Here is a 72,089-nt window from a genome sequence, read left to right as displayed (position 1 = left end):
CCACCGCACCTGGGACCAGGAGATTCCGCAAATAGCATTCGCGATAAACACGGCTAGCCACGAATCGACAACAGCATCAGCAGCAGAAATCAACTTCGGTAGAGACCTTACAGCACCGCAGCAAGTGCGCACGGAGGGAGCAGTACCAGCAGAGCCACCAACCGTACCACCGTCCATCACCAAGTTATGGGACGAGATAAAAGGGCACCTAGCCAAAGCTTCAAAGCAACAGAAAAAACACTACGACCTACGCAGACGGCAATGGAAGCCACGCATAGGCGATCAGGTGATGAAAAGGGACCACCCACTCTCATCCGCGGCCGACAAATTCGCCCAGAAGTTAGCACCAAAATTTTCCGGCCCGTACTTGGTGATGGAATATGTTTCCACGAACACGGTGAAAGTAGGCCACCCGGGGCAAACAAAGCAGCAACACGCGCACTTGCAAGATTTAAAGCCGTTCGAATTCTAAACAACCCTCGTTTTGCTTACTCATTGCGGGAACCAAACCGTCCAACAATGAGTCGAAAACAGCGGCAACCCACACCACCGGACTCACCGAAACCGATACGCCCGTGGCGCCCGCCGTTTGAGGCAACAGTGTGGCCGGCAAACAAACCGAAGATTCAGAGAATCCAAATTTTTCATGGGCCACCAATAGAGCAACTAATGGCCATAAAAGAAGACCCACAACCAGAGCCACAGGGACGGGGCGACACCGAACACATCGAAACAAAGAAAACGTCATGCGAAGAGGGGCACCCCGATCCCGAACAATTTTTCGGGGAACTAAGACTAAAACGCCCGACAAAACTGAGCAAAAAGTGCTAGAAATTCTATTATAAGAACCAGCGCGTCAAGGTGAAGATGATGGGCGAGAACCGGGCGAAAGTCTCGCTGATGGGAATCAACCGAATGGTACAAGTCGAATGAGACAGCAAGAGAAGAGGCCGCCGCATTTCTTTTTTATATTTTTATATTTTCATACCTTCTACAAAAACTTGTTAGATTTAAGTCAGAAATGAATTGTAAATTATTTTCACAAAAAAAAAAAAAAAAATAAAAAAAATAAATAAATATATATATATATAAATACATACATATCTACATAACATTAAAAGGGGAACAAGAGAAGTACGACAACGGACACAGTTTAGTACGACTCCACCCCCGACAAAAAAAAAAAAAAACAAAACAAAAAAAAAAAAAAAAAAAAACAACAACAAAACAGTGGAACATTTTTTTTAAACAATTACAATAACATTAACTCTGTTAGATATAAGTGGAATGACTGTATATTTTTGGGAAAAAAAATTTTTTTTTTTTTTAAATAAAGTGCTTCGCCCACATGCACACCGGCACAAGACCTAGGCCATGCCTGGAGATCCATCTTTCCCCACCGCAGCTTTCCGTCAACCGAAGTGGGAGGGGGACTGTAACGTAGCGTTACAATAAACCACTTGTACTTATGCTTGTATAGCATAGTCAACAACCACTAATAGCAAACCAATGAAAAAGCACAATAATGGTGCGTTGACTTCTCAACCAGTTTCTATAGCATAGCCAAAAACCACTTGTATAGCATAGTCAACAACCACTGATAGCAAACGAATGAAAAAGCACAATAATGATGCGTTGACTTCTCAACCAGTTTGCGGCACCACCCATATAAACATTGAATTTGCATTTTTGCAATTCAGTCCTCGCAGGTGAGCCAGCGGGAGTGGTTGTCTTTTTAAAGACAAAATTGCCACTCCGGCTAGCTAGCCGAGTGGAAGGGGGCGCTGTCATGGCGCGGGTCACCCCCCACCAGAGTTGGACGACGCGAGTGGTGTCTTCGGACTATCCTTCCCTCCGTCGCCCACCCTGGTGTTGAGCGGCCCGCTGCCTTAATGACCAAATAACCCCCCTCCCCCGCGACTCGGACTGAGCGGAAGGGGCGCTGTCATGGCGCGAGTCACCCTTCACCTGGGCGGGACGACGCGAGTGGTGTCTTCGGACTATCCTTCCCTCCGTCGCCCACCCTGGTGTTGAGCGGCCCGCTGCCTTAATGACCAAATAACCCCCTCCCCCCTCAGATCTGATTTTAGTAGGCTGGCCGGAGCGGAGGAACCACTCCCTCTAGTTAGATGGGGAGAAGAGGGTGCGGCCGTGGCGCGAGTCACCCCCTGCTGCACCAGGATGACGCGAGTGGTGTCTTCGAACTACCCTTCCCTCCGTCGTCTTGGTCTGGTAAGGAATGACTCGCCGCCCGAACGACCGCACGACCCCCTCTCCGCAGCTCTGGTTTCGGCCGTGAGCCGATGCGTGCGCACAAGGGGCTACCGCTGTGCCGTTAAGGTGCACTTCCCCTCCGCCACGGGTCGACCCACGGCGCCTCGGCTGGTACAACCCCACCCCCCTTACGCACCTTCTACTAGTGTGCAAGTAGGGAGGCGGGGGTGTCCAGCGGTGAAGCCAGCACTAACCCGAGTCCTCGCAGTTTCTCCCGCAGGTGACTGACCCCGCCGATTACCGAGCCTTCCGAAGACGTTCGATCAGCCCGATCCTGCCGAAGCCGACCGACCAATACAAGTCCGCTGGTACGCCCATCCTATGCCGCCCGGAACACGCTGCCGCTGTCCAGGTAAACCCCGTCGCCAGCCCATCTCCCCTCACACCACGGCCCTGGTACGCGCTCCGTAGCCCACCGCCGCATCGTCGCCCCTCTGGTGCCGCCGCTGCTACGACGACCGTTGGCCATTCGCCATCCTACCGCCGTTAAGCCGCTGCATCCGTCACGCCGCTGCTACGACGTCCGTTGGCCGTCCGCCATCATACCGCCGTTAGGCTGCTGCATCCGTCACGCCGCTGCTACGACGTCCGTTGGCCGTCCGCCATCCTACCGCCGTTAAGCCGCTGCATCCGTCACGCCGCTGCTACGACGACCGTTGGCCGTTCGCCACCCTACCGCCGTTAAGCCGCTGCTACGACGTCCGTTGGCCGTCCGCCATCCTACCGCCGTTAAGCCGCTGCATCCGTCCCGCCACTGCGACGACGACCGTTGGCCGCTTGCCATCCTACCGCAGTTAAGCCGTTGCTTCTATCCCGCCGCTGCCTCCGTACCGCCGTACCAGTCCGTCCGTTACCCGACCGTTCAGCCGCCCTACCGAACCTCCGTTAGTCGACGCTCCGCCCCCCTCACCATCTTGCGGCGGAAAGCTGCTGTCCGCCTAATATCTCCAGCCGTGTGTGCGTGTGTTCGTAACACATAAATATCGTGTATTTATTCAGTAGGGGTTTGTGGGACCTTTACTCGACTCTGGATTGACTGAGCGTTACCCCAGCCTTAGACAAAACCCACCTCATAAACCCGTGTTGAAAATTTATAACAATTTACAAAATTTCAGCTTTTTTGTGCTTTTCTAAGTTTTACATATCATGGATTCATCTGGTTTTGCATCTTGGAGCCTCATATATTCATGAAATTGCAACTTAAATTAATACATTTAATATAAAAAGGAAGTAAGTACTTTAATAATAACATAAAAATATATTAATTGCTTTGAGCTATATTGCTGCTGCAGCTAACTTTACATTTGGACAATTCAGAAGTGTGTTATATTCATGTATAATTTGAGTTGTTTACATGGTTTCGAATACAAAATTTAATTATTTGAATCAATTTAAGTCTACAACTTAAGGCTAAGTAGAAATTCAGATTAGATTTACTCTTGTTTTCAAATCAAGAATAATATTCAAAGGTGTCGTGGAATCGGATTGCTGTCGTAATTGAATTTGAAAGTAATAAAGTAAAATATGAATTAAAAAATGTAGGACTAGTAATTGAGTCAGACTTATTATTGTTCTAAATCTAATCATTCAAGCAATAATTCTGAAACCCTAGCAGGAGTATTGATTGGTTTCAAATCTAATTCCAACAGCAATCGTATCACGACATACCTTATTATATATGTACATGAAATTGTATTTTAAATTAATACAGTTGATAAAAAAGAAAAGTAAGAATTTTAATAATAAATAAACTCGCCTTATTGGTTTTTATTTTCCAATTGAAAATCAAGCGAACAGAAAATAATTTTAAGCTTCAGAAAAAACTCCAATTATTTAAATAACCTACAACTTAAAGCTTAGTAGAAATTCAGATTAAGTTTACTCTTTTTTCAGATCAAGAATATTCAAAGGTGTCGTGGAATCCGATTTCTGTCGTAATTGATGAACTTAAAAATGTACGACTTGTAATTAGGTCACTTGTTATTGTTCTAAATCTAATTATTCAAGCAATAATTCTGCAACCCTTAGCAGGAGTATTGATTGCTTTCAAATCTAATTCCGACAGCAATCGTATCACATCCCTTATTATATATGTACGTGATATTGCAACTTAAATTAATACTGTTGATATAAAGAAAAGTAAATACTTTAATAATAAATAAACTCTCTAATTGGTTTTAGTTTTCCAATTGAAATCTTTTCCTGTGCAAGCACATCGCTAACCTGTGTTGGCAAAAGATATGATTATACTGTCTTCGATAGATAGTCGGACGAGCCGCTACTCGGCGAAGTAGAGATGACCGTTGTGTCGGTGGCACCTGTTACAACAGCAGTTTCCAACTTTACGCTATCCGTACAGTGTGATGAATGCTTCACTGCCTTTTCCAATTGCTTGGCGCCAGCAATTTTTGCTGTTTGTAAAGCTTAAGCTGTAATGCAAATATATAGATGGGTTAAAGTGGTTTTCGTATGTTATTCACCCTATACCATCATCACAGCCTCCTCATCGATTTTGAATATGTGTACGGTTTCAGTATTCAGACCCAGTTCGTTTGGTGCAATATTTTCGATTTGATGAATATGTATACTATCCGTTAGGCAGACAATTAGGTGCAATCGATTCATTCATATACTGTAGGTATTTGAGCCGTAGACGCAATGGCAGATATTTTGATTCTTTTTGAAGTGTAACCTTTGTAAACAGTTGGGTTTCTCTGCTGTCACCATCACCACTAGAGAGCTATTGAAGAAACGCTCGACCAAGATAATATGTGAGATTTACAAGCATAGATTTCTTCCACCTTTTCACAGTTATTGATGGAGAAAATGCGAAAGCCATATTTACCATCCAATACCGAAATAGAACTGTAGAGGAAGAAACATTTTATAAAATTTTATAAAATCAAAAAATGATAGTTGTGCTAAAATGGGGTAACGTATTGTATGTTAAAGTATAGCGAAGTCTCAGTAGCTTTGTCCTGGTGAAAATTGAGTTTGAATAGGTTTTATTCTTCATTCTTAGAAACATGTACGAAGGTACCTGGTAAGATATTAAAAATCCTCAACGCTTTTTTTGCTATAACTTAAAAAAAACTCATATTCAAACTTCTGCTTAACTTCTACATATCAATAGCTACCTGTACCACCAGGAGTCACTATTGCTTCTACGCCTATGCTATTGTTTCCTACATCGATGAGCTTTGTAATAAAATAAACAGCTATCTCCCCAATCTCTCCAGTTTTGTCGCCTCGCGAAACCTGATATTGTCACCAACCAAATCATTGGTGACCTTATTTAAAACATGACCGTTCCAAATGTCGACCATATGGCATTACCCTACCGACTGTCTTACACCCTAAAATTTTGGGTGTGACTTTCGATCAGGATCTACATCTTGGAATGCACTAGCAATTGTAACGAAAATCGTCGTTGGTGTGAGGTCTTAGCCGATCTCCATAGCGCCCGACTATGAGGAGGAGCTGTTTAGGACTAGCATCTACGCCGTTTCGCCTCATAGGAGGGCGGCGGGATGCCGGTGACCAAGAACTGCCAACCCCCTAATCCAGGGTGTTATGCGGACCGTGCCTATTGGACGATTTGTAGCCAGGGGATAAATTCGGCCGTATTCGAACGGAGCTTTCTCGATACCGGACCACCTCGGGAAGTATTTATGGCCTTACCACAGTAAGGGGCGCTGCTGTGGCTGACGGTTCTTTCCCGTATATAATACTGGACCGCTGAGCCCACCTTGTCGGGCTGGTGGTCGTACGACCAAGATGAACGACTCATTACTTAATTTTCATAAGGACGATGATAAGAAGAGGACTGAGCCGCAAGCCAAAGGACGACAAATACGCATTAAGCGATGCGTCGGACTCAGGGAGCGAGAGTAGTGCTGATTCAATGAACTCCGTGTTGAGAAGCACACAATGAAAAAGGAGTAGAAGAGTGGAGAAGGGTACGGAGCAAAGAGCTCTCCTCGAAGTACCGTGCAGTACTAAGAATTGTACAACGCTTGGAGCAGTGGTGGACCCAACAGAAGAGGAGATCGAGCGCTTGGCATGGGCTCATGAGGGCGTAGAAGTAGGTCGAAGGCAGTTCAAAGTTTTGCTGCGAGAAACCCTCGGTTCTGCAACCGGTATGAGGAGGAAGAAGCGTCGAATGGCAGAATGAAAAAGCAACGTTCGGCGGAAGGCGACAAGCCTGCTTTCAAGAGGCAGAAAGGGCCCAGTCCCAGAGCCACGACGCAGGGCAGTCCCATAGACAAGACAAGTAGGCCCAAAGCTGTAAGACAGATGGGCCCCAATAGCGAGGTAGCAACTACCTCGAAGGCTGCGAGTCAGAGGGAAGTTCCAACTATGGAAGTAGGAGATAAGCCAAAGGAAGATAACGCTAAGACTCCGACTTTCTCGGAGGTGCTAAAGGGAGCTAAGACTCCGGCTTTCTCGGAGGTGCCAAAAGGGAAAATAACACTAAGACGCCGGCTTTTCCCGAGAAGATGAGTGATGTGGCAAAGCAGTCACTGACTGTGGCGCTGGTTGATCGTCGCAGTCCTTTCGAACAGATGACTAGTGAAAGGTGGAGATCTGTAGAAAAGGAGCTTATTAGCTTAATGCTTAAGATGATGCTGGAATAACCAAGTAAGCTCCTTCCAACCTTTGATTCGGGGGATGGTATAATGGTATGAAGATGATAGCGTGCGACAACATGGAAAATAAGTCGCGGGTATTAAAGTCCTAACACGCTAGACGTGGGCGAAGTCGAAAAGGACCTCAAAAGCCTAAGGGAAAAAAGACAGGTGGAGGTAGCCCACGTCACCACGAATGTGTTAGAAGGGGAACAACAGCCAGATGGTGCGATGAGTCGCACAGAGGAACACCCGGCACAACAGGTACAAGAGGCTGAAGGGGGCTTCGAACACTCTAAACCAAAAGGGCTAGGGGAGGACGACGACGTCACGATGAAGGTGCTGGAGGGGGACAAGCAGCCCATTGATACTGCGAGTCCTACAGATAAACCTCCAATACAGTAAAGTGGCGTCGAGCGAACTCCTCCTCCTAACGCGCTGATCCAGGAGCCGTGGCTTCCATCGGGAGGAAAGGTTTCTGGACTTAGCGCGCGCGGATTTGGCGTTTACTATGCGCAAACGTAAGGACGGGTGCGAGCTGTAGTAATGGTAAGGAAACAGCTGCATTCATATATGCTGCCTAATTACACCACTGAGGACCTCGTAGTGGTGGTGAAATCACCGGGCTCAGATGGTACATGTCCGGCCATGCTACAAGTTTCAAGTAGGGCGGTCGTTGGATGGCTTAAAATAATATTCGATGGGTGCATAAACTGAATCATGTACCGCACTCTTGGAGAACTGCTCGTGTAGCTTTCCTACCAAAGGCGGGGAAGATCGGTCACGTGTATCCCAAAGATTATAGACCCAGTAGCTTAACATCATTTCTGCTCTAAACCTTTGAGAGGCTGATAGATGTGTACATAAAGTCCAACGTGGATGAAAAGCTGCTCTCCACAACACAACAGGCGTATACCAAAGGCAAGTCAGTAGACACCGCATTGCATAGGGTGGTAATAAGCATATAAAAAGCCCTGGAATATAAGGAATATGCTCTAGAAGTCTTCTTAAGCATTGCCGGGGCTTTCTAAATGGGCGATTATTGATGGTTTTAATTACGTTAAAGTACATCCAGCCTTACCCAGATGGATCGACTGCATGTTAAATTGCAGTAAGATTACATCGCAATGGGTATTGTACGCGGCCACGAAATTAGTGGACAGGGGCACTCCGCAGGGAGGGGTGCTATCACCTCTGCTGTGGACGCTGCTTAGGGGATTCTACGAGGGACCAGAAAAACTTACGGTTTACGCAAATGACGGTGCATATGGTCTTGTTTACAAAGAGGTACAAGGTTCCTAATTGGACCAGGCCAAAGTTAGGAGGGGCGACCCTACGGGAGAAACCTTGCACAAAATATCTAAGAATGATCCTAGACAGTAAGCTGTAATGGAAGCTCAACGTGGAGGAGAGGGCGAGGAAGGCTTCAACGGCACTTTATGCATGTAAAATAATGCAAAAGGACCGGCATATACGATCAGAAGGAATTCGATGAAGATGCCTCAAAACTAACAACGAAAGGCAATAATTATCATTTCACTGACACAAATTTTATAGTTTTTTTCGGGATTTGGACACAATGTTGTTGTTGTTTTTGTAGCGATAAGGTTGCTCCCCGAAGGCTTTGGGGAGTGTTATCGATGTGATGGTCCTTTAGCCGGACGGTACGTTCCGGTAACACAGCACCATTAAAGTGCTAGCCCGACCATCTCGGGAACGATTTATGTGGCCACATTAAACCTTCAGTCCATCCCTCCCTACTCCCCCCCCCCCCCCCCCCCCCCCCCCAGATCCTCGTCTGTTAGTGAAACAGGATTCGCCGCGGATAGGTGAGGTTGACAATTGGGTTTGGAGAAGCTATATATTGCGCTGGCAACCTGAAGGGTTGCGCTACACAGCCCCTTGAATCTGGTATTTTAGTCGCCTCTCACGACAGGCATACCTACCGCGGGTAAATTCTGACCTCCTATCCCGCTGGGGGGTATTTGGACACAATCTTTTCATTATATTACTTAACAATTTAAAGGCTTCATTCTGTATTGCGAACGGTAGCTCAGACGAACGATTCGCCTCCAAACGATTTCGTCTAGCAATGGTATTCTCTATCATTTTCGTTCGGTCTTTACCTTTCTAACTAACAGGAAGGCAAAAGTAATTGTCAAGTGATAAGTTGCCATTGTTTAACATAGTGCAGATACACTAGCGATTCCTCTCTCATCCGCATGGAAAGTTCGTTTCGTAATAGAGAATGAGGCCCTAAGATTAGACATTTTTTGCAATTTGTATTTTACCAGCAACAACAGAATCATGTTTAATTGTACGCCGCACAAGCATTATAGGATCATGTAACGAAGCTCAGTTTCTTCCAAAAATTGTTCAACACTGCCACGTAAAATCAATGTACTTGTTCTAGCATTAAAGCAACCTTTAAATAATTATAAACTATAAAAATGAAATTAATGTCAAACCTTGGAAAATGTTGAAACGTTCACCACCAACCTGACGTTCTTCAAAGAAATCACATTGACCCAAAACACTTGAATTAATATCATTAGCTGTAGTTATAACAGCACGACCACAAGCTTTCATTCTACGTTTCAAATCTTCTTCTGGTACATGAATAGCACAGAACATATCAAGATCTGCAAAATACTGTGTAGCAACATCACCAATTGGTAATTTAGAAAACACAATATTGGCGCCTTATTTAGCTAGTTTATTCTACAGAATACGCCATTCAGCATCAACAATTTTCTGATACTCTTGGATATTGGAGGACATTGCTGTGGCAGATCATTTTTCCAATAAAGCACTTTGTTGCTCCTTTGATTGGCGCTTCGACATGTACAGCCATGTCATATTTTAGCATGCATAATTGTAATGCTTTACGAATAGCTTTAATGATGATACGTGCATGCACGCTCAACATCTGGCTTCACTTGTTTTAAGATTTCACATACTTAAAATACTACTGAAGTGGTGCCATCGCCGATCTGATAAGAGAAACATTTTTATTCTACACATTCTAATATAACAAAAAACTTACCTCAGCATTTTGAAATATGCTTGTCCATACTACGTAAACCCAATGTAGTGCGTACAGTGCCGCAATTGAATGCGAGACATTGATATTGGATATGAGTTGAGGTTTACCATGAGAGCTATCGGTACCCAAGCATTTTTTACACATATACTCATGTACCCAATACAAGTTCAGGACGTTCATATTTATCGACACGCTGTCCGGTATGGTCCAAATGTTGGAAATATGCAGTTGGCACTGTTGAGAAAAAATATGGATCAATGAACACAAGTAAAAGTGAAAGATTTTTTTTACCATCTCTTGTTACTTTACACATTAGACATTGGAAACGACGACCAGCATCTACAAGTTGCTATTGAGCCTTGCAACGATTACATCTAATTGCACCCAATTCACAAAAATTTACAATGGGTGGCTCATATTCACCCTCAACCGTGCGTGCCATTGTTGAGACGGTAAGTGTAATGGACAAAGCTGTTGTTTTTAATAAATCAGCTGTTGCAGGTATGTAATACAATGACGACCTGCAAAGAAGAAAGATCAATGTAATTGCCAAACAAAACATTAATTTCGATTATCGATACCTAACGTAACGTGGCGAGGAGTTACCCTGATCTTCTACCACATATTTTGTGGTCACCAATGGTGGTAATAAACCCTGTTCATTAGTAATAAAAGCACCACCAGCGCTATTTTGATTTTCAATGATGACCCTCTGTTGGCATTAATTTGGCAAAATGCAAAAACTTTTCATCCTCCTCCCGTAACCATTCTGTCTTCTTTATGCTAGGATCAAGACATTCGTATCAGCTTGCCTTACATTGCTTGGCAGATTTGCGGTGCAGCAGTGATGCAATACGTGACCACTGGTTTTTGCCATATTTCATTACAGCTGCTTTGAGGATTTCATCTTGAAAGTTATCAATTTAGTTAATAAACGGCCAAGAGTAACCAGTCGCGTCAAATGCTTACCTCAGTGTTTCTCCACACACCACCTCTTATCATAATTCGCGGCATGGTGCTATATAATTGTGAATTCTTTGGGGAAATTTTAGAATAGCACCCCCCGAGTTCGGGGTAAAACTTGGTATCAAATAAAAGAGGGAGTTCTCCCGATCACAAATATATATATTTTAAAGTGCGCAAACTTATAATTTAAAAGTTATTTGTTGTTAAAGTTTGCAAATTTAGCAAATTTCTATAGCACTTTAAATTAAAATTTACACATCTTTCAAAACCGTAATCCACATACATATCTATATAAATTGGCAACGATAAACTTAAATTGCATTTTTGTATATTTAACATTTCATTTTTGCATTGTTTTCACTTATTATAAATGTTTTTATTAAATCAATCGCGCTTTTGTAGCAACATGCACATGTATATATATATATATATATTATTGATGATATTACAAAGCTGTCCTGCCACATATCTATACGTATACACATATAAAATTTGTAAACTTTAACACCAAATAACTTTTAAATTATAAGTTTGCGCACTTTAAAATATATATATTTGTGATCTGGAGAACTCCCTCTTAATTTTAAATCTTTCCGGAGATATTCCATTTAAAACTCTCACAATTGAAAAAATTTTCCACCACCAAATGTTTTGATGTCTCTGCTGAATTAGAAATGGCGGATTTTTTTTGAACGCAAAAATGACGTATTTTGCTATCCCTATAAAAATAATAGGTGCGAGAGAGCACGATACATTGTGGGAAAGCTAAATTTGCCAACATGCTATTTCATTTGGAGAATTTTTCATTCCAAATCGTCACCCCTGTTAAAAATTCGTGTAGCTGTGTGCGTTTTTGGTCACACGATTTTTGCAGGGAATGATTCGTTCACTACTATTTTTTCGAGTTACTACCCTGCAAAAACCCTCACTAGGGTAGGCACCTTGTCGTTGGTGTGAGGGCTTAGCCGAACTCCATAGCGCCCGACTATGAGGCGGAGCTGTTTAGGACTGACATCTACGCCGTTTCGCCTCATAGGAGGGCGGCGGGATGTCGGTGACCAAGAACTGCCAACCCCTAATCCAGGGTGTTATGCGGACCGTGCATATTGGACGATTTGCAGCCAGGGGATAAATTCGGCTGTATTCGAACGGAGCCTTCCCGATACCGGGCCATCTCGGGAAGTATTTATGGCCTTACCGCAGTAAGGGGCGCTGCTGTGGCGGACGGTTCTTTCCCCGTATATAATACTGGACCACTGAGCCCGCCTTGTCGGGCAGGTGGTCGTACGACCAGGATGAACAACTCATTACCTGAACGTAATAAGGAGGATGTAAAGAGGAGGACTGAGTCGCAATCCAGGGACGACAAATACGAATTAAGCAATGCGTCGGACTCGGGGAGCGAGAGTAGTGCTGATTCAATGAACTCCGTGTTGGAGAAGCACACAAATGAAAACGGAGTAGAAGAGTGGAGAAGGGTACGGAGCAGAGGAAGTAAAAGAGCTCTCTCGCAGTACCGTGCAGCACTAAGAATTGTACAACGCTTGGGAGCAGTGGTCGACCCAACAGAAGTGGAGATCGAGCGCTTGGAATGGGCCCATGAAGCGGTAGAAGTAGGTCGAAGGCAGTTCAAAAGGTTTGCTGCGAGAAACCCTCGGTTCTGCAACCGGTACGAGGAGGAAGAAGCGTCGAATGGCAGAATGAAGAGGCAACGTTCGGCAGAAGGCGACAAGCCTGCTTTCAAGAGGCAGAAAGGACCCAGTCCTAGAGCCGCGAGGCAGGGCAGTCGCATAGACAAGACAAGTAGGCCCAAAGCTGTAAGACAGATGGGTTCCAATAGCGAGGTAGCAACTACCTCGAAAGCTGCCAGTCAGAGGGAAGTTCCAACTACGGAAGTAGGAGATAAGCCAAAGGGAGATAACGCTAAGACTCCGGCTTTCTCGGAGGCGCTAAAGGGAGTTAACGCGAAGACTCCGGTATTCTCGGAGGTTCCAAAGGGAGATAACACTAAGACTCCTGCTTTTCCCGAGAAGATGAGTGATGTGGCAAAGCAGTCACTGTCTGTGGCGCTGGTTGATCGTAGCAGTCCGTTCGGACAAATGACTACTGAAAGGTGGAGATCTGTGGAAAGGGAGCTTATTAGCTTAATGCTTAAGATGATGCGGGAACAACCAAGTAAGCCCCTTCCAACCTTTGATTCGGGGGGATGGTATAATGGTGTGAAGATGATAGCGTGCGACAACATCGCGAGCTTGCGGTGGCTGGAGGAAGTCGTTCCAAACCTCCAAAGGCAAGGCACGAACGCGCGGTTTGAGGTGGTGGATCAAGCGCAAATCCCCACGGTACCAAAAGTTAAGGTATGGATACCATGCGTGATGAAGTCGGAGGATACACTGCGACTTCTGCAGAATCAGAATCCGAACATACCGACACAGGATTGGAAGGTACTTACTGTATCTCGGCCTACCGAGGATGGTCAGTTCTACATCTTCCAAATAAACAAGCAGGCGGAGGATATTTTGTACACGCAGCTTGGCAAAATGTCCTTTGGCACTGGCAAAATTTACATGCGACTCAGGAAAAGAAGTCCCGAGGATAAAAATCCTAACACGCTGGAAGTGGGCGAAGTCGAAAAGGACCTCAGAAGCCTAAGGGAAAAAAGACAGGTGGAGGTCCCCGACGTCACCACGAACGTGCTAGAAGAGGACCAACCGCTAAATGGTGCTGTGACTCGCACAGAGGAACACACGGCACAACATTCACGAGGGGCTGAAGGGGGCCTCGAATACTCTAAACCAAAAGGGCAAGAGGAGGACGACGACGTCAAGACGAAGGTGCTGGAGGGGGACAAACAGCCCAATGGTGCTGCGAGTCCTACAGATAAACCTCCAACACAGTAAAGTGGCGTCGAGCGAACTCCTCCTAACCCTTGAGGAGGGTTCGTTTGACGTGGCGCTGATCCAGGAGCCGTGGCTCTCATCGGGAGGAAAGGTTTCTGGACTTAGCGCGCGTGGGTTTGGCGTTTACTACGCACAAACGGAAGGACGGGTGCGAGCTGTAGTAATGGTAAGGAAACAGCTGCATTCATATATGCTGCCTAATTACACCACCGAGGATCTCGTAGCGGTGGCCGTTGAGCAAAAGAATAAGCAGGCATTTATCCTGGCGTCCTGCTACATGGCCCATGCTGCGGAGGTTCCACCGATGGAGTGCAAAAGGCTAGTACAGGAGGAAGGGCGCAAAGGGCGGTTGGTCATAGGCGCAGATGCAAATGCGCACCACAATGCGTGGGGAGGAGCAGATACGAACGAGAGAGGCGAATCTCTATTTTGTTACATCCTGCAAACCAATTTGCAGATATCCAACAGGGGAAATGTTCCTACATACATTGGTCCAACATCCAGCAATGTTCTGGATATTACATTGAGCTCCGAGCGTGATATATCAAGGTATGATTGGATGGTTCTCGATAGACCATCCTTCTCCGGCCATGCGTATATAAGCTTCAGCATCCCACTAAAGAGGGTAGAGAAGGGAGGAACCTTTAGAAACCCTAGGGCAACGAATTGGACTAAATTCCAGAAACATGTAGAAACGAAACTGGGACAACCCAAAGAGGTTGCTAATGTAGAGGAACTGGAGGAGTCGAATGAATTCCTAACAAGGACGCTTATGACTGCGTATAACAAAGCTTGCCCTCTAAGAAGATTCAGAGGAAAAGCAAAGCCGCCATGGTGGAGCAATGAGCTGAGTCTTCTAAGAAGACAGGTAAAAGAAATGTTTAAACTCGCAAAGACCGCGGAAAGCGAAGCGTGTCGGGACGAGTACAGGGATCTACTGAGGATCTGCAAGCGTGAAATTACCAGGGCGAAGAGAAACTCATGGAAAAGTTTCTGTACGGACATAGAGTGCTCCAGTGAAACAGCACGGTTGAAAAAAGTACTAGCAAAGGGAAACATAGTCCAGGGACTAATAAAGAAAGAGAACGGGAAATGGTCACGTGATAGTGAGGAATCCCTTGAGGTGCTTCTCGATACACATTTCCCATCGGGAGACGGTTTAGAAGAACCAGCAGACATCACTCACACTTCGATCACGGAGCTAGTGGTGCCGGGCTTGGTGACCGATACCAAGATCGAGTGGGCAGTGAAGACGTTTTCTAAGTTTAAATCGCCGGGCCCAGATGGTATATTCCCGGCCATGCTACAAGTCTCAAGTAGGGCGGTCGTGGAATGGCTTCAAATAATATTCGATGGGTGCATAAGACTGAATCATGTACCGCACTCTTGGAGAACTTCTCGTGTAGCTTTTCTACCAAAGGCGGGGAAGATCGGTCACGTGTATCCCAAAGACTATAGACCCATTAGCTTAACATCATTTCTGCTCAAAACCTTTGAGAGGCTGATAGATGTGTACATAAAGTCCAACGTGGATGAAAAGCTGCTCTCCACAACACAGCATGCGTACACCAAAGGCAAGTCGGTAGACACCGCATTGCATAGGGTGGTAATAAGCATAGAGAAATCCCTGGAATATAAGGAGTATGCTCTAGGAGTCTTCTTGGACATTGCCGGGGCTTTCAATAATGTTGCAAAATGGGCGATTATGGATGGTCTTAATTACATTAAAGTACATCCTGCCTTAATCAGATGGATCGGCTGCATGTTAAATTGCAGGAAGATTACATCACAATGGGGATTGTACGAGGCCACGAAATCAGTGGACAGGGGCACGCCGCAGGGACGGGTGCTATCACCTCTGCTGTGGACACTGGTCATCAACCAACTGCTCAGGCAATTCGATGAGGGACCCGTAAAACTTACGGCTTACGCAGATGACGTTGCAATTGTCATAAGTGGAAAATGCCTTCCAACGATTAGTTCTTTGATGGATCGGGCGCTTCGGGATATTCATACCTGGGCATCTAATGTCGGGCTGAAAGTCAATGCGGAGAAGACGGATATGGTCTTGTTTACAAAGAGGTACAAGGTCCCAAATTGGACCAGGCCTAAGTTAGGAGCGGTGACCTTACAGGAGAAACCTTGCACAAAATATCTAGGAATCATCCTAGACAGTAAGCTGTCATGGAAGCTCAACGTGGAGGAGAGGGTCAAGAAGGCCTCAACGGCACTCTATGCATGTAAAAGAATGCTGGGGTGTACGTGGGGCCTATCGCCCTCTCTTTCTCATTGGGTTTTTACAGCGATTGTAAGCCCTATTCTATACTATGGAGTTCTTGTTTGGTGGAAAGCCACACAAAAAACAACATACCTCAAAAAATTAGAGGGGGTATGCAGACTATCGATGCTTTGCATTACGGGAGCCCTGAAAACAACCCCAACGGCTGCACTGTATGCCATTCTGCACATTCCACCTGTAGACCTGGTAGCAAAGAACAAAGCGTTAACGACCGCAACCAGGCTCGATGCTTCGGGGCAGCTTGAGCGCCGACCATATGGCCATAGTAGTATAGCGTCCTCAGTCACAAGACGAACAGACTACATGATTCCCTACCTGCACTTTGAGGGAGATCTTAAGGCCACAATAGAGGTGGACGGTTGGCGCAAGGGTGCGCAAATGGCGGACGAGGCGATACATGTGTACACCGATGGTTCCAAAATAGTGGAAGGAGTAGGGTCTGCGGTGTACTGCGCTGATCCGGAATTAAGCAGATCCTACAGGCTGCCGGATTACTGTAGCGTTTTCCAAGCGGAAATATTAGCCGTAACCAAAGCAGTAGAAACCCTGGAAGAGAATAGCTTAAGCTGCAACCGTGTTAACTTTTATATTGACAGTCAAGCAGCAATTAAGGCAATAATCTCGCATAGCACAGCATCTAAATGCGTGTTAGAGTGTAAGCAGTCTCTGGAGAGAATCGGGACAGGGAGAAGCATACATCTATATTGGGTCCCAGGGCATATGGGAATAGATGGGAATGAAAAAGCGGACGAATTAGCTAAAAAGGGCGCATCCCTTGAAGCTTGCTCCGTAGACGTCCCAATTAGATTGGGCGAGATTAAGCGAAGGCGAGAGGTGCACATGATCGACCAAGCAGAAAAGGCGTGGGTTCAAGCGCGGGGCTGTAAAGTGTCGAAGATTATGTGTAGGTCTTACAACCTTAGACTAACACAGTTGCTTCTATCATTAAAAAGAGAGGACTGTAGACTCATGACGGGTATTCTGACTGGACACTGCCTTCTGGCGTCACATGCCTTTAAATTAGGCTTGGTCAGTGATAGCAGGTGTAGGAAGTGCGGGTTGGAGGAGGAAACGATCGAGCACGTTCTGTGCTCGTGCCCTGCACTTGCCAGGCTAAGACTCCAGCTATTAGGAGTGATACAGCTGTCAGATCTAGAAGCAGCAAGTGGCTTAAGTCCTAGGAAGCTTCTAGTATTTGCCAAGAGGACGGAGTTATTTTATAACATAGGTCCTGGTTTTTGATAGGGTTTTTCAGTTTGGTCGTTAAAACAAACTTCTGGTAACACTACGGACTCAATCAGTCTATGTGAGGTCCTCATGGACCGGCCAGTTCAACCTACCTACCTACCCTGCAAAAACGCTCCACGTCATTTTGCTAGTCATTTTACGGCCATTGTGATTTTCTGCAGCGGTTATATTCATAGTCATTTTTGTATGAGGCGATGCACTTTTGTGACAAAATTTTCCGTTTCGTTCCTATTAATGAGATCGTGCATTCCGCTCCCACTTATAGGATATGAGCATAGCACTGTTCTGCTCACACACGTCACAATGCTCGTCAAATGGAGGTCATATTCTCCGTCATTTCACTCTAAATTTTCGAGTCATTTGACAATCAATTTTACTACGGTTTTACCATTTATATAACCGCCGTATAACATGAATTTTACTTGCAGATTTACTTTACCTGGAGCAGCCATATGAATAAAATATGAACCAAAAAAATTGAGTTTTCAATATTTATTATTTATATTATTATTATATATGTACATGAAATTGGAACTTATATTAATACAGTTTATATAAAAAAGAAGTAAGTACTTTAATAATAAATAAACTCGCTTAATTGGTTTTTGTTTTCCAATTGAAATCTTTTCTAAGCGAGCAGAAAATAATTTTAAGCTTTAGAAAAAACTCCAATTATTTGAATCAATTTACTCAACAACAGATTCGATTTACTCTTTTTTTCAGATCAAGAATATTCAAAGGTATCGTGGAACCCGATTGCTCGCGTAATTGAATTTTAAAGTAATAAAGTAAAGTAAAACATGAATTTAAAAATGTAGGACTAGTAAATGAGTCAGACTTATTATTGTTCTAAATCTAATCAATCAAGCAATAATTCCGCAACCCTTAGTAGGAGTATTGATTGGTTTCATATCTAATTCCGACAGCAATCGTATCACGACATACCTTATTATATATGTATATGAAATTGTAACTTAAATTAATACAGTTGATATAAAAAAGTAAGTATTTTAATAATAAATAAACTCGCCTTATTGGTTTTTATTTTCCAATTGAAATCTTTTCCAAGCGAACAGTAAATAATTTTAAGCTTTAGAAAAAACTCCAATTATTTGAATCAATTTAAATCAACAACAGATTAGATTTACTCTTTTTTTCAGATCAAGAATATTCAATGGTGTCGTGGAATCCGATTGCTGTCGTAATTGAGGAACTTAAAAATGTACGACTAGTAATTGAGTCAGTTTTATTATTGTTCTAAATCTAATCATTGAAGCAATAATTCTGCAACCCTTAGCAGGAGTATTGAATGGTTTCAAATCTAATTCTGACAGCAATCGTATCACGGCATCCCTTATTATATATGTACATGAAATTGCAACTTAAATTAATACTATTTATATAAAGAAAAGTAAATACTTTAATAATAAATAAACTCTCTTAATTAGTTTTTGTTTTCCAATTGAAATCTTTTCCTGTGCAAGCACATCGCTAACCTGTGTTGGCAAAAGATATGATTATACTGTCTTCGATAGATAGTCGGACGAGCCGCTACTCGGGGATATAGAGATGACCGTTGTGTCGGTGGCCGCAGTTACAACAGCAGTTTCTAACTTTGCACCATCCGTACAGTGTGATGAATGCTTCACTGCTTTTTCCAATTGCTTGGCGCCAGCAATTTTTGCTGTTTGTAAAGCTTTAGCTGTAATGCAAATATATGGATGGGTTAAAGTGGTTTTCGTATGGTATACAACAACTCACCCTTTACCATCATCACACCCTTCTCATCGATTTTGAATATGTGTACTGTTTCAGTATTCCGACCGTTCGTTTGGTGCAATATTTTCGATTTGATGAATATGTATACTATCCGTTAGGCAGATAATTAGGTGCGTTCGATTCATTCATATACTGTGGGTATTTGAGCCGAAGACGCAATGGCAGATATTTTGATTCTTTTTTTAGTGTAACATTTGTAAACAGTTGGGTTTCTCTGCTATCACCATCACCTCTAGAGAGCTATTGAAGAAACGCTCGACCAAGATAATATGTTGCGATTTACGCGCATAGATTTCTTCCACCTTATCACAGTTATTGATGGGGAAAATGCGAAAGCCATATTTACCATCCAATACGGAAATGGAACTGTAGACGAAGAAACATTTTATAAAATTTAATAAAATCAAAAAATGATAGTTGTGCTAAAATGGGGTAAAGTATTGTATGTTAAAGTATAGCGAAGTCTCAGCGGCTTTGTCCTGGTGAAAATTGAGTTTAAATGGGTTTTATTCTTCATTCTTAGAAACATGTACGAAGGTACCTGGTAAGATATTAAAAATCCTCAACGCTTTTTTTGCAATAACTTAAAAAAAACTCATATTCAAACTTCTGTTTAACTTCTAGATATCAATAGCTATCTTTCCCACCAGGAGTCACTATTGCTTCTACGCCTATGCTATTGTTTCCTACATCGATGACCTTTGTAATAAAATAAACAGCTATCTCCCCAATCTCTCCAGTTTTGTCGCATCGCGAAACCTGATATTGTCACCAACCAAATCATCGGTGACCTTATTTAACATATTTACAAGGCCGCGCCAAATGTCGACCATATGACATTACCCTACCGACTGTCTTACACCCTAAAATCTTGGGTGGGACTTTCGATCAGGATCTACATTTTGGAGAGCATGCACTAGCAATTGTAAGGAAAATTCAGAGCTGTAACAAATATTTAATATAATTCGATAAATCGGCAGAACTTGGGGTAAATATAAATAGACGTTTACATGGTACGCGTCTCCGATATGGTCTCCACGCCTAAAGGTCACTCACTGGAAGAAAATACAGGGCTGCCAAAATGCTGCCCCCAAAACCGCTACGGGCTGCCTTCTTATGTCCTCAGAATACCACCTGCACAATGAACCGAGAAAACTCCCAATTAGGGAAAGAAATGAAATGCTAACCGAACAGTTTCTGTAGAATACCCTGAAACCTGGGCATCCCAACAGACATCTGATTGAAGATCCAACACCGCTTAGGGGCTTAAAGAGTCATCTCCGTAAGCATTATGAGGAAATACGGCACCCGAAAACTCAGCCGTATGAAGCAAAAAAACACAAGCAGGTCCTCAGTGAACTCCACAAACAGGCGTCGGACCTTTATGCTAGGAATTGCCCAGTGAATCCAGTACTCAAAGAACAGTACCCAAAACTTGCGGAAGAGGACCGCATACTCCCCAGGGAAAAGCGAGTCACTCCAGGTCAACTTAGATCTGGATACTGTAACAGGTTAAACTCTTACCTATCCAGAATCAAACACGACATACAAAATGTATGCCCGCTTGCAATGTGTCCACACATGACACCAACCATCTCTTTAATTGTAATGTGGAAACTGCAAGTTTCCTTGGACTCCCGTTAGTGGATATTGATGACAATTTGTGATCGGGCGCACCTATTGGATGGGGCGAAGCACTGCTACAACAACAACAACAATTCAGAATAATTGGCAATACATACAGGATCAGCGGTAACAGTCAAACATTGATTCTTTAACTCTTCCACCACAGTTTGTAGATAAATGTACTTCTCTGGTAGTGGTGGCTTCTCTTTAGGTGGCTCTTGTTGTCTTTGCACTGGTGCAGGCTGTTCTGTGTAACCAACATTTGGTGGTTGCGTATTCCATGACTGTTGTTGCTGCGACTGCTGTGATATAGCTGAAGTTTGGAAGTTCATTTGTTGTGGAAATTGCTGTGTTGTTACGTTGTTATTTTGCTGCAATGTTGGATTATAGTAATTGCCCGGTGCTGTAGTTTGCGTTTGGATTGACATAATACTGTTGGCGGTAGGTGGTGGTGGCTGAAAAAGCAATAAAATAACACCGAAAAGGTTACCTACAAATTCTCTTATATACTTGTCCTTAGTTGCATTTTACCTGATATTGTCCATATTGATCAGTATAAACATTTTGATTTTGATTTTGATTTGGATCAACGCCAACGAGGGGATGAGTTATGGGTGCGGAAGCGGGTGCATCCGGCTTTTTGGGCTGCTTGGTAAGAAGGTGAGTTTCTTATTTTTTAATTTAGCAGATGAAATGCATACGTGGCATGCTGGTATAGTTACATATATTAAAAATCAAGAAAAAAACTGTTAGTTCCTAGTTATAGGGAAAATTAAACGCTTAATTTATGTCAGCAGGCAAAACGTTAACTCATTGCAAGTAAAAAAACCGGGAACATATATGCATGCATTCGATACCTGCCAGCAATTTTGTGCAGAGAATTCACTCGTATAATCTCTTTTTGAGTTAAAAAACTCAAAGGTGAATTGTGGCGGTGCCCCCAAGAGCAAACTTGGATCATCCCTTTCGTGATTAATAATTTTCTGCCAGCGTCGAGTGCCAGCGTAAAATGAATAAAATTTTGATAAAGATACGTGTAAAGTTCGGAAACATTTATGATCTGACTTTGATATTACCGGTAGATAGATAATTTAATTGAGGATTGCACTGCAACCATTGGTCTTGTGTGCCCTCATCTTCTTCACAGCACCTCATCTAAGCCGACTTCCTTGATGAACTTTAGCAGTTCACTTGGCTTGAGTGATTTAATGTGGGAATGATCTGGCCATGGTGAGCCCATAAACTTAGCCCTACGTCTTGACATACAAAAACTAGTATATACGGTTATTGTATTTGTATTTATTTTCCCAGCACAACAGTTTGGCAAAATTATATTATACCCCAGACACCAAGAATGTCTGTTAATTTACATCTGAGTAAGTAAGCTGTCCCTAATCCCTATTAGAGACACTTTGAGGTGAGAATGAATTTTGAGACAATTTGCTATTTAGTAAACTTCACACATCTCAAAAAATAGGTCACTAATTAGTGAGCAGGTCCTGGATAGATCACAATTATAAAAAATAAGTTGCCGAAATACAGTGTTATATTATTTGCTCAATGTACATATGAGTTAATTATCTCTATCTGTGAGCTATATTCATTTGGTGGTTTTTTTTTACCTTAGCTTAGATTTAGAAAACCGAAATCATCTATCAAATTTTGAGACATGAGATGAGACTGATATGCTGATTTCAGCTGTTAATTATACCTGCTTTGATATTCAATGGATTTTAAATTACAAAATCCGTTTACAGTATATTTCATGGTTTATCGAATATTAAAATAATATTCAAAAAAAAACTCAGATAGATATTAGATTGCACGGCGGCCGTCGTGGTATGGTGGTAGCGTTCTTCGCCTTCCACACCGAAGATCGTGGGTTCACGCCCCGGCAAACATAAACACTTTAGAAACAAGTTTATTCCATTAGAAGAAAGTCTTTCTAAGCGGGGTCTCCTCTCGGCAGTGATTTGGCAAGCACTACGAGTGTATTTCTGCCATGAAAAGAATCTTAGTGAAAACTTCTCTGACTTGTTATGCCGTTCGGTAGGTCCCGTCCCGCCAATTTGTATGAAAAATTTAAAGGAGCACGACGCAAATTGGAAGATAAGCTTAGCCTAAAATCTCATCGGAAGTTATCGCGTAGATTTATTTATTTATTATTAACTGCAAAATTTTCTTTCATATTTTGATATGTATTACAAACTACATAGTTCTCAACTTACGGCACGTGATGACTTCAATGCTGGTGGATCATTCCAGCCTGGAGGCGGTGGTTTGGCTGCTGTAACTGGTGCCTGCACCGGTGTTGCAGATGGATTAAAAAATGTTGGAACTGTTGGCTGTTGTGTTAAAGGTGCGGTAGCGCCAGGTGCTGCTGGCATACCTGAAGCATTCCAGTTACCAGTTGGTGTACTAACAAACTGGCTGGCGCTATTCATACCCTGCAAAAATTGTTGGATTACGTGTTCCATTTTCTTCATGTACTCTAACAATACTCCTTTGCAATGCGTTTGCGGACCACCATCAGTCGATAATATCTCGTTTTTTAACGAGCGTGATCACAACACGATGACGATCGAACAGAGTTGCCAAAAGTAAAATATTGCATACAAATAACTTATAATAAAATTTTACTTTGGCAACTCTGAAAAAATGCAACAGCGCATGTATACATACTAGAGTATAGAGAAATATTAGTTTCTTTATTCACGCAAATGCTAAATAACATAAGAATATTCGTAGTATAAAATATAAAAGTTGTATTGCCCCTCTTCATTTACTTTCATTTTAAATTAAATTCACTCCGATAATTCTTTCCGACAACACAATTCCTCTTTAATACTTTGGCATATGATCCTCTGTGGGTGCTCCATGGAGTACAACAGTGAAAGTACTTTGGAATATACTCTATGGCATACTCACAAACAAAGCGAAAGTGGGATCACCTACTACTCTGCTAGGACATCGCAATTTTAATTGGAGCACCCCTACACGACAGGTACCCGTTACCTAATCGATCACTTAATCGTTACCAATAACTTGGCCACCAATTATCGTCTTAATGACTTTTACATTGCTGTCGGGAAAAAGGTAACGCATGCGCTCTCTCAAAATAGTGTACGTGTGAATCGCTTTCTCGCTCTTACCTATTGTCTTTTCGACATTCCTTCTCGCTCGATGTTATTTACATTTTTAAGTTACCTCATTAGGTATGTTTTCGTTATCGCTAACCAAAACATATGCAACAACAACAACACGGGTAACTGACCTATCGGTTACCCGTATCGGTTACCTTCTGTCAAATCGCTTTTTCTATGAATGAAACGCGTCCTTTATGTTCAGATAATATTTAATTATAAATTATTCATATATACAATGTTTTTTTACAATTTAAATTATTCTCTTATTACTCTAGTGAACTTTACATATATGAATTTTTATATTTATAAACTATATAAATACATTAACGTCTATTAATAGTCGTTCCCTTTCCGAAACCTTGTTTTGAAGTTCTTATTTTTCCTGCACTGGTAGTGTTGCTCATCAGTTTGCAGAGTCATATTAGTTTGGTAGGTATAGTAACATCAGACGTAGCGAAATTAGGAAGCATGTCAGGAGTATCACCAGAATCCAAAGAAGCATGGTGATTCATTTCGTCACCTCCGTTTTCTTCCATATCCGGATTCATTCCATACTAGTCATTATAAATAGCTTGTAGATGCCACATAGGTGTAACCATACCCTCAAGATCTTTCCGTTCAAATCTTGTGGTGTACAATGAGCAAACTTTTCATAAACATGTACACGTAAACTTGTATTTGTTCTAAATTGTTCACCACATTCTAAACATAGAAAAGATGTTCTTTCATCCACTGATTTCTCATGTTCCTGTATTAAGTGTTTGCGTAAATACCATTGTGATTACAATATGGACAAACAGTCAATTCTAAACTTTTCGTTGTTACATCAATTGTTTCAGCGTGTTGTACACGTAAATGAAAATTCATACTTGAATGTATTTTCGTCTTCCAATCGCATAATTTACATTTTAAATAATAACTATTAGGCTTATGAGAAATCTCATGGTCCAATAATTTTTTGAAGCTTGGTGTAGCTGCTTGAATATCACACAATTTACATTTTGCACCACGTTCGTTATATTTAAATTGTAAATGTTCTGGTTTCTATACACGATGCATAAAGTTTAGATGCTTTTTCCAACAATGTGGTGAATTTAATTGAAATACATACATTGGGCATTGTCTCATGAAAAATTTTCCATAAATATACTGAGCCTCTTTATGTAGGCTCTTTTCTTAACATCTAATTCTGGTCGTACCGGATATGACAGTTTTGCTTCAGGTTATATCCACACACATACTATTTTCATATTCTGTTTCATAATTTTCATCATTTTCAACATTGGACTTTGTATCAACATCATTATCATCATCGTCATTTTTTGATAACTCTGTTTTAAGCTTCATATTTATCAAAGGTTCATCTTCCTTAGTATTAGAATTAGAAACATTGTCATCTTCGGTTAAGTTTTTATCAAGTTTAGCTTTTTTCCTAGGTTTAAATTCTTTACTATCCGTACTAGAATTAATACCATCATCTACATTTTTCGTGGTCTGTTTCAGTTTTTAAATTTGCCAATGGTTCGCCTTTATCAGTATTAGAATCAGAATGGCCTTGGCCATCTTCACCGTGTTGCAAAGTAGGCGACATATGTTGGTGTTGATGTTTGCGCATATTGCGGATATGTTGGTGGTTCACTAGTCATTAATTGTTTAGAAGTTTCAACTTGTTGCGATTGTTGTTGTTGTTGCTGGCTGATGATGTGGTGTTAACGTTTGTTGTACAATTTATTCGGGTGATTGCACATATTGTTGGTGTTGTTATGGTGCTGGAAAACCTTCCGATATTGAAAGTCCTTGATTAGTGTAATCCCCACGTATTGAACTACTCCTGTGACCGCGTCCGCGGTAACTATTACATCTGAAGGCGCTTAAGTTACAGGCATAGATGACATCGCTTATATAACAGGTTGACTCTATAGTAAAAACCAAAACAAAATATTAGAAACAGTGTTTATGAATAACATATTTAAAATAAGCTCTTACAACAACGTGATCGGTGGCTACATCCCCGTGAAAGTAGTGTGGTGTTCCTCCTTGTATAAACGTGGGTACTGGATGTGCTCAACCGTGCAGTTTTCTTCTAATTTGAGCAAATGTATGTTCTTACAGCCACAGCTGGAATATTTGGGATATTTCTATCCTCACATCGTCAAAATCAAATTACCTAGAATGAAAAAGAAACTCATATCAGTAAGAATAGATTAAAAGTTTTTAATATAAGCCGAAAAGTATTCCATAAATAGGGCTTCACACATAGCTCTTTTGTGAGAGGCAAAAGGCACAAGAGAAATTTCAGATAACTAGAATCAGGGCCTGGTAAAGTAACTTCAAATGAACCTCCACCATGCCTATGCATCTTCCGTTGGCAGGGGCACCCAAAGATACTTTGCTGTTGCATTCATAGAGAACATAAAATTATAACAAGGGACAATTGATTTATGTTACGAAGTAAATTAATTAGACGTGCTATAATACCAAATAAATACAGATGACTGTTTAATCTATTATGCGAAGTTCTTGAATGGATGTTCAAATTGAAAAGGACAAATTAATGCTAAAATTGCTTTCCCCGACTAACCGGGAACGAATTGATATGGCTACGCCTATCCTTCTTTAGCAGCAGTGCCGTGCACCAGTTCTGTTTTGGACAGGATAATAAACGTTTGGTTGTCTCCAAGTTGATCATATGATACAGAATATACTCTTTTGCTACATCTTATTTTCCCCTAAAAGGTGCATTTGTTGCACCCTGCTGTCTGGCCGCTCACCCAACAGCACCAGGCACGACGGAACTTGTCTTTTTTTTATTGGACGTTGTGGTAGCGCACTACCCTCACGTGGCCCAATGAAACCAGGTTAATCCTGTTCATGTGTCCGCACCCCGTGGGACCGCCGTTAGGCATAACGTTAGGGGGGGGGGGGGGGGAGGCGATTTAGTCGCCACTACTTCGTATGCGCATTTCTCTGCGCTCCCTTTCGGCATGCATCAATTTCGTCATTACTATAAAGGCCATCTTGCTCACAGCAATCCAACAATCTATTTGTCCGCAAATTCGTGAAACTAAATTCCTAATGGAAGGTTCCTCTCCAAAAACTCTGTTTACAGACAGTCTTACGCCGTGAAAACGAGGGCAGTGAAACATTACATGTTCTGCGCTTTCCAATTCGGATGGACAGCTTGGACAGAAAGGATGCTCCTCTACCCCACGCTTATGTAGATATTCCTTGAAGCCACCGTGCCCGCTCAATATCTGTGTGAGATGGTAATTTAGTTCGCCTTGTTTTTGCTTGTACCATTACGCTATATTCCGGACTAGCATGAAGGTCCAGCGCTCTTTTCTCGAATCTTCCCACCGTTCTTGCCACCTAACTATTGTTCGTGACCTTGCGCTTTTCTTAGCATCTTCAGATGGTCGGCTGAATCCAATGCCATACAGATCGGCCATTTCACCTGAGAGTAGATCTACTGGGATTTTCCTGGATAAAACTGGATCGCGTCGTGGGAACAGCACATGCTATTCGTATAGCAGTAATGCGGTAGGCTGCTAGTATAACTTTTTGGTGGACCATTTTAGATCTGTGCCATACTGGTGCTGCATATAATATTATAGAGCTGGTTACGTTGGATAATAGCTGACGGGTAGCTTCGCTTGGGCCGCCGATGTTGGGCATTATTCGCGTTAGGGTTCCTAACTCTAGAAACAACGCCCTGAAGTGCTCCCTAAAAGTTAGTTTTCAATGTAGTAGTCAATGATTACTCCCTTGATATTTCAAGGAGGGCTTTGAATTTATTTGATAATCTCCTATGGTTAGGACCAACTCATCCACAGTCCGCTTTGAGCTCATCAGAACCACTTCTGTCTTATTGCTAGCCCTTGATATTTCAAGGAGGGCTTTGAATTTATTTGATAATCTCCTATGGTTAGGACCAACTCATCCACAGTCCGCTTTGAGCTCATCAGAACCACTTCTGTCTTATTGCTAGCCATCTCCAGCCCCGTGTTCGTCAACCATTCCTTTATTCTTCTCACGGCGTCATTACATAATGCTTGGAGCAGATCAAGTTTCTTGGCCACTGCTACTACGACAATATCATCTGCATAGCCGACAATTTCCGTGCCTCCGGGAAGGTCGATTTGTAGCACCCCGCCATACATCGCATTCCAAAGAGTTGGACCTAGAACAGATCCCTGAGGGACACCGCCCGTGGTGTTGTGCTTTCTTAGTCCCTCATCTGTATCAAAAGGGAGTACTTTGTCGCTTAGATAGCTACAAATTATTCGGAGCAGGTACGGAACTTGTCTTGGGACACCCAAAGTGCAGCGGGTTAGCGGCTTCCTAGAACTTAAGCCACTTGCTGCTTCTAGATCTGACAGCTGTCAGCTGGAGTCTTAGCCTGGCAAGCGCAGGGCACGAGCACAGATCGTAATCGATCGTTTCCTCCTCCAACCCACACTTCCTACATCTGCTATCACTGACCAAGCCTAATTTAAAGGCATGTGACGCCAGAAAGCAGTGTCCAGTAAGAATACCCGTCATGAGTCTAGTCTACAGTTTAATGATAATGAAAATATAAGAATCAGTATTTATGAATAACATATTTTAATTAATCTCTTTTAACAACCTGATCGGTGGCTACATCGCCATGTAGGTAGTGTGGTGTTCCACCTTGTATAAACGTAGGTACTGTATGTGCTCAGCCGTGCAAATTGACATTAACAGTAATATTATTTACATAAACATAGCATGGTATTTGTGCAGGCCTCAATATAGCATACATTGTTTTAGTTCGGTGTGCACCAGCCACTGATACAAACACTTTTGAATGCATAGCTTTCATATAGGATGGATGTCCAGCAGTGCTCCGGTTGTGCCAATATGTAATGGGCTGCTCCGTATCTTGGTACGGCTGTATAGGTATAGGCGGGTGCAATGTATTACTAGTCTGCTCAAGATCGTATGGTACATATATGGCTCGAAGACGCCAGAGGGGATTGGAGCCAGAGTTTTCGGACCCAGAACCAAAATATCAGTAACTCTTCTTTGCGGCGTTCGAAATAAAGTCTGCACTGGTCCTTCAGTGCGTAGAAAAGCTGAATCAATTAGGAGCACACAACGTAGTACTGTTGGCCTGGGTCCTAGGCCACAGAGGAGTGGAGGGCAATGAGCAGGCTGACTCAATGTTTAATTTGTCGCGTCTCTCCCAGCAGATCCTTGCAGCGGGTCTGCGCCATACTCTCCTCTTCCGGGAAGGTATCGACCCCAATCCGGGTCCTTCTCCTGACCCCAGTACTGAGAAATGGGTTTGCTGCGTTTGTCGGAAAAGAATCTTTTTAGGACGGTCATATATATAAGGGCCTAAAATATTTCAATGAACTTCCTAATCACACAAAAAGTAGTAATAACTTCAATACTTTTAAAAAAAGTTTATTGGAGCATTGTAAAACCTTTCCAATAAGATAAAGTTTTTTTTTCTTTTATTTTTTTACATGATATACCGATACTGGAGCGCGAAAAGGGAATGGTAATATTGGGAGCAGCAAAATACAATGCATCCGGCCCTAAGGAAAAGAAAATCGGTGGCCACCTGTAACTCCAGACAGTTCCAACAACTAATTTCGCTGGAATTCGGTATTTCCAGCTGGTATTTACTGTTGCTGATCGGAATCACTCGCATTCCGACAGCATTAATATAACAATAAAATTATATAATGTGTAACAAAAATAAGGCCAAATAAAAGTTGCAGCAGGGGGGATTGGAAATACGTCCTTTTCAACCTCATATTATATTTTGAGCTGTGCTAATCGGAATCTTCATGCATTCCGACAGCGTCTTTAATAAACAAAGTTGAGGGGTTATTTTCAATTTCCAACATCCAAAGACATGTTTAGCTGCATTGATCGGAGACTAATACATTCCGACAGCTTAAAATACACATATAATTGAAAAATATAAGTTCCAAATTTTGTTGCCTTAAGCTGGGAGCACTGGAGGATTGGAAACGTCGTAATGAGTGGCTCCCAGACTCGTCCCTTTGTCACGCTAGTAAATATGCTGATCGGAATCACATGGCATTCCAACAGCATATTCAATAGAAATAAGTGATTATAACAATGAATTGTACTTAGTAGTTTAAGTTTTAGGCCTAAACAGCCGTAATAATAATTAAATTAAATTAAAAAAATAAATAAGAGAGTAGTCACTCTAGCTCAACTTCGAGCTGGATAACGTAACGTAACTCTTACCTATCCAGAATCAACCCCGACATACAAAACATTGTCCTGCTTGTAATGTGTCCCCACATGTCACCAACCATCTCTTTAACTGTATTGTGGAACCAACGCCTCTAACACTCCTCTCATTATGGTCCACACCTGTTGAAACAGAAAGTTTCTTTGGACTCCCGTTAGAGGACATTGATGACAATTTGTGATCGGTCGCACCTATTGGATGGGGCGAAGCACTCCTTTACAACAACAGCAGGCGGACAACACGGAAAGAGAGGCAGCAACTGCATGACCCATCGATCCCGAGCCGTTCCTGCCAGTTGGCCCACAGGGGCATTTATTAGCAGAAGGGAGGGAAAAGAGAGAACACTGGCGCAATATGCCAGGCCTGAGTCAATCTAAGTTACTGTTAGGGGGTTACAGCACAACTCGAATTAAGGCATTAATAGGCCTCTCAAAAAGATAACCTAAGAACCCTAACGGCTATTCTTACAAGACACTGTAGACTGAACAGTCACATGCAAAAGCTGGGTATAATATCGAACAACATACCGATTTTGTGATGGATCAACAGACGGTGGACCATATCCTTCTATATTGCGGCGCAATTTCAAGACGTAGGGCTAAGTTTATGGGCTCACCATGGCCAGAGCATTCCCACATTTAATCACTCAAGCAAAGAACACTGCTGGGGTCCATCAAGGAAGTCGGCTAGGATGAGGTGCTGTGAAGGAGATGTGCAAGTAACTGTGCAATCCTCAATAAATTATATATCTATCTACGTTCCGGTAACAAGCACCATTGTGGTACTAGCCCCACCATCGTGGGAACTATTGATATGACTACATTAAACATTCTAAGGATTGAATATTAATAATGCCGGCAATGCGAAAGTCTGCTAAAATGTACCATTCTCCATGGAATGCTCGATATATAACTTTCCACGTTTTGAAACAGTGATGAAAAGAGCAAAATTTACAAAATTTTAACTGGCTGTGGGTAGTAAGGTGTTGATGTCCTCTCTTAACGCAATGTAATGACAACTGAGATGCAGGGAAAATGACAAAAATCTTGCAAATCTTCTGATAATAAATTAATTAATGCCTCCACTTCTATGCAGTTCTATGCATACATACATATGTATTTTTCTCTCCAAACGCTAATTAAAAAAATTAATTGGTTTTCTCATGAACTTCGAACTCTGTCGTATTCGCATTCTTGATTATCAACAAAAGCATGACAAATTATTTAATATGGTAGCCAATTTACTTACCCTCTCTGGTGCGATGATTCCTGGACAATCGGGCCTGACTAGACGCGATTTTTTTTGCCTTAAGAGAGCGTGCTTAACGCGAACCATATCATGTTATGGCACATCTTTGGTGATGCAAAAAATCAAAGCCATTTCTGCTTCTAATGCTTCTGGGATAGCAGCAGCAGCTCCCGGTGGCGCCACATAAATAAGAGTTACATGCCGATCAGTTGCTTTTTTGCTACGGCTACCTATTAAATTTTAATTCACATTACATTATCTACTAATGCAATTTTTAATCAATATAAATTACCGAAGCAAATACTGGCAAACCAAGATGCGTAGTTCCACCCTTTTTTAGGGAAATAAATCCAACCAGTTTGGTACCGTATTGCAAAGCATGTTGCTTGTAAAGTACCTTGTATCCTTGGCAAATGACACGTGAATCTGCATTTAGTTATAGATTTCCTCTGATTATGGCATATTCTGAGCTGAATCGCAACCCGGCGGAGATGCTATCTATTCGATTAATATAACATTTTTTTTATTATTTAAAAATGCACATACGTATGAATGAAAATCAGAAGGTAAATAATGTTGTTGTTGTTGTAGCGATAAGGACACTCCCCGTTATCGACTTTGTTGGTCCTTTGCCGGATGCAGATCGGGTACGTTCCGGGAACCATTAAGGTACTAGCCCGACCATATCGAGAGCGATTTAGTTGACATGAAACCTTGTAGGCCATCCCGTCGATTCTATACAACTTAATATGGTAACGGATTAAAAGACGGTGCACCACCTAATTTTTATCAAAAATTATCAAACGTGGAATCAAAAGGCGCGCCTCGATCTCCGTTTTTATTATTATTTGATATTTTTAAATTAGGTGGTGTACCGTCTTGTAAAACGTTACCCTTAATATTATTTTGGGCGAAGGCCGTCAACGCAAAAAGATGGTCTCTGCAGCAAAATTTTTAATTTCCGTCACATGTCACAACTAAAATTAACTTAATGTTATTTTGGGCGAAGGCCGCCAACGCAAAAAGGTGTTCTCTGCAACAAAATTTTTAATTTCCGTCACATGTCACAACTAAAAGCACAAGATATTTTTCGTTGTAAACAAATATATTTTTTTTGCGTTTCAATGTTTTCCGGAATAATTAATGAACTGTCATTTCGATGACAGCATGAAACGTCGATATGTTAGTGGAGAGCGAAAAAAGCTTTGAATGTGTGAGTGAACTGGTTACCTCCGTCTTGTAGGGACATTTTTTGTATGAATACAGATTAGATTTGGAGCAGTCCTATACTCCCAAAGGAGTATTCCTTACATTATTTATAGAGTACTCGCGTTTTTTGAAGGGTAGTCCCATAACCGCCGTGTTGTGTTTGGGGTAAATCGTGTAAAAAAAGCTACGTGTTTTGTGTTTGCTGCTGCTGTCTTGAATGATGCGGCAGACGGCCATTAGTAACCATTGATCCTTTTCTATAATTTACCGCATTATATATGCGTTCGCGTAATTCCACCAATTCCATATTTTCTTCATTAGTACCCGAACCCAATCCAAATATATAAGCTAAGGCGGCTGTGAGCGCACCTTGTGACACTAATATACCACCATACTCTTTTATAAAATCGGCAAAGTGACCATTTAATTCCAAAGCAATGCCTTGCTGTTGTAGCGACTTACTCATTAACATCACAATTTCCGCCAATTCTTGCAACTCAACAGTATTGGGCTTGTAATTGTTATTTTGATGCTCCAACGCCTTTAGTTGATGCCAAGCGGTGACCAATTTGTCAATACTACCCGCACACACATAACATAACATGGCATTACGGGTATATTCAATGCTTTGCGAGCGCTCTTGCAATATCCGATCACCTAAACGTTCACAAATATCAACCACTTTACGATCATTATGATTGAGTGCGGCTACTAAAGCTTCTTTCCATGATTCTATAGTACAACGATTGACAATATCTAACCAATCACGTGTAATTAAGGCGCTTATAACCTGGCATACCTCATGTTGCTGTTTTTGTAAGTAACGGTTATGTATTTTGGTAAGAAAATCAATGCCAGCTGTGGAGGCGATAATTAAAGCCTCTGGAATGCGTTGCGATTCGTAGCAGAGTTCGACGGCAGCTTCAAAATTTCCAGTGAGAATGGCCTCATTGATGAGACTGTCGGGATCTGTAAAGATATAATTAAACCAATTTTAAATACAATATACAGAAATTATTTCTACTGACGTTCTCGTTTAGGAATATCAAATGGTTTTGTTGATTGTGCGGAATTTTCATCAGATTTCATCATCGGTTGCTAAAAATGTTTAATACATTAATTGCGATTCAAAGGACAAGTAATTAATATATAAATATAACAAAGAATTAGCTACAAAGATCGTAGTGCAAATAATGCGGTTGTTTTGCGGACGCCATTGATGTTGGATTCAGAACTGAGTCCACTACAAAAAGAATATATAAAATTTAAATAAGTTTTGGAAAAACTTGAGATTAATTTTTGAACAGATAATAATTTTAATATAAATGTTGCTACTTGAACAAAATATGTCAGAACACTGGACCAAATTAAGATGAGAAGAATTGAGCACACAGTAAACTATTGTTGATAGATGAGGAAAATATTTTGGAAGTGGCATTCTGTAGCGAACTGCTGTAGAAGTATTTGTAATAAAGTTAGAGGGTTGTATAAAAATACAAATAATTATAATACGAATTCGACCCTTAAAATGTGTGCATATATAGTATGTAAGCATATCGTTTAAGTTATAGGCCAATATGTGTATTTCCACAAATCCTAAAACTTCATTTCAACGAATTTCGTCTTAATTAATTTCACTTACATGCGTTAGATTAGCCAAACGATTTGTCAATTGATCGACCTCGCTTTTTGGTTTTTCATCATCTTTAACAAATATTGCAAATTTATTATCGATATCTTCCTTATTGGAACCTAAATAACAAAATTAACACTTTTAATACGCCACTAACATACATACATGTTTACATAAGACTATCATTTACCGAGTAAATTCAACATTTCCTCCTTTGGATTCGAAATTTGCTTTAATAAAATACCATAAATAGCGTCCATTCTGATCATGCGTTTGATCGGCTCGTTCGCGACAGTAATCAATATAATTTGCATCAGCGAGCGAGCGTTCCAATGCGTTAGCGCGTTGCACCAAATCTGGTTCGGTCACACTTGCGACACCTGCTTCGATTTGCCATTAAAGTATACCAATTTACCACCAAACTGTCATTGAAACAAATATAAAAACTTAGATGTGCATTCTATAAGTATTTTACAATATTAGTATACCCCGAAAGACACGCCACATGGCCTTTTAATCCATTTGGGTGCACGTTTTAAATCGTGATATACTATTTGTGTCGATTGTTGTGGTATGGGTGATTGAGCTATTTGATCCATACCAGGAAATGAATCTGCTATCTTGTTCGATGTTTGTACTTGCTGTTGGGTGCCACCAAATAGAGAATAAATAGAAAAATTACCATCAAGGCTAGAGCTTGCGACCAGGGCAGGATTGCGTGGACACCATTGCACATTAGAATACCATGTACCCGTTGTTGCTACTTCAGAAAGTATTTCGCCCTCAGGTAGTTCTGTATTTGGATTCCAACAATAAATGTGATTATCTTTACCACAAAATACCATTAAATCAACATCACTCGGGCACCATGACATACCCAAAACACCACGTTGATGTATTTGCGTCGTTTTTGCAGGCGCAGTGGCATAACGTAAATCCCATAATTGTACCACAGGCGCTTGATCATCTTCTGAAGCTAGCCAAACTTGTGTGGCCACATCCGGATGCCATTGTATGGCATGCCAACCTACACGAGATTGTGTATCGGAGAGTTTAATAATTTGTTCGCTTTTACGTAAATCCCAAATAACACAACGTGAGCTAAAGACCGATGCCCATATGTGTTGTACCTGACGATTCCAGGCAACATTTTGTACATCCTCGAGTGGTTGTGTTTTAGTTCCCGGATTCTTGTGTGTTGTGGTATTGTTGAGATCCCATATAAATATTTCAGATTCAGAGGCACACGAAGCTAGCAAGTTTGTTTGAAAAAGATTAACATCAAGACCGCTGACAGGACCGGTATGCTTATGCTGACGTACTATGAGACCTTCTTCGTTGGCAAGCATTTTAGCAGCTGAATAAATCATAACATGACCACCTTCGCAACCGCCAACAATGAGACCATTAGTGTGTGCACCATCATAGCCAGTAGGAGACCAGATATCTTTCTGAAGTCTGCGAAAATGGAACAGCTTAAAAAATAAGCAATTTTTATTTATGTATGAGGGGATTAGTAAAAGTTTGCTTAGTGAATAAAAACACACTTATTTTTCCTAAGTTTCTTAATATTCGACGCTTGTTTGAGGCTACTGGACTTCTGAAATAGGTATTCAGAAATTTTTGCAGTAATTGTTAATTCACCCAAACTAATTGGAACACGCGCACGAGATTCTTCGTGTATATCAGAGGATTGTTTTATATATTAGCAATAAAATTATGACATATAGTTTTTCACCTAGCATTGGGGAAAAAGGGAAATACGTACTTTCAGAATTGTTGGTTGTTTTAACGGTAAGAACAACTATGGAAAGTTCACTGCTACAACAACAATAACAACAACTATGGAAAATTTTTGGGAGTATTACGGACGTTGGTAGTTCTTTGTTGGTTATGAATCCGGTACACTTTGGCACTTGCCTGACTACCGAACGAAGGATTTTTTTAAAATCTCTCGAGCTTTTGGTTCTGTGGATTTAAGTCGCCTCTTACATGGCTTGCTTTGTCACAAAAATATTCGGTAACGTTTTACAAGACGGTGCACCACTTAATTTTTATCAAAAATTATCAAAGGTAGTATGACGTATGAGTACGACGCGTCTCGACCTCCGTTTTAAGAATCCGAAAGCGGAAATCAAACATTTTATTTCTGTCGAAAGCTATTTACAAAAAACCGTAAAATGACACCGAGAGGGTTCGAAATATAAGGCTCTATCCATAGTTTTTTTTTTTTGAATAGAACACCTTTCTGCGTTGGCGGCCTTCGGCCGCGCTTATAAAAAATTACCCTGGGTGGGTCCGGTTTGGGATAAAAACTAAATGCGCGCAGAAAAAAACAATAAAACTTATGAATGTATACTCACCTAAATGGTGTGGCAATAACAGTGTTAGGTGTAGCAATTGATTGCGCCTTAGGTAACACTCCTGAAAAATCTGATTCATGTAATGGCGTGTTAACGCCACCCTTCAACGGTGTTTCCACATGTGTAAGCGCCATCATATTCTGTGTTTCCTGCATTATGCGATCGGTGAAATGTGCAGGTGTAGGTTCTTTAGCTATTTCACTAGCACGTCCCAATTTGACCACTTGCTGCAACTCGCGATCGGATATTTTTTGTTGCGGTAACACCAGTTTGAAGCGTTTTCTATCGGGTTCTAAATTTTTCAACATAGCTAGGGGCATATCATTTTCTTTACGTTGCTTGAGCTTTTGTTTATCTTTCTTGTGTTCGCGTTCTTCTTTCTCTGAACGCAGTTCACCATCCAGGTCCTGTTGGCGCATTTTATTAAAGTCTGGTTCTAGTTTTTCAACATTTTCTTCTGAGGTGTTATAGAAACCAATAGCGGGTCGCTTTTCAAATGGTATCTCTGCATTGTAGTCGATGCCTTTAACACGTCTGCGATTACCACCGGCAGCACGCAATTCTCTACGCTTTTGCAGTGCGGCCAATCGACGTGCTTCTTCCAATTGTTTTTCGCGTGCTTTACGCTTTGCTTTTTTGTCCTGTGCATTGGCAAGACGAGCACGTGCCTCAGACAGCATTTCCAGTTCTATTTACATTTAAATATTTTAAATTACAGCGAAAAAAAAACAAAATTTTAATTTTCATACCATCTTCATCCATATCTTTGAGATCGGGACATGCAGGCTTCGTCTCGGAATTTGGATCAATTTCTCCTAGTTTCAGCTTACCCGGATCATCACCGCCATCCTCTCCATCTTCCTTATGTTGTGCTTGATCACTTTATTGATCAAAGTAAAATATATACATAAATATATAAAAATGATGTTATTTGCACATCTCTGCATAACTTACAGTAAATATTCATAACGTTCTAAACATTGTGCCGCCGTGCGTCCAATAATCGGCGCAATTGTACGCCATTGTGTTGGCATTAATTTGGCCAAATGCAGATGGTGGGGACTGGTCGATGAGTAGTGAGGAGTCTTTTACTGGACAATCATTTTCCCGATGTCCCAGTTGCGCAGGGATCTTCGCCTGCATGGTCGGCGGTCGTTGGCAACGCAGAAGTGCCTGCCATTCCAATACGGGAAAGTCAAATAACCTAGGCTATAGGGTCGTTCAAGCCCTATAAGTCTCCGGGCCCGGATGGAATCATTCCTGCGCAACTTCAAAAGTCTTTGGGGATTTCCTGCCGCTGGTTGGCCATCATCTATAATAACTGCCTCAGGCTTAACTATATCCCGAAGTCTTGGCACACGGTTAGGGTTATTTTCATTCCGAAGCCCGGCAGAAGCTCTCATGTATCACCTAAGGATTTCAGGCCAATCAGTCTCTCGTCGTTTCTTCTTAAGACGTTTGAGCGTTTGATTGAGCTGTACCTACTGTCGGCTTCACAGCATGCGTACTGCAATGGCAGATCGACGGAAATGGCTCTCCATTCGATTGTAAAGCAAATAGAGGGGTCCCTAGAACACAAAGAGTATGCTCTGGGTGCCTTTCTAGACATCGAGGGAGGTTTTAACAATGTCTTACCGGGGGCAATCGAAAGAGCTCTGGTGGGTTTAGGAGTCGAGGCGGCTCTGGTTGAATTTATTAGCAAACTTCTATGCGGCAGAATTGTCGCAGCGGAGTGGGGAGGGGCCATAATTAAGAGGAAGGTGTGCAGGGGCACGCCACAGGGGGGTGTCCTTTCTCCTCTCCTCTGGGTTGTATCAGTGGCGCTCTCAGAACAACACCTACCTTGGCACTGAACGTCATGCTGAACATATACCCAGTAGATATTGCGGGAAAAGCGGCCGCGGCAAGGTCGTTGGTCAGGCTTCGCGATATGGGATATGGACTTTCTGACCGCGGACACTCTAGCCTTCTTACCAGTTTCGACTTTATCCCGGACAGAACGGACTATTTTATGCCGATAACTACTCCCTATACAACCTTCACCACAGTCATTCCAGAGAGAGGAGTGGGGAAGAGGAATTATCTGGGGCATGGGACCGGTTAACTTGTTCACGGATGGGTCGAAGCTGGATGGAAAGGTTGGTGGGGGGGTATTTTGTCAAGAGCTAAATTTAAGCCGCAAGTTTAAGTTGGCTGATCACTGCAGTGTATTCCAAGCGGAAGTTGCTGCGATTAAGGATGCGGTGGATGGAATGCTATCCAGTGCTACTACAGTTAGGAAATTTAACATCTACTCTGATCCAAGCGCAGTGCGATCGAAGGCGGTCTGGGAGTGCCTGACCTTGCTTGCGATTGCATCGAATTATTTTACAATTAAGATTATCTGGGTCCCGGGCCATAGTGATATCCCGGGTAACTGTCAAGCGGATCTCTTAGCCCGCATCGGTACAACTGAACCGGATGAAGATGGCTGTAGGGATTTCGGGCCTGCTGGCCTCCTGTGGATTGCTCCTCCATAGCTGGGCCTCGAGTCAGCTCAGAAAACGTTGGGCGGACACCATGTCTTGCAGGGTAGCAAGATCTTTCTGGCCGAAAGTGGATGGCAGGAGGTCTGCTGAAATAATTGGGTTCACTAAGGCTCACCTATCAATGGTCATTGGGGTTTTGACAGGGCACTGTCCCATGGGTATCCATGTGGTACGTCTCAATATACTGGAAACTCCATCCTGCTGCAGCTGTATGGAGGATGATGAGGTGTATCACCAAATCACTTTATGCTTGATTGCCCAGCTTTTGCCAGAATTAGGCGAAAGTACTTCGGTTGCGACTCACTTGGATCTCCCAAGGATTTATCCAAAGTTGAGGTCGGTATTATTCGGAGCTTTATCGTTGCTACCCAACAATTCTCTAAGTAGCTAGATCTAAGTCACCGTTATTTTTGGTGTATGTGGTATCACAACGGACCTTCGTGTTGTCCAAGTGAACTATCCCTATCAGGGCAGCTACCACCTAACCTATCCTATCCTTATGGTTTCGATAGTTTTTTTTATCTTTAACAGCTGTTTATCGCAATTTCTTTTTTGAGTCATAAGCCACCTTTTCATATGCTTTCGAAAAAATATTTATGTATACCCGCAACATCGGTTCCGTCAGAACGAGTTTTCTCGAAAGCAGGGCAAATAATTAACGACAGGAGAAACCGACTTAAAGGAGATAAACTAGATATGATAATATTTTTGAACAGCAATTTAAACATTGAAGGTATTTTTCATGTCAAATCGATGTACATACTTGTATATGTATAAGTTAAGGCAATCAATAATGCCTCTGAAACAGATTTGAATAATACAGATAAAAATCCATTTTAAGTAATCTTCTTTCCTGTTGTTGTTGTTGTTGTTATAGCGGCATAAAATCTCTCCACAGGTTTGGGGGAGTACTGATATATTGGCAATACGAAGTGGTAAGACCAAAAAAACCCAGTGGGTTGCGAACCAAGGTCATTTGCATATCATGCATGCACTTTACAGAACATGTAACAAAGGCAGTTAAATTGAATATTGTCATTATTTACACCATTTTAGTCATATTTAACATTTTTGTTACGTTCCAATGACGCGTGATCCAGATACGGATAGAAATCTAATACTGTTTTCACACAGAAACTTAATGATCTCATTTCACCTGCAAATGAAATCGTAAATTTTGTGCTTTCACACAGAAGTAACTGCTCGATTAGTATGAAGGATGAGACAGACAATCATGGCGGAACGATACAAGGTGGGAGCATGGTGACATACCTACAAACAAAAAAAATTTCATGTACTTGTAAATTCGATGGGCAAATGTCAAAATCGTACTGCGCCGGTAGTTGATGTATCAAATCAAATAAAAAAGGTTATAATCAGCTGTTCGATGCGGCCACCTTGTATCGTTCCGCCATGCAGACAATGACATTTGCTTTGACAAATGACATTTTTAAGCCCTGAACACACCAACAACTAAGAAGCGGAAACGGAAGCGGAAAGCTGCCAACAGAGTTGCATTGTGCTTTTGACTTCATTAGGCATTCGATTAGCTACTAATGAAATAATAATAGATTCGAATTTTGTAGGGAAGATTGAGCTCAATAAGCGTCTTAATGTAGAAAATTGCCTTTATTATTCAATAAGCCGTCTGTGTGAAAATAGTATAACATGCAAATGCAACAACAAATTGATGCATATGGTCACATTGTTGTTGCATTTGCATGTTAAATCTCTAGCCGTATCTGGATCACGTTTCATTGGAAAAGGACGTCTTTTGTCTTATATAGCTTTGTTCTTTAGCTACACCCTGCGGTAACTAAAACAATCCAGAAATTGTTCTTTTGACCTCTGGCTAGCTAATACGCCAATTACACGGCTCAAGTATCCTTGTGACAATTACCACTTTGCACAAGGATTTGCCTGGTGTGTGCACTGGTTGCGCTATTTGCGCAGAGAACTGCGCTAAAATCAAAACGATTTTGATATTTACGCATGTCTGCAAATATTGCACATGCTTTTTTCTTCGTGTGTGGTGAATCTTACGCAGTTTACCTGTGGTTTGTGATAATATAACATCAGTAATTATTGCTTAAAAATGTTAATATCGAAGGCGTAAGGACCATCTCTAGCTTGTGACAGGAATTCACACAAATTCAATAATACATAATAATTTTTTATACAATTAGAACACATGTTTCATTTGGTGCGCTAGTTGAAAAATGAATATTGCGCAGTACTGCAATGAGTTGAGCTGGTCTTGCAACTAAAATATAAAAATTATAAATACAATGGAAAATAAACGCTTCTGGGGCGAGTTTTTCGACTTATACTGTGAATTACCAGCACTGTGGAAAATAAATAGTGTTTTTTTTATACAATTAGTGCCTTTTTTATACAATTAAAACACATGTTTTATTTGTTGCGCTACATTAAAAATGAATATTGCGCAGTGTTTTTGAGTGGTGTATGCCAAAATTTTCATTTCCACAAATTTCGTCGTTTTATATTTGCGCATGGCTTTTGTGTGATGTATGGGCCGTCTAAAGAGCAGTTCAAATGAATGAATGAAAAAATTCATTCGATAGTTATAATCATTCAGTAACTATCGATAATTGAATTCATTCGATAGTTCCCAACACTAATAATTATGAAATTCCCTTCAAAAAACGCGAGTACTCCATAAATAGTGTAAAGAATACTCCTTTAGGAGTATAGGAGTGTTCCAAAACTAATCTGTATTCATACAAAAAATGTGCTCCAATTTAGATAGCGATGTCCTAGGAGAGGAGTAGGTGATCCCACTCTCGCTTTGTTTGTGATTATTCCATAGAGTACTTTCCAAAGTACTTTCACTGTAGTACTCCATGGAGCACCCACAGAGGATCATATTCCAAAGTACTAAAGAGGAATTGTGTCGGATTGTGTTATTTAGCATTTGCGTGAATAAAGAAACTAATATTTCTCTATACTATAGTATGTATACATAAAACAAGTTTGCGGTTGCATTTTATCAGAGTTGCCATAGTAAAATTTTATTATGAGTTATTGGTATGCAATATTTTAGTTTTGGCAACTCTGTTCGATCTTCATCGTGTCGTGACCACGGTCGTTAAAAAACGAGCAATGATCGGCTGATGGTGGTCCGCAAACGCATTGTAAAGGAGTATTGTTAGAGTACTCCAACATGAAGAAAATGGAACACGTAATCCAACAATTTTTGCAGGGTTCCCGCTGGTTTCGATTTGGTTTTAGGCCCGTATTATGTATGTCACCGTGATGTTCGCGTCTCATTCAAGGCCGTGACACGATGACATTTTTCATATACAACCCTATTCTGAATATTCCCATGGGAGTTCATCTCCCACAAATTTGTTTCTCCCAAAAATAAATTCTCCCAATTATAAACTCCCTGGGAGAAGATTTTTCCCAAAAGTTTTGGGAAGAAGAATTCGAAGTTCGAATCAGCTGTTTCGGGTAAATTTGACATTTAGTTTTTATTTACCGCGAGAAAGAGTTAATTTATCAAAAATTATAAAATCGTTAATTTACCTACAAATAAATTATTACAATTCTCGTCTTGTCGACTGCGCGTACCCGCAATAACGTAATACACTTGTAATATATTTTTTACGGTTCCTATCTTTTCTAGACCCAAACTCGTAAAATTTTAAAAATTTTTTTGTGCGCGGCATTTTCCAAACAAAACTGTGTTCCGGAATATATTCCTTTTTTGCTAAATGCAGTGCGGGGTGATCAGTTGTGGAAGTGGTTTTTGTTGTTGTTTTAGCAGTGCTTCGCCCCATCAAAGTCCAAGGGGCAAGAGGATAGTATTTTGGCAGGCTTGGTGACTATATCGGGGACGCGTAGCATGTAATCGGCCGGCCAATTGCTTTGTAAGTGGTAATGAGCGTTTACTCCAAGTGCTTCCGGAAAGAGATTTGAGGATTTTATTACGGCTCTGTATTTTAGGAACAATTGCAGTTGCATGCTCCATATGCCATAGATCATGGTGGCCATTGAAATCGCCGGAAGTTCTATACGACAGCATGACACTGCTAAAAAATCACCCTGGGCTACACCATGCCAAGTCCGGGTGTGTGGTATAACCGTGGCTACCGCCACGGTGACGCACAATTTTTTTTTGTGGGTACTAACACAACAACAACCTCATGAAAATCGCCAACTTCAACTGCAAATATCTCCGGACAGAGATAACATTTTTCTTTTGCGCCTTCGGATTATTGTTCTCGAGATTAATACGCGTCTTTTGACACTTCTTTCGATATTTTTTGACGCCAACGACAAGAAAATCGCCAAACTCAAGTGCAAATATCTTCGGACAGAGATAAAATTTTTATTTTCCGGCTTCGGTTTATTAATACTGATGTCAAGACGCGTCGTTTGACACCTCTCTCTATATTTTTGGACGCTTATTAGCTGATCCGTACTGAGCTGATCCGGATATAAACAGATCCTGCAAGCTGTCAGATTACTGTAGGGTTTCAAGCTGAAGAATGAGCCGTAAACAAAACAGTAGAAACACTGGAAGAGAATAGCTTAAATTGCAGACGTGTCAACTTTTATATTGACAGCCAAGCAGCAATTAAGGCAATAATCTCGCATAGCATAGCATCTAAATGCGTGTTAGAGTGTAAGCATTCCCTGGAGGGAATCGGGACAGGGAGAAGCATATATCTATATTGGGGCTGTAAAGTGTTGAAGATTGTAGGTCCTACAACCTGGTCAATAATATTAATTCTCTAATACCACAAAAATATTTCTTTTAATTTTTTCATTGGGAGACGATGGATACCCATTAGAACCGTGGTTGATGACACTTCATAATTCGCCAGCGAAAGTCTCAAACCAAATGACATTCAATGAAGCGCATGCAAAATGTCGAAACATTAATGAACGTACGAATGGTGTGCTGAAAAACCGCTGGAGGTGTATCCTAAGTGCACGAGAGCTTCACTATTCGCCGAAGAAAGCTAAGCAAATAGTGAACGTTTGCTGTGCTTTACATAATGTATGTATACATTATAAGTCGAATCATGATGTATCTGAGTGTGAGGTTTTAGATCCTTCGGACGCGGATCCAATTTCAACAATTTCATCGCAATACACGACTGTGGCGCAAGCAATAAGAGCAAATATAGGAAATAGTCTATAACTATTTAATTCAACAATGATGTGGTAGGGTGTTTTAACTCACTGATAAATAACGATTCTTTTTTTATATTATAGAGTTTCGGCACCTGGATTGATAGTATTGGAGATCAAACATTTATCAAAATTGATGAATCGCCCATTACAACGCACATGTTGCCGAAAGTCAATGTAGTGGCGAAAAAGAAAACCATATGTTAGTATTAAAATCGGCAGAAAAATAAAATGATATTAATATTTCACTCTCCTTCAAATAGTACTCATTCCCATAATACCACTAACATTTCACATCATCATCAATTTGGCGATCAACAACACCAACAGCAACGGCAACGGCAACGTGGACGTGAACAGGCTAAAAGTCCAGGCGAACCGCATTGCTGAACCAACGTCAGACTGCGGATCATGCGGCCAGGCTTCAGTCACCACTGAGGATCAAGTTGTCTCCACTTTTAAACCATCGAAAAAAGCTAATAATGGCACTGACATAAATTCAGCTCAAATACCATCTATCGTATGTCGCCTGATTACACAAGAATCAAAACAACCAAGTGTAGCGGTCGACGTGGATTCAGTACAAGATGTACTACTCCACAATTGCAAAATTAAAACCGTTATGTAAAATTAGATACTGAAATGTCAATCTTTTTTTTTTTTTAATTCATGGATATATAGAGCTCAAAACAAATTCGATCATATATATATATATCTCAGTAATTTTTACTAAATAATATTAAAATATAATAGACAAATAATTCACAGGAACAATTTTTTTTAAAAATAGTGGTGTATAAAATATTTCAAAATTCTTTTCAAAAACGCCCCATCTCAAAATTTGGAATTTCAAAATGCCCCTCAGTATAAATTCAACATATTTTGAAATGAGATAGGGCGTTTTTTAAATGAATTCGTCCTGTCTGAGAATGTCAAGATATATTGAATTTATACTCGGGGGCTTTTCGAAACAAATTCTCAATTAGGGTGTTCTTCGATAAAATTCTGAGATAGGGTTTGAACCAAATTTTGAGGTGGGGCGTTTTTGAAAAGAATTTTGAAATAGGGTGAGATATACATACATATACATTATATTATATTAGCAAAAAGAAAAAGAACACAACAAATAATTCACAGCATAATTAAATTGCTCAGTCATAGAAAAGTGTGATGTAGAATATCAAAGCAATAGTTCAGCTCTGATTTCTACATCACTTTCCATTTTTTCATTCTTAAGACTAGATAAAAAATGCTTTTTCTTGCAAAAAATTCCCTTACAACTAGATAAGGCAAAAAGAGCTTCTGGAAAATATTTTAGCTAAGTATAGCGATGTTTAAAAGGACGTTTTAAGGTGATAGAGAGCCCATAAATGAAAAAAATCAAAAGAAGTCCGTCGACACCAATCACATCTTCAGTCGTAACAGCTCTTCTAAAACTGCATTGTGCCGCCGTATTTCCTCAATTTCCTACATTTTAAGGCTCTCCATCGTCTCAAAATGTCCTTTTTCAACTTCGTTGTGCTCGACAATACTGTTGACAGCTAGCGAAATATTTTCCAGAAGCTCTTTTTAAACTCCAAGCTCCGCTTCGAGAGCATCTGCAGCAGATCTAGTGGGCTTCCTCTTTCTTTTTGCCGCATTTGAGGGCTCCGGTAGCTCACGAGTTGCCCGTGGAGGGGTGGTTGGTGGGCTGGATGCAACTCTAAGTTGTCATCAGTCAGGACTTCCAAATACTCAATTGGAAATTCGGACTCGTCTTCAGCAATTTTTTTTTGTCGAGGGGAGCCCTATTTTTTTCGCCTCGACTCCTTCCACATCGTCCTTCAGGGATATGACGCTATATATAGGTATATATCTATATCCGAGAAGGCTTGCTGAATGTTTGGACCACTACCTGTTGCTTTGCTCGCTTTAGCATTTGCCGCTGCTTTCTGTCGCACATATTTTTTTTGGTCGATCCAAACCTAAAAGGAAGATAAAGCATTTTATTTATAAAGAAATTGTTAAATACATTTTTTATACTCTAATATTAACCTTTTTCCAATCGCTTATTGTTTTCATTGGTGGCCCTGCGGCATTGAATTCAATTTCTGCCTGTTTCCAGACGCGAGCTACTTCTTCCTTGCCGCCTTTGTTGCAATTTCGGGCTATATCCGGCCTACCCTCCATTAAAGTAACGAGTACTTTTAGTTGTTGTTTATTTGTGGATTTTTTCGACCTTGAACACACAAAAAGGCTTTTTATTTAAGTAAATTGAAAAATTAAACGACAACGTTTTACAAGACGGTGCACCAACTGATTTTTATGAAAAATTGTCAAAGGTGATATCAAAACAAGCGTCTCGGCCTCTGTTTTAAGAATCCGAAAGCGGAAATCAAAATTTTTATTTCTGTCGAAAGTTATTTACAAAAAACCGTAAAATGACCCCAAGAGGGTCCAAAATATGGGGCCCGATCCATAGTTTGTTTTGCATAGAACACCTTTCTGCGTTGGAGGCCTTCGGCCGCGATTTAAAAAAACTCTGGCAAAAAACAACAACCACATGAACCATTTGAACCGATTTTTTGCTTATATCTTTTGACAGAAATAAAAATTTATATTTTCGCATTCGGATTCTACAAACGGAGGTCGCGTCTTTTGATACCATCTTTGATAATTTTTGATAAAAATTAGGTGGTGCACCGTCTTGAAAAACGTTACCAATTAAACAAAAAACTAACATTTTTTTATTTTCGTTAATTTGCTGCTTATTCGATGCTCTTTCGAGTGATGTTTCAAATTCTCTTACTTAAAATTACTACTAGAAATGTAAATGATATTTAATTTGTTAATAAAATAATGGTCTTCTCCCTTCAAAATCTTTAGGGAATCAACTCCCAAAACGAAGAAATCAATTCAAAATTTTTATTGCGTTCGTGATGCCTACTTTTCTCCCAAAACACTTTTCCCCTTTTTCGAAGTTCGTTTGTGATAGCGGGAATGGGAAATGGGAAAAAACTCCCAAAAAATTTGTGTTCGTGATTGTGGGAATGGGAAAAGGGAAAAATCTCCCAAAAAATAAATGTTCAGAATTGGGCTGATTGAATTTATACTGAGGGGCTTTTTGAAACAAATTCCAAATTTTGAGATGGGGCGTTTTTGAAAAGAATTTTGAAATATTTTATAAACCACTATTTTTAAAAAAAATTTGTTCCTGTGAATTATTTGTTTATTATATTTTAGTATTATTTAGTAAAAATTACTGAAATATCTATATATATGATCGAATTTGTTTTGTGCTCTATATATCCATGAATTAAAAAAAAAAAAAAAAGATTGACATTTCAGTATCTAATTTTACATAACGGTTTTAATTTTGCAATTGTGGAGTAGTACATCTTGTACTGAATCCACGTCGACCGCTACACTTGGTTGTTTTGATTCTTGTGTAATCAGGCGACATACTATAGATGGTATTTGAGCTGAATTTATATCAGTGCCATTATTAGCTTTTTTCGATGGTATAAAAGTGGAGACAACTTGATCCTCAGTGGTGACTGAAGCCTGGCCGCATGATCCGCAGTCTGACGTTGGTCCAGCAATGCGGTTCGCCAGGACTTTTAGCCTGTTCACGTCCACGTTGCCGTCGCCGTCGCCGTTGCTGTTGGTGTTGTTGATCGCCAAATTGATGATGATGTGAAATGTTAGTGGTATTGTGGGAATGAGTACTATTTGAAGGAGAGTGAAATATTAATATCATTTTATTTTTCTCCCGATTTTAATACTAACATATGGTTTTCTTTTTCGCCACTACATTGACTTTCGGCAACATGTGCGTTGTAATGGGCGATTCATCAATTTTGATAAATGTTTGGTCTCCAATACTATCAATCCAGGTGCCGAAACTCTATAATATAAAAAAAGAATTATTTATCAGTGAGTATATTACTGTTGAGTTAAAACACCTTACCACATCATTGTTGAATTAAATAGTTATAGACTATTTCCTATATTTGCTCTTGTTGCTTGCGCCAAAGTCGTGTATTGCGATGAAATTGTTGAAATTGGATCCGCGTCCGAAGGATCTAAAACCTCACACTCAGACACATCATGATTCGACTTATAATGTATACATACATTATGTAAAGCACAGCAAACGTTCACTATTTGCTTAGCTTTCTTCGGCGAATAGTGAAGCTCTCGTGCACTAAGGATACACCTCCAGCGGTTTTTCAGCACACCATTCGTACGTTCAATAATGTTTCGACATTTCATTTGATTTGAGCCTTTCGCTGGCGAATTATGAGGTGTCATCAACCACGGTTCTAATGGGTATCCAGCGTCTCCTAATGAAAAAATGAAAAGAAATATTTTTGTGGTATTAGAGAATTAATATTATTGACCAGGTTGTAGGACCTACAATCTTCGACACTCTACAGCCCTAATATAGATGTATGCTTCTCCCTGTCCCGATTCCCTCCAGGGAATGCTTACACTCTAACACGCATTTAGATGCTATGCTATGCGAGATTATTGTTGCTTGGCTGTCAATATAAAAGTTGACACGTCTGCAATTTAAGCTATTCTCTTCCAGTGTTTCTACTGTTTTGTTTACGGCTTATTCTTCAGCTTGAAACCCTAAAGTAATCTGACAGCTTGCAGGATCTGTTTATATCCGGATCAGCTCAGTACGGATCAGCTAATAAGCGTCCAAAAATATCGAGAGAGGTGTCAAACGACGAGTCTTGACATCAGTATTAATAAACCGAAGCCGGAAAATAAAAATTTTTTCTCTGTTCGAAGATATTTGTACTTGAATTTGGCGATTTTCTTGTGGTTGTTGCAATGTTGAGTACCCACAAAAAAAATGTAAACGTCTAGTTGAGGAGTCGACTGCTAATACGCGTCAAAAAATATCGAAAGAAGTGTCAAAAGATGCGTATTAATCTCGAGAACAATAATCCGAAGGCGCAAAAGAAAAATGTTATCTCTGTCCGGAGATATTTGCAGTTGAAGTTGGCGATTTTCATGAGGTTGTTGTTGTGTTAGTACCCACAAAAAAAAAATTGTGCGTCACCGTGGCGGTAGCCACGGTTATACCACACACCCGGACTTGGCATGGTGGAGCCCAGGGTGATTTTTTAGCAGTGTCATGCTGTCGTATAGAACTTCCGGCGATTTCAATGCCCACCATGATCTATGGCATATGGAGCATGCAACTGCAATTGTTCCTAAAATACAGAGCCGTAATAAAATCCTCAAATCTCTTTCCGGAAGCACTTGGAGTAAACGCTCATTACCACTTACAAAGCAATTGGCCGGCCGATTACATGCTACGCGTCCCCGATATAGTCACCAAGCCTGCCAAAATACTATCCTCTTGCCCCTTGGACTTTGATGGGGCGAAGCATCGCTAAAACAACAACAAAAACCACTTCCACAACTGATCACCCCGCACTGCATTTAGCAAAAAAGGAATATATTCCGGAACACAGTTTTGTTTGGAAAATGCCGCGCACAAAAAAATTTTTAAAATTTTACGAGTTTGGGTCTAGAAAAGATAGGAACCGTAAAAAATATATTACAAGTGTATTACGTTATTGCGGGTACGCGCAGTCGACAAGACGAGAATTGTAATAATTTATTTGTAGGTAAATTGATGATTTTATAATTTTAGATAAATTAACTCTTTCTCGCGGTAAATAAAAACTAAATGTCAAATTTACCCGAAACAGCTGATTCGAACTTCGAATTCTTCTTCCCAAAACTTTTGGGAAAAATCTTCTCCCAGGGAGTTTATAATTGGGAGAATTTATTTTTGGGAGAAACAAATTTGTGGGAGATGAACTCCCATGGGAATATTCAGAATTGGGTTGAATATATTTTGACATGAGATAGGGCGTTTTTTAAATGAATTCGTCCTGTCTGAGAATGTCAAGATATATTGAATTTATACTCGGAACAGCTGAATTTTTACTCGGGGGCTTTTCGAAACAAATTCTCAATTAGGGTGTTCTTCGATAAAATTCTGAGATAGGGTTTGAACCAAATTTTGAGGTGGGGCGTTTTTGAAAAGAATTTTGAAATAGGGTGAGATATACATACATATACATTCTATTATATTAGCAAAAAGAAAAAGAACACAACAAATAATTCACAGCATAATTAAATTGCTGTCATAGAAAAGTGTGATGTAGAATATCAAAGCAATAGTTCAGCTCTGATTTCTACATCACTTTCCATTTTTTCATTCTTAAGACTAGATAAAAAATGCTTTTTCTTGCAAAAAATTCCCTTACAACTAGATAAGGCAAAAAGAGCTTCTGGAAAATATTTTAGCTAAGTATAGCGATGTTTAAAAGGACGTTTTAAGGTGATAGAGAGCCCATGAATGAAAAAAATCAAAAGAAGTCCGTCGACACAAATCACATCTTCAGTCGTAACAGCTCTTCCAAAACTGCATTGTGCCGCCGTATTTCCTCAATTTCCTACATTTTAAGGCTCTCCATCGCCTCAAAATGTCCTTTTTCAACTTCGTTGTGCTCGACAATACTGTTGACAGCTAGCGAAATATTTTCCAGAAGCTCTTTTTAAACTCCTAGCTCCGCTTCGAGAGCATCTGCAGCAGATCTAGTGGCTTCTTTTTGCCACATTTGAGGGCTCCGGTAGCTCACGAGTTGCCCGTGGAGGGGTGGTTGGTGGGCTGGATGCAACTCTAAGTTGTCATCAGTCAGGACTTCCAAATACTCAATTGGAAATTCGGACTCGTCTTCAGCAATTTTTTTTTGTCGACGGGAGCCCTATTTTTTTCGCCTCGACTCCTTCCGCATCGTCCTTCAGGGATATGAGGCTATATATCTATATCCTAGAAGGCTTGCTGACTGTTTGGACCACCACCTGTTGCTTTGCTCGCTTTAGCATTTTCCGCTGCTTTCTGTCGCACATATTTTTTTTGGTCGATCCAAACCTAAAAGGAAGATAAAGCATTTTATTTATAAAGAAATTGTTAAATACATTTTTTATACTCTAATATTAACCTTTTTCCAATCACTTATTGTTTTCATTGGTGGCCCTGCGGCATTGAATTCAATTTCTGCCTGTTTCCAGACGCGAGCTACTTCTTCCTTGCCGCCTTTGTTGCAATTTCGGGCTATATCCGGCCTACCCTCCATTAAATAAACGAGTACTTTTAGTTGTTGTTTATTTGTGGATTTTTTCGACCTTGAACACACAAAAAGGCTTTTTATTTAAGTAAATTGAAAAATTAAACGACAACATTTTACAAGACGGTGCACCAACTGATTTTTATGAAAAATTGTCAAAGGTGATATTAAAACAAGCGTCTGGACCTCTGTTTTAAGAATCCGAAAGCGGAAATCAAAACTTTTATTTCTGTCGAAAGTTATTTACAAAAAACCGTAAAATGACCCCGAGAGGGTCCAAAATATGGGGCCCGATCCATAGTTTGTTTTGCATAGAACACCTTTCTGCGTTGGAGGCCTTCGGCCGCGATTTAAAAAAACTCTGGCAAAAAACAACAACCACATGAACCATTTGAACCGATTTTTTGCTTATATCTTTTGACAGAAATAAAAATTTATATTTTCGCATTCGGATTCTACAAACGGAGGTCGCGTCTTTTGATACCATCTTTGATAATTTTTGATAAAAATTAGGTGGTGCACCGTCTTGAAAAACGTTACCAATTAAACAAAAAACTAACATTTTTTTATTTTCTTTAATTTGCTGCTTATTCGATGCTCTTTCGAGTGATGTTTCAAATTCTCTTACTTAAAATTACTACTAGAAATGTAAATGATATTTAATTTGTTAATAAAATAATGGTCTTCTCCCTTCAAAATCTTTAGGGAATCAACTCCCAAAACGAAGAAATCAATTCAAAATTTTTATTGCGTTCGTGATACCTACTTTTCTCCCAAAACACTTTTCCCCTTTTTCGAAGTTCGTTTGTGATAGCGGGAATGGGAAATGGGAAAAAACTCCCAAAAAATTTGTGTTCCTGATTGTGGGAATGGGAAAATGGAAAAATCTCCCAAAAAATAAATGTTCAGAATTGGGCTGATAAATGCCATTGTGAATCAAACTAAGTGTGATATCTTATCTGTCAACTGCCTCACAGGATGTTCATTATGGCTACTTTTTAGCGTTTTGACAGGGTGTTCAATATGGCGGCGCTAGGGCCGGCTTTCTTCAGCGGGTGATAGAAAGAGTTACAGAATGAGACAGCGATAGTCAATTACAAATCAGGTGATCCAATCACTTTGGAATTTTGATGTCTATGCAGAAGATATCACACTTAGTTTGATTCACAATGATAGATGCGTTTACAAGCTTATGCGTGACAGTAACAGCGCCACAATTAATGATGCAAGATAGCGTATTTGTAAACAAGAGTCAGCTGATGTTTATTTTCGCCAAATGTTTAAATTTGTTACTAAAAAAAAGTGTGACGCTTTTGCGTTGCGAGCAGGCAACAATTTTCACAAAATAACGAAATACCCCGTAAAGGCTTTACCTGCTTTTTAGAATAGAACAAAATATATTTACAACCCTTGCGCGCATTGGAGTAATTTTTGAATTAACTTTCTTAATCTTTTCATTTTCCCTCTCTTGGCGAAATAATGAATTTCATACTTGTTAAAAGTATACTTCTTTCATATATATTATCATTATATATAAATTATACGCTTTCATCAACTTCAAAAAGGGAAAGGGGAAAATGGAAAGATTACAAAACTTTCACAGACAATCGCTTCGCTGCCCTCCCAATCCCGACTGATGCCCATCAAGGTTAGCATGCATTCCGCAAGGTCATCGAATCCGCGTAGACTCGTTTTATTCCCGCTGGAAGAATCCAGCGGATGCCTCAACTCTAGTGAGAAAACGTGGGTTTATAAGATAGCACAACTCTGGCGGCCCCAAATAAGGGATATTAACCAAGGCATCAGACAGCTTGCGAATAAATACATGCGGGCGAATTGGGAGGAGCACCTAAAGAATTGTAACCTCTCTGCCGGTGTGGGTAAGCTATGGTCTACCGTAAGGACCCTATTGAACCCAACTAAGCACAACGACAAAATATCCATCGCATTCGGGGATATCGAGAGAGGTGTCAAACGACGCGTCTTGACATCAGTATTAATAAACCGAAGCCGGAAAATAAAAATTTTATCTCTGTTCGAAGATATTTGTACTTGAATTTGGCGATTTTCTTGTGGTTGTTGCAATGTTGAGTACCCACAAAAAAAATGTAAACGTCTAGTTGAGGGGTCGACTGCTAATACGCGTCAAAAAAAATCTAAAGAAGTGTCAAAAGACGCGTATTAATCTCGAGAACAATAATCCGAAGGCGCAAAAGAAAAATGTTATCTCTGTCCGGAGATATTTGCAGTTGAAGTTGGCGATTTTCATGAGGTTGTTGTTGTGTTAGTACCCACAAAAAAAATTGTGCGTCACCGTGGCGGTAGCCACGGTTATACCACACACCCGGACTTGGCATGGTGGAGCCCAGGGTGATTTTTTAGCAGTGTCATGCTGTCGTATAGAACTTCCGGCGATTTCAATGCCCACCATGATCTATGGCATATGGAGCATGCAACTGCAATTGTTCCTAAAATACAGAGCCGTAATAAAATCCTCAAATCTCTTTCCGGAAGCACTTGGAGTAAACGCTCATTACCACTTACAAAGCAATTGGCCGGCCGATTACATGCTACGCGTCCCCGGTATAGTCACCAAGCCTGCCAAAATACTATCCTCTTGCCCCTTGGACTTTGATGGGGCGAAGCATCGCTAAAACAACAACAAAAACCACTTCCACAACTGATCACCCCGCACTGCATTTAGCAAAAAAGGAATATATTCCGGAACACAGTATTGTTTGGAAAATGCCGCGCACAAAAAAATTTTTAAAATTTTACGAGTTTGGGTCTAGAAAAGATAGGAACCGTAAAAAATATATTACAAGTGTATTACGTTATTGCGGGTACGCGCAGTCGACAAGACGAGAATTGTAATAATTTATTTGTAGGTAAATTGATGATTTTATAATTTTAGATAAATTAACTCTTTCTCGCGGTAAATAAAATCTAAATGTCAAATTTACCCGAAACAGCTGATTCGAACTTCGAATTCTTCTTCCCAAAACTTTTGGGAAAAATCTTCTCCCAGGGAGTTTATAATTGGGAGAATTTATTTTTGGGAGAAACAAATTTGTGGGAGATGAACTCCCATGGGAATATTCAGAATTGGGTTGAATATATTTTGACATGAGATAGGGCGTTTTTTAAATGAATTCGTCCTGTCTGAGAATGTCAAGATATATTGAATTTATACTCGGGGGCTTTTCGAAACAAATTCTCAATTAGGGTGTTCTTCGATAAAATTCTGAGATAGGGTTTGAACCAAATTTTGAGGTGGGGCGTTTTTGAAAAGAATTTTGAAATAGGGTGAGATATACATACATATACATTCTATTATATTAGCAAAAAGAAAAAGAACACAACAAATAATTCACAGCATAATTAAATTGCTGTCATAGAAAAGTGTGATGTAGAATATCAAAGCAATAGTTCAGCTCTGATTTCTACATCACTTTCCATTTTTTCATTCTTAAGACTAGATAAAAAATGCTTTTTCTTGCAAAAAATTCCCTTACAACTAGATAAGGCAAAAAGAGCTTCTGGAAAATATTTTATCTAAGTATAGCGATGTTTAAAAGGACGTTTTAAGGTGATAGAGAGCCCATGAATGAAAAAAATCAAAAGAAGTCCGTCGACACAAATCACATCTTCAGTCGTAACAGCTCTTCCAAAACTGCATTGTGCCGCCGTATTTCCTCAATTTCCTACATTTTAAGGCTCTCCATCGCCTCAAAATGTCCTTTTTCAACTTCGTTGTGCTCGACAATACTGTTGACAGCTAGCGAAATATTTTCCAGAAGCTCTTTTTAAACTCCTAGCTCCGCTTCGAGAGCATCTGCAGCAGATCTAGTGGGCTTCCTCTTTCTTTTTGCCACATTTGAGGGCTCCGGTAGCTCACGAGTTGCCCGTGGAGGGGTGGTTGGTGGGCTGGATGCAACTCTAAGTTGTCATCAGTCAGGACTTCCAAATACTCAATTGGAAATTCGGACTCGTCTTCAGCAATTTTTTTTTGTCGACGGGAGCCCTATTTTTTTCGCCTCGACTCCTTCCGCATCGTCCTTCAGGGATATGAGGCTATATATCTATATCCTAGAAGGCTTGCTGACTGTTTGGACCACCACCTGTTGCTTTGCTCGCTTTAGCATTTGCCGCTGCTTTCTGTCGCACATATTTTTTTTGGTCGATCCAAACCTAAAAGGAAGATAAAGCATTTTATTTATAAAGAAATTGTTAAATACATTTTTTATACTCTAATATTAACCTTTTTCCAATCACTTATTGTTTTCATTGGTGGCCCTGCGGCATTGAATTCAATTTCTGCCTGTTTCCAAACGCGAGCTACTTCTTCCTTGCCGCCTTTGTTGCAATTTCGGGCTATATCCGGCCTACCCTCCATTAAATAAACGAGTACTTTTAGTTGTTGTTTATTTGTGGATTTTTTCGACCTTGAACACACAAAAAGGCTTTTTATTTAAGTAAATTGAAAAATTAAACGACAACATTTTACAAGACGGTGCACCAACTGATTTTTATGAAAAATTGTCAAAGGTGATATTAAAACAAGCGTCTGGACCTCTGTTTTAAGAATCCGAAAGCGGAAATCAAAACTTTTATTTCTGTCGAAAGTTATTTACAAAAAACCGTAAAATGACCCCGAGAGGGTCCAAAATATGGGGCCCGATCCATAGTTTGTTTTGCATAGAAAACCTTTCTGCGTTGGAGGCCTTCGGCAGCGATTTAAAAAAACTCTGGCAAAAAACAACAACCACATGAACCATTTGAACCGATTTTTTGCTTATATCTTTTGACAGAAATAAAAATTTATATTTTCGCATTCGGATTCTACAAACGGAGGTCGCGTCTTTTGATACCATCTTTGATAATTTTTGATAAAAATTAGGTGGTGCACCGTCTTGAAAAACGTTACCAATTAAACAAAAAACTAACATTTTTTTATTTTCTTTAATTTGCTGCTTATTCGATGCTCTTTCGAGTGATGTTTCAAATTCTCTTACTTAAAATTACTACTAGAAATGTAAATGATATTTAATTTGTTAATAAAATAATGGTCTTCTCCCTTCAAAATCTTTAGGGAATCAACTCCCAAAACGAAGAAATCAATTCAAAATTTTTATTGCGTTCGTGATGCCTACTTTTCTCCCAAAACACTTTTCCCCTTTTTCGAAGTTCGTTTGTGATAGCGGGAATGGGAAATGGGAAAAAACTCCCAAAAAATTTGTGTTCCTGATTGTGGGAATGGGAAAATGGAAAAATCTCCCAAAAAATAAATGTTCAGAATTGGGCTGATAAATGCCATTGTGAATCAAACTAAGTGTGATATCTTATCTGTCAACTGCCTCACAGGATGTTCATTATGGCTACTTTTTAGCGTTTTGACAGGGTGTTCAATATGGCGGCGCTAGGGCCGGCTTTCTTCAGCGGGTGATAGAAAGAGTTACAGAATGAGACAGCGATAGTCAATTACAAATCAGGTGATCCAATCACTTTGGAATTTTGATGTCTATGCAGAAGATATCACACTTAGTTTGATTCACAATGATAGATGCGTTTACAAGCTTATGCGTGACAGTAACAGCGCCACAATTAATGATGCAAGATAGCGTATTTGTAAACAAGAGTCAGCTGATGTTTATTTTCGCCAAATGTTTAAATTTGTTACTAAAAAAAAGTGTGACGCTTTTGCGTTGCGAGCAGGCAACAATTTTCACAAAATAACGAAATACCCCGTAAAGGCTTTACCTGCTTTTTAGAATAGAACAAAATATATTTACAACCCTTGCGCGCATTGGAGTCATTTTTGAATTAACTTTCTTAATCTTTTCATTTTCCCTCTCTTGGCGAAATAATGAATTTCATACTTGTTAAAAGTATACTTCTTTCATATATATTATCATTATATATAAATTATACGCTTTCATCAACTTCAAAAAGGGAAAGGGGAAAATGGAAAGATTACAAAACTTTCACAGACAATCGCTTCGCTGCCCTCCCAATCCCGACTGATGCCCATCAAGGTTAGCATGCATTCCGCAAGGTCATCGAATCCGCGTAGACTCGTTTTATTCCCGCTGGAAGAATCCAGCGGATGCCGCAACTCTAGTGAGAAAACGTGGGTTTATAAGATAGCACAACTCTTGCGGCCCCAAATAAGGGATATTAACCAAGGCATCAGACAGCTTGCGAATAAATACATGCGGGCGAATTGGGAGGAGCACCTAAAGAATTGTAACCTCTCTGCCGGTGTGGGTAAGCTATGGTCTACCGTAAGGACCCTATTGAACCCAACTAAGCACAACGACAAAATATCCATCGCATTCGGGGATAAAGTGCTGTTAGTTTCGAAAAAATGCGCGAGCGCTTTCTGACGACAATAAGTAATGCATTCTATGGTGACAAATTCAGACGCCGAGCCAACAGACGCGTACACAAGCATAAACCCAACACCATCTAAAGAAGTAGGCGCCGACGCACAGTGTTTCGTGTAGAACAAGCTAGCTGGACAAAAACAAAGTTCTTATTCCAAGAAAAGTGTAATGAGAAATGAAATAAAACAAACAAAATAACGGGATTTTTGCTTTTTTTGATATTTTTGCTCATATATATTGAGTAATTGAAGTAAGAAGGCAGGAGTGGCCGTAAAATGCATTGATTAATTTGTAAAATTCATGTTGAATATTAAGCTTTATATTTCCTTTAAGTGAACATTTTTATATAATTTTTTTGATGGATTCTAAGCTCGAAGGTAAGTAAAATTTTTTTATAGTAATTCTTTCACAATTAGAGTATTTTCAATATATTTAACATTCCGTTATTAAAAAGAAAAGGTATTTTTTCTCTATATTTTTCACTTTAGGGACAAAAAAGTTACATACATCCGCGGACATCCGGGCTAAATTTTACATATGTTATAGTCGCAAGTATTCTCTAATAGTCGAAAGAAAAAACCATTGCGAATTCTTTGCACATCTATTTTTAATTTTTTATTGTAGATTTGGTTATCTCTACATATAAAATAGGATGTATATACGTACCAGCTCCGACGAGATATTTGAACCTTTAAAGCTGATCTACAAACGGCAAAACCAATTCCCAGGTTGTACCATGGGTACATGAACACTTCAGCACCAACCATACTTTCCATACTTTCCCATATGGGTCTTGAGCGATTTCCGGAGCTCAGATCTTTCTTTTCCTGAGGAACTACCGTGCGGTAAACATCTGGTGCAGAAATTTAAGTCCGGGTCGAGTGTTCAATTTTAAGTAAAGCCTAGTAAGGCGTCTAAATTCGCGAGTGTTTTCGTAGGACGTTACCCACGGTAGATCGAACATACCAACACAAAATCATCAATTCCTGCACAAGATCCGGTCCAGAAATTAGGTAAGACGCAGTGATAACCTATAACTTAGTGTCCGTGTAGTTTAGTGCTGACGGGTAGTGTTAGTATTTTAAACAACGAATGGGAATTAAAATTCGGTACCCTTGCAGACAAATACCTACTGCGCATACACTGGAGCAGATTAGCGAGCGGAACGCTGGAAGACGGGTGCAGGAGCTCCCATCGAGTTGCATGCGGCTAACCCCTCAAAACCCGATCCAATTAGGCGCTTGAAAATACATCAAGTTGTATATTCGCAAATTATGCAACCGAATCACACATAAAATAATAAATTAAATTTAGTTCCCATAATTCAATGTTCTAGCGATGCGCTAGAAAAGAAGATAGGGCAGTAAATAGATTTAAAAGGGCATATGCGTCTAGAAAGATGGTTAGCATGCTGATCTAAAATGATCCTAACCTAATTTAATTTAGTAATACCTACCTTTGAACCTAAAGTCTGAGTTCCCTTGTGTAAAGCTAGGTGAAAATACCTATTATTTTGTAACTGCGGTGCTGCATGTTAATTACGCAGGTGGATAGGTATAACCATATATTTATCAAACAAAAAAGGAAAAAACGAATTTAAAATTTTACTTAAGCTGAAATGAATTTGAAATCAAATATACGGTTAATACATTAGTTTAATACTTACCCTTAAGATATACCAAGTATCTTCATACTTCCAGTTAAGCTACTCTTTATACTTACCTTCAACCTAGATCTCAAATTTGCCGTCGGATATTTAATTTGATTAAGAACATTTTTTTTTATATGCAAATATGTTAAACAACCTGTTATTAACAGAATTATTCTATGTACGTTTACATAGAATACCATATGATCGCTGCTAAAACTGACCTAGTTCCACAAAATGTCATAACTTTTCATTCCATTTACCCACTTTCTGTTTACTTTTTCGAGAGAAAACCGAAAGGCACATTAAACTTACTAAAACTCTTAAGGCTCCATTACTGATGCTTAGCATAGACTTGACTTGGCTTGCGAACTGTCACTTACAGTTCTGTTAAATGAACATTGCATGTTACTGATTTCTCAAAACTTAACTTGACTTAGAAGTCTGTTGAATTTTGATGTTCTATGTAAGTTCTAAGTGACGTTTACATTTTGAGATGCCATTTGTTTGTTTCCATTTCATTTTGACATTTTGTCATACAAATTGACATTTATTTAAAAATAAATTTCAACGCTGATTATGATGCCAGATTTTATGCGCCAAGTGGAGTATAATCGTGGCTAAGTTGCCAAGTTTACGCCAAGTCAAGTCAAGTCTATGCTAAGTATCAGTAATGGGGGCTTTACTTTGACAAAAATTTGGAAATTCTCTTAGAATCTCTCAGTTTTTCATTTGTTAGCGCTCATGCCGGCGGCGATTAATCTTTGATACTTTTTAAGCGACCTTCGCACACCAGTCATACAATGCATGACCTAAAAATAGCCCCAGTCGGTTTTTAAGATTAATTATATCGCAGGATTATTTTTTGTTGGTTGATTGAAATCTTCCCTAGCCCTAACGCTTCTTCCATAGGGTTAAGCTTACGATCGCGTACCAGCCGCTTCATACAAAGCAAGGAAGGCCTTCTTCGCTTCGTGGGACAGCGTTGGACTAAGCAAATGGGTACATAACGACAAAAGCATGTAAGTGAATTTAAGTCATTTTGTCCACCAACTATTTTAGCATAACCAGAGAAGGTGCTTAGTTACACATGTACTTACATACATATTAGTTATGTATGTACGTAGATGCATTATATTTTTGTTTTTTTTGCGTGCGCCAAATTGCACATAAGTTCATACATATCTATATATGCACGTCAACTTAGTTTTTTTTGTATCATTAATTTCTATTTTCGAATGGATCTCTGAGAGCTCTGATTTGCCAACCTAAGTGAGTTAGAGTTGGACTTTTCTTTCCTCTCGATGATTTTTTTCTCTGAATAAGCCACAGTTCTACGAGAATGACAAGGTCGTTTGCCTATGGAATACCTTATGTATGTATGGTTGAGGTAGGTGGGTTTTGGTCAGCTGATTGATACCCCCAATCAAATAAATGTTAGTACTTTAGGAGATAAGTAAATAATTGTAATCTTAGTGTTAGAATTATACCTACATAACATTATCCCTATTTTGAAGCTTCTATTAGAATTTAAGAAGAATGAATTGAGCTTTAATAAATATTTGTAATTATGGAATTTTAAACTTAATTGCGTTGGTCTGATTCCATAGTTAGTGGGGGTGGATTTATTGGGGCTTTACTAACAGCTTTAAAGCCATGGTAGGGTGGGTTGAGAGCAGCCGCCAAAATAAGATACGCGCTGCTAGGTATGGGATTTTCCAGGCATGATTGGTGGTACTCAGGTTTTCCGGTAGCTTTTCGTTAGTGTGCAAATTAAATTTCGTGTTATGCCCCCAAGCTGAAGGATGATGGCTTGGTTCAGTAAAGGTGTTTCGAACCCTCCCCAGGCTGAAGCTCCCGTACTAACGCCAGTGCACACACCACTTTTACTAACATGCTAAGCAAGCCCATCTTAAGTAAGAGGCTGAAGGGGCTCGTAACAGAAAATGGCGTACTAGGTTGTCGCCGAAGACTTTTGGTCCCTACCAATTATTCCCTCTTGGAATATTCGTTTTTTGTTTGTTCGTTTTCTTGAAAATTTTTATATGACCTTTTTTATTGTTTTTTGTGAACCAAAGTCGATTGATTGGAAGCGCGAAACTCTAGCTAAATGCTTTTTGTTTTGACCAATTTAATTGATAGTTTTTTTGAAATCATATCTAGGTAGTCAGAGTAGCTCAGAGCTGACGCTGGAATTGCAGAACCCTAAAGGCTTGATGTCTACGGATCTGACCGCTGAAGCTAATGTACCTATTCGAAGATACCTTAGAGGAGTTAAGATTTTGCAGATTTCATGAGCGTTTGGATGTTAGCTATCTGGAACTGTGGTTTTAGCTCGTCTGTATGTCAGCTAACCAACAGATAGTGTAATTATCTAACACCTTTGTGAAGTTCTGGCAAACTAATTTATCTCAAAATCCATTTTCGAGTGTTTTTCTAATTTTTGATTTTTTTGTTTACATTGCCAAAAGCTTTGAGTATTCATTAAACTGGAATACCAAACTGGCCGCCACACCGCTTGGATGTCAGACCAACCATATTTTTGATGATTTGCTTCACTTTGTAGATTTGACATTCTTTTTTTGTAGTTTCACGAATATTAGGCAAAACTCAAACTACCAATCTTACATTGGTAAAACCAACCTTGATTGAGCGAGATACGTATGTACAATATATAGGTGCATATGTGCATACAATTTGAATATATAAAACGCTTAGTTTTTTTTCATTTTTTTTTTTTTTCAAATCGATTCATTGTTGTTTGAATTTGACATTTTTTTTAAGTTTCCAAACCCTCGCATTACGGGCATTGAGGAATTGTTTTTTTTGGGTTGTGGTCCTCAGGATCGGAGTTTCTTTTGAATCATTTACTTTTCTTTTGATTTACGATTTTAAAATTCTTTTATTATGGCGTTTAACCAAGGGTCTGTACGGGTGACACCTCAGGGAAATAGCTGTACAATCTGTCAAGAAACCCTTGAAGCTACCGACGATACCTTAACAACGTCTTGCTCCCATACCTTTCACCGAGCATGTTTGCTAAACTGGTTGAAAAAGAACAATTCATGTCCTCAATGCAGAGCAAGGTGCACTAGTAGGGAATTTAAAAAGAGCAACAGTAAGAACACAGAGCTGCCTCGCAATGAGCAAGTTCAGGTTGAAGAAGGTGCTCAGAGTTTACCTATTTCTGCACCAGATACAGGTAGTAGAGACGAGGAAGGGCGGATCAGAAATATAGTTGCGGCCGTGATTGCGGCTAGACAGGCCACTTAAGTTGATGACCTTGAGAACCGAGTAGCCCACTTGATCGAGCAAAGACTCGAGAGTACCCTGACCACGGTCCTAGACAGGCTAAACCTGAATAGGGAAAATCCGAATGAGCCGCGAGCTCCACCAGTAGAGAACCATAGTCCGGTAGTCAACAATATCCCCTTAGGTCCGCCAAACAATAATTCGACTGGATTTTGGCCTAGGGACATACATCATTTACCCAATAACTCCAACCAAACTTTCCATCGCGCAATTGACCAGCTTCGATTTAGCGATATGCCGAGTGTACCCAATTCAGGCATAATTGCACACCTCATTTCGAGTTGGAGTATCACGTTCGATGGGTCAACGCGGTTATCGGTCTATAGCTTTATTTATCGTATCGAATGCCAGGTAATAGATACCCTCGGTGGGAATTTCAACCTCCTTTGCGAACATGTCCAAAGTTTATTTACTCACGATGCGAAAGATTGGTACTGGAGGTATCGACGTTCAGTGGAACGCGTCACTTGGATTTCCCTGTGTCAGGCTCTCAGAACTAATTTCCAACAACACAAAAGTGATTTTGAGTTGAAGGAGCACATTAGAGGCAGAAAGCAGGGTATGACCGAGAGCTTTGATGAGTTTAGGAACTCTGTTCTCAAATTGGCTGAACCCTTACAAGTACCACTGACAGAGGCCGAACTGATAGAAATTTTGCAACACAACCTACGTCCCCGCATCCGACAGCAGTTGCTATATGTACCTGTTAGCTCTCTCGCCGAACTACGTAGACTATGCTTGAAGGGTGAAAGCCTTGCAAGCGAAATTACAAAGTCCTGTACTCCACTACCATCCGCAAATGCTCGACAAGCACCCCGTAGATATGCTAATGAGCTGCAGTACGAAGACGAAATACCCGAAACTGCAGAGTGTGAACTGGACGAGGTGACGAAACGGTCGTTCGACGCGTCGAAATTAGTGTGCTGGAACTGTAGGAGTGAAGGTCACAGGTATATGGATTGTCTTGAAGACCGAAGTGTCTTTTGTTACGGCTGCGGCAAGCCAAATGTTTATAGGCCGAAATGCGAAACGTGTTCGGGAAACTTGCAAGCGGGTGAGGTTTCGAAGTTGAACCCTCGCAAAGACCCAAAACCGAAATAATAAATCCTTTGATTTCCAGCGCAGAAACAGGTAGCCACTCTGCGAAGACTAGTCCATTTGTCCAAAAAATTGTTCCGTACGATGTCCGTCTGAAAAATTATAATGAAGTCCGAAACCGAATTTTTTTTGAAGAAAATAAATCTATACCCGTTAGAAGTCGTTCGTCCGTCCGTATTAACGAGTTTTGGCGAGGTATTAAGGACAAACGAAGATCAATTAAGAACTTTGTGTGCTCTTTGACCAAGAAGTCATCTGACCTAAGGCCCTATGCTAAAGTAACGATTTGTGGTGTAGATCATTTAGGATTGCTAGACAGCGGAGCCCAAGTCCCATGTATAGGATCCTCACTTGCAGACGAGATTCGCAAAGAAAAGAAGCTGCGAGAACATAAAACTGCTGTTTGTACCACTGATGGTAAAACGCAATTGGTGTTCGGGATTATAGACTTGGAAGTAAAATTTGAGGGTAGGAATCAGTTGATTTCGTTTTTTGTCATAACAAGTATGTCTCAGAAAGTTATATTGGGAGTCGATTTTTGGATTAAATTCCAAATCGCGCCCACCTTATATCCGAAATTGCCCTTGATGTAGAACCGAGTGGTAATGCCATTTTCTTAACTGACGAGCAAACCGTTCATTTAAATATGGTTAAAAACCGATTTCCGAACTGTGATAAGGAGGGCTTAGGGAAAACGTCTCTTATGGAGTACGTAATAGAGCTACAGCCCAACGTCCGTTCGATCAAACAAAGATACTTCCCCATTTCCCCTGCGGTAGAAAAATTAGTTCACGCAGAAATCGACGAAATGCTTAAGTTAGGAGTGATCGAAGAGTCCCCTAACAGTCCTTGATCCAGTCCGGTCGTTCTAGTGAAGAAGCCAAATAAAGTCCGTCTGTGTCTTGACTCCAGAAAGATAAACAGCGTAACCGTTAAGGACGCTTACCCCCTCCCGCATATAGATGGTATACTAAGCAGGATACCAAAGGCAAAATACATCACTTCACTAGATTTGCGTCGAGCCTTTTGGCAAATCCCCTGTCCGAGAAATCTAGGGATTATACTTGTTTTACTGTCCCCAACCGTCCGTTGTATCGATACTGTGTAATGCCCTTTGGCTTATGCAACGCCTCTCAAGCACTTTGCCGCTTGATGGATCGCGTCATTCCACCCAAATTAAAAAATCAAGTTTTTGTGTATTTAGACGACCTGCCTATACTGTCCGAAGATTTTGATAGCCATATGTCCGTTCTGTCCGACGTTGCTCACCAGATAAGAAAAGCTGGATTAACCATTAACGTGGAGAAGAGCAAGTTTTGCATCAGTGAGGTGAAGTATTTGGGATATATTGTGGGTAATGGCACTCTTCGAACTGACCCGGAGAAGATTTCCGCAGTTACCAATTATCCAGTACCCACTACCGTTAAACAAGTTCGGCGATTCCTTGGAATGGCCGGGTGGTACCGTCGGTTCGTAGATAATTTTGCGTCCATTTCCACCCCTTTGACTAACTTATTAAAGAAAAACAAACACTTCACTTGGAATGAAATCGTTTGATAATTTGAAACAAGTATTATGTTCTGCTCCTGTCTTATCCAGTCCTGACTACACAAAGCCATTTTGGCGCAGAAGAATGAAGAAGGTATCGAAGTCCCAATTGCATATTTCTCCCAAAAACTCAACAAGGCTCAAAGCAATTATAGCGTTACGGAGCTAGAATGCCTTGCAGCTATGCTCATCTTAAAAAAGTTCAGAGCCTATGTTGAAGGGCAAGATTTTACAATTGTGACTGACCATGCCAGTCTTCAGTGGCTGATGTGCCAAAGCGACCTATCCACCCGACTAGCACGATTGTCATTGAAACTTCAAGGTTATCGATTCAAAATAGAGCACAGAAAGGGCTCTTTAAATGTAGTGCCGGATACCTTATCCCGCCAAAACTTCGAAGAAATCAATGAGTTAGAGGTCCGTCCGATAGTTGATATAGAATCGTCCGAGTTTAAGTCCGAAGAGTACAAGAAATTAATAGTTCATATTAAAGACAATCAAAGTACCTGATCTGCAAATAGTTGATGACCGGGTCTATAAAAGGACCGAATGTCCCAACGGTAACCCGGAGCGAGAGATATACAACTGGAAACTATGGGTCCCGAAAAGCTTGGTTGAGAACGTGATACAGAATGCCCACCGCCCGTCTAACAAATGCCACGGAGGAATAGCAAAAACCTTAGAACGGCTTCGAATGAACTTTTATTGGCCAAACATGACGGTTGACGTAAAGGACTACATCCGAAGTTGTGAAACCTGCCAAACCTCGAAGCCATCAAACGCTACGCTGCGATCCCCTATGTCCGCACAATACACCGTTCAGCGTCCTTTTTAAAAACTCTACGTCGATTTCCTCGGTCCATATCCCCGTTCAAAGCAAGGTAATATCGGAATCTTTATTGTTTTGGATCACTATACCAAATTTCCTCTTTTCAAGGCCGTAAAGATTTCTAATGCTCTTGGGATATGCGATTTTCTTCGGGAAAGTGTGTTTGCTGTTTTCGGAACACCCGAAATAATCTTAAGTGACAACGGGAAACAATTCAAGTCCGGCTCATGGTGACGAGTATCCGCTTTTTCGAAAATTGGGGTCCCTCGAAGGTCTCGTCGTAGATAGATTAGACAAACAGGCGTTAATACGGCAGTCTATAGGTGAAAATATTAAAAAAGCGTTCGAATCGTCAGCAAAAAGATATAACTTGCGAAGTTCTGCAGAAAAATTTAAGGTTGGAGACTCGGTCTATAGACGAAATTTTGGGCTGAGTGACGCCTCAAAGAATTTTTGTGGCAAGTTTGCCCCTAAGTTCGTAAAAGCAACCGTTGTTGCACAAACCGGCAATTGTTTATATGAATTGCAAGACGTAGATACAGGCAAACGAGCTATTTATAACCAAAAGGACATCCAAAAAGACAGAGGGAAGATACCAACCGCACCAACACTCTAGGTGGGGGGTATATGGGTACATGAACACTTCAGCACCAACCATACTTTCCATCTTTTCATTTAAATTTTTTTTTTTTATGCTTTTGATTTTCCTTATTACAAATTTCATGACTCTGTAACACTCTGTATTATCTAACACTAGTCTAAACTCAACTTCCGTCCGTCTGTCAATGCTTGCATATGATTTTTGATAACAAAATACATATATCGATAATCAAGACGTCAATGATAACCATATGGGTCTTGAGCGATTTCCGGAGCTCAGCTATTTCTTTTCCTGAGGAACTACCGTGCGGTAAACATCTGGTGCAGAAATTTAAGTCCGGGTCGAGTGTTCAATTTTAAGTTAAGCTTAGTAAGGCGTCTAAATTCGCGAGTGTTTTCGTAGGACGTTACCCACGGTAGATCGAACATACCATCACAAAATCATCAATTCCTGCACAAGATCCGGCCCAGAAATTAGGTAAGGCGCAGTGATAACCTATAACTTGGCGTCCGTGTAGTTTAGTGCTGACGGGTAGTCTTAGTATTTTAAACAACGAATGGGAATTAAAATTCGGTATCCTTGCAGACAAATACCTACTGCGCATACACTGGAGAAGATTAGCGAGCGGAACGCTGGAAGACGGGTGCAGGAGCCCCCATCGAGTTGCATGCGGCTAACCCCTCAAAACCCGATCCAATTAGGCGCTTGAAAATACATCAAGTTGTATATTCGCAAATTATGCAACCGAATCACACATAAAATAATAAATTAAATTTAGTTCCCATAATTCAATGTTCTAGCGATGCGTGGTCGCTAGAAAAGAAGATATGGCAGTAAATAGATTTAAAAGTACATATGCATCTAGAAAGATGGTTAGCATGCTGATCTAAAATGATCCTAACCTAATTTAATTTAGTAATACCTATCTTTGAACCTAAAGTCTGAGTTCCCTTGTGTAAAGCTAGCTGAAAAGACCTATTATTTTGTAACTATGGTGCTGCATGTTACTTACACAGGTGGATAGGTATAACCATATATTTATCAAACAAAAAAAAGGAAAAAACGAATTTAAAATTTTACTTAAGCTGAAATAAATTTGAAATCAAATATACGGTTAATACATTAGTTTAATACTTACCCTTAAGATATACCAAGTATCTTCATACTTCCAGTTAAGCTACTCTTTATACTTACCTTCAGCCTAGATCTCAAATTTGCCGTCGGATATTTAATTTGATTAAGAACATTTTTTTTTATATGCAAATATGTTAAACAACCTGTTATTAACAGAATTATTCTATGTACGTTTACATAGAATACCATATGATCGCTGCTAAAACTGACCTAGTTCCACAAAATGTCATAACTTTTCATTCCATTTACCCACTTTCTGTTTACTTTTTCGAGAGAAAACCGAAAGGCACATTAAACTTACTAAAACTCTTACTTTGACAAAAATTTGGAAATTCTCTTAGAATCTCTCAGTTTTTCATTTGTTTGTGCTCATGCCGGCGGCGATTAATCTTTGATACTTTTTAAGCGACCTTCGCACACCAGTCATCAATGCATGACCTAAAAATAGCCCCAGTCGGTTTTTAAGATTAATTATATCGCAGGATTCTTTTTGTTGGTTGGACGAAAACTTCCCTAGCCCTAACGCTTCTTCCATAGGGTTAAGCTTACGATCGCGTACCAGCCGCTTCATACAAAGGCCTTCTTCGCTTCGTGGGACAGCGTTGGACTAAGCAAATGGGTACATAACGACAAAAGCATGTAAGTGAATTTAAGTCATTTTATCCACCAACTATTTTAGCATAACCAGAGAAGGTGATTGGTTACACATGTACTTACATACATATTAGTTATGTATGTACGTAGATGCATTATATTTTTGTTTTTTTTGCGTGCGCCAAATTGCGCATAAGTTCATACATATCTATATATGCACGTCAACTTAGTTTTTTTTGTATCATTAATTTCTATTTTCGAATGGATCTCTGAGAGCTCTGATTTGCCAACCTAAGTGAGTTAGAGTTGGACTTTTCTTTCCTCTCTATGATTTTTTTCTCTGAATAAGCCACAGTTCTACGAGAATGACAAGGTCGTTTGCCTATGGAATACCTTATGTATGTATGGTTGAGGTAGGTTGGTTTTGGTCAGCTGATTGATACCCCCAAACAAATAAATGTTAGTACTTTAGGAGATAAGTAAATAATTGTAATCTTAGTGTTAGAATTATACCTACATAACATTATCCCTATTTTGAAGCTTCTATTAGAATTTAAGAAGAATGAATTGAGCTTTAATAAATATTTGTAATTATGGAATTTTAAACTTAATTTCGTTGGTCTGATTCCATAGTTAGTGGGGGTGGATTTATTGGGGATTTACTAACAGCTTTAAAGCCATGGTAGAGCAGCCGCCAAAATAAGATACGCGCTGCTAGGTATGGGGTTTTCCAGGCATGATTGGTGGTACTCAGGCTTTCCGGTAGCTTTTCGTTAGTGTGCAAATTAAATTTCGTGTTATGCCTCCAAGCTGAAGGATGATGGCTTGGTTCAGTAAAGGTGTTTCGAACCCTCCCCAGGCTGAAGCTCCCGTACTAACGCCAGTGCACACACCACTTTTACTAACATGCTAAGCAAGCCCATTTTAAGTAAGAGGCTGAAGGGGCTCGTAACAAGGTACAGGAAACAAACACGTAGCCATAAAACATACAAAAATAAACGCGCAAGGTCAACAAGAGCACACCAAAAGCAAAAAGGCGAAGATCACTGACTTCAACCTGCCACAACCTACCGCACCAGTCACCAAGGCATAAAAACAGGTACATACAAAGCAATCCTAATGCAGGTATAACCACACAGGAACGCTACATAAAACAACCCCATTTGGTAGCATCTACGCCAATACCTGAATGTAATATAAATACCGCACAACTGATAACAAATCAGAACGATCAACGACACTTAAAATGGCAGCACAACAATCATCAACTATTCACCCTGTCGGAAAATCAACAACACAAAGCAGTTTAGTTATAACCGTACCCAGAACGGAGTTTTTTGACATTTGGTTTCAATATTCGAAGGAAATAAAGAATTATTGAGTTTTGTTGTACTTAAGTACGATTTAAGCCAAGCAGCCGAGTATTCGATAAAAAGTTTAAGCTTACAAATATCGGCATATTTGTCGAAGCTGGATCAAAAGTGGAACACTTCTGGAAGACATAAGGAGCGATTTTTGAATAAATACTCGGAGTGGCTTTCGGGTCCAGACTTCACATTTACAATAACGGTGGATTCAAAGTTGCCATCAGACCAACCAACCACTTCTTCAGGTAACCCCGGCCCCGAAAGACGAAAGAAGGACTCTGCTAGCTGCAGTGAAAAACCCAAACGGCGTCGATTGGATGACCTCTTGCAATCTAGAAGTCCTGGTGAGTTACTTTATGCGGCAGAAGTATCAACGCGTATGTCCGGCAACAGAAATGTTGCTAGCATTATAAAAAAATAACAGGAAACCACTCAAATATCCGGCAAAAAGATGACATGTGAGCCAAATGTAAGATGCTTGAGCTATGCAGAAGCTTTAGCTTTATAGTCTTAAGAAAAGCTAAGGCAGAATGCTATCCAAATGAAGTTGATGTTGGTGAAACACGTGCGGAAATTAAAGTCCAGTCCGTATTAGATAAAACTGTTGAGCGTTTAGTTTTAGCAAATCAAGAAGTTTTTGTTAGTTTATTACCTACAAACTTGACGTATACTTAAATCAGCAAGTGGGGTTGCGATGGAAGCTCTGGCCATAGCACATATAAGCAAAAGTTTACATGCAGTTCTGACACTGATAAGTTTTTGTTTATATTTTCTTTCGTTCCTCTTCAATTACAGGATGAAAAAGGTAACATTGTTTGGCAGAATCCTCGACCTTCTTCTACCATGTATTGTCCAAATAAATTTATTTTTTCTAAAGAAAGAAAAGATTTTATTGTTTTTGAAACGAACAAAGTTTTAGAGGAGATAAATGCGTTGTTGCCAACAAAGTACTTGCTCGAAGAATACGAAGTTTCCGTAAATCACAATATGCTTCTAACAATGATTGACGGAAAAGTTTGCAATGCTTTGACTGAAACTTCTTCCGCACAAAAGTGATATATTTGTAGTGCCACTCCAAAGATATGAATAATGAGTTACGGGACTTTACGCTCAACCGAGATAATCTTGGTTTTGGTTTGTCTACTCTCCATGCATGGATAAGATGTTTTGAATGCTTGCTTCACATAAGTTATCGCCTCGAAGAAAAAAATGGCAGCTTAGGAATGAGGTAGATAAAGAGAGTGTAAAGCTACGTTCCAAAGAAATCAAGAATAATTTTAAAAGTATACTTGGATTGATAGTAGATAAACCAAAACCAGGTTTCGGCTATACCAATGACGGCAACACTGCTCGTAGGTTTTTCGAAAATTCTGAGGCTAGTGCTGAGATTACGTGATTGGATGTAACGCTCATCAAAAGATTCGACACTCTCCTTCGCGCATTAGTATCTGGGTACAATATAAATATCCAAAGATTTGAAAAATTGGCGGTCGAGACTAAAAAACTATACATAGATCTCTATCCATGGTTTAATATGCCTGTTAAAGTTCATAAAATCTTAGTGCATAGTACTGATATTATAAAATCAGCAATTTTACCTATTGGTCAACTTTCTGAGGAAGCACAGGAAGCCTGTAACAAAGATTTGAGACGATTCAGGGATGATAACACACAAAAGCAGTCGCGTGAAGCCACGAATAGAGATCTTATGAATATGATGCTTATAGCATCGTATCCTTTAGTTAACAGTTTTAGGGAGATACCTAAGAAAAAATTTAAAAGTCTGACTTCAGAAATTTTAAGTTTACTGTCCCCCGATAATGTTGAGGTGTCAATAAATACCCCAGTTGTTTCAAGCTTTCACAGTAGTGTTGCTGATGCTCATGACTATTCCACAAGTGACTCATCGAATGAAAGTGATGATAGCCAATAATAACATAATTATAAAAGATAACCTACCCTATAACTTTTTGTTGGATCAGGTTTTATTTAATTTAAATCTATTGTCTTTTCTACTTTGTATGATACTTTACTTTTAAGTTTTTGTAATAAGTAATTTTCACATAATTACATTGTTATTATTATTATTGTAATTCACTTTTACATTCCTGGCTGGTA

General features: G+C 40.2%; 1 protein-coding gene and 1 pseudogene across 1 annotated transcript; both read right to left on the bottom strand.

Annotated features, from left to right (window-relative positions):
* Window positions 1-20,840: 20,840 nt before the first annotated feature.
* On the bottom strand, window positions 20,841-36,003 carry LOC137241710 (protein transport protein Sec31A-like; annotated as a pseudogene).
* Window positions 36,004-36,617: 614 nt separating this feature from the next.
* LOC137241709 (cell division cycle 5-like protein) lies at window positions 36,618-40,200 on the bottom strand. The gene is made up of 4 exons (XM_067769174.1): window positions 40,196-40,200; window positions 37,576-37,683; window positions 37,371-37,501; window positions 36,618-37,309 (listed from the first exon to the last, which is right to left on the bottom strand). The coding sequence occupies exons 1-4, from the start codon at window positions 40,198-40,200 to the stop codon at window positions 36,618-36,620; spliced, it is 936 nt and encodes a 311-aa protein (XP_067625275.1).
* Between the last annotated feature and the right edge of the window lie 31,889 nt (window positions 40,201-72,089).

Source organism: Eurosta solidaginis, chromosome 2, assembly GCF_040869045.1.
Source record: "Eurosta solidaginis isolate ZX-2024a chromosome 2, ASM4086904v1, whole genome shotgun sequence".
Lineage (NCBI taxonomy): Eukaryota > Metazoa > Arthropoda > Insecta > Diptera > Tephritidae > Eurosta > Eurosta solidaginis.
Note: the sequence above shows the minus strand (reverse complement) of the source record. Positions and strands in the feature narration are given on the sequence as shown.

Coding starts and splice junctions, on each gene's coding strand:
- LOC137241709 (XM_067769174.1), bottom strand. Junction 37,502..37,575: donor GAACGTTATGAATATTTACT/GTAAGTTATGCA, acceptor TGATCAATAAAG/TGATCAAGCACAACATAAGG. Junction 37,310..37,370: donor CAAAGATATGGATGAAGATG/GTATGAAAATTA, acceptor AAATGTAAATAG/AACTGGAAATGCTGTCTGAG.